Genomic DNA, 60324 nt, shown 5'->3' on the forward strand with positions numbered 1-60324 from the left:
GTCAGCTGGTCCCTTCCAATCCTCTGCCGTTAACCACGAGATCTTTTGTTTGTTTGAGGAGTTGAAAGATGTATGCAAATGAGACATGAGACTCCAAAAATCAGCTAAGGAAATTGCTGCTATATTGTTATTTTTCCCTGCCTCTCTTCGGCTCTCTGTGTGATGCCGAGTATGTCACACATCTAATTGGGCTGCTTTAAGTCTTCCTGGAGCCTGAACTGAAAATAGCCAGAGTGCAGTTCAGCTGCAGCTGAACTTAGTAGGAGAGGTATAACACTTTAAAGATTATCCCCAGCACCCTGTAGAACATTATTACATTTCCATATGGGATTTTTTGTGGTAAGTACTTATGCACTTGATGCGTATTTGGATGCTGGGTCAGGTGCCGTACCAGTGAGGAAGACCAAAGAGAATATATCCAGAATATCCATTTATTTTATGTGTTCAGTGAGGTTAGGAACCCATAAAAATAATACATGATCATATTGTTAAAACACATATCATAATGAATGAACCAGAGATGTAAAAAAAAAATAAGGTTACAGGGCAACCTTGCTTCTAGTATATGTGAGCGAGTGTTGTACTTTAAAACCATTATGGTCTGTGTAGCTTCTGTGATTGTAGTAAACTCTTGGAACTTTTTGTTCTTTTTTGACCAGAACGTGTGATCAACTACGTTGCACTGCTTGTGATTTTCGCGTGTCACTTTTCAATGATTACATCTGGGATCAGTCCTGTGATTATCTTTTTTTCAGGTATGTCTGAGGTATGTTTGGTAGTAGTATCCTGTTACTGTGTTTTGGGGCTTGATAGGAACAGGAAAGATGAAAAGTCCTTAGCACTCCTGTGTTATCTAAAAAGGATGCAACCTGTTTGCTGGTCAGGTGGGAAAGTCTAGAAGGATGAAACACATCCCATAATCTGTTTTCATATCTACTGCAATATGCAGACAGTCTGTGTGATGGATTGGCCTCTGGTGTGCCATTCCAGCATGCCTGCAAAATGAATGGGGACTGTTTGGCATGAACTTCTCACCATACCTTCAGTCACACAGACTGTGATTGCTTCAATCATATTTTCTTTTTTCCAATATCAATTACTATGTGGTCATGTTCAATGAAAATCAAATACATTTGTTTCTTAACAGACTTCTTTTTGAAGCAAGATGTGATTAAATGAAGGGTGGGACTTTTTTTTTCTTCTTATATTGTGATGTCTTTGACTTTAATTATTTCAATTTTTTTTTAAGACTTAGGGAGTTCTTACTTCCAGGTTCTCTAAAACTCTAATGCCAAGACTGAGTGAAGGGTAGCGTAGTAGGCATGCTCCTAATACAGACATCAGATTTCAATTCCTCTTATTTTAGTGAAGTCTGAATGTGCCCATTAACTGATGGAGGTAGTGGTTGTATTCAGATTGTGTTTGGCCACCAGGGGTGTGACAGCTGTAGTAGAACAGTAAGGGAGACATCATCTCCTTTTCCATTATTTTTCTTCTATTACATGTTATTTTTTTTCCTGTATTTCCCTTCCAGTTTCAAAATTTGAATGACAATCTTATGTTCATTGCAGGGGGGTTGGACTAGATGACCTTTGAAGGTCTCTTCCAATCCAAAGTATTCTATGATTTTCCCATTGTTTAAAGCAGCATTAAATATACAGTGTTGCACTAGTCTTCTAAGATGAGTTTGGTAGCTGGAAATGTTAAATAAAAATATGCTTTTTTTATTTGCTTAAAGTCTAAATTATTCTGCTTCTGAGATCTTGAAATTAACATTTTTTTTAAAAATAAAAAAGACTTGAAAGGCATTAGTATCAGATACTTGGAACATTGATTAAAATCTGTGATCTTTAGCAAGATATCTAGCTATTTACTTAGAATAATCTGAATTTTAAAAAGCAAACTTGAAGATTAAACATTTGCTTTCCATGAGTAAGTGTCTGACCTCTTTTTCTAAAAATTCTTCCTTCGATGTGTGTTTTGGGTTTTCTTTCTTTATCTGGGCTTGTTAATGTTGTTTCTGAGCAATTCAGTGGCCAGTAACTGGTGGTCAGGGGGAGGTCGTGAGAGCAGGGATAGTTAAAATGCTAAATTTTCTTCACTTGTTTTTTGAAACAACTTGTTTTTGTAATAGCCATGCTGATTTTTCATTTGTTGTGACTGATGCTTGCACAGGAGTTATTTATGGTTTGATCTACATTCTCTTCTGGCCATTTCATTTCAGTCACTTAAACAACCATCCTGGGTAACAGTTCCTGATGAAAAGTTTAACTCTCTAATTGTTCCCATTCTGCATAGGGATTTTAACAATAAATTTGATAAAAAAATTTTGGTAATTTCTTAACACAAGAATTAACTGTACCTGGTTTTCTTCCCCACTCTTCCTCTGGAGTCTCACACAGGGTCTCTAAATCTGATGGAGAACATTGTTTACAAAAACATCAGTATACAGTTGATCTGAGAATACAGCAACTATGCACCAAGACTGGTCTCAGGAAAGGATTGTGTTCAAAACAGTATTTAAGCATATCCTTAAACTCATTCATAACAATGGTACTCAGAAATGTTCTTAAGAGCTTTTCTGAATTGAAATGGTCTCATGAATCTTTTTTCTTTCAAAAAAAATGTGTGATCCTCAACTGAGTTCACTCCGTTGACAGGAATAACATGCCTGAGCTCAGTAAACTAAGAGCGAAGATGATCAAGAAGAAAGGAGCACGAGCATACGCTTGTCAGTGCAGCTGGAGATCCATTAATGAATTAACGGACCTCCAAACAGACCAGCAGCTTCGGTGGGTTTGCGGTAAACATACAGAATGAAGTCATCTTGCGTGTGGTACCTGCTTGCGTGGAAATGGGTTGTAGATGCAATTCTTTCCCGCACAGTTTTCTGAGAAAAGATGGAAACCTGAATACTTATATCTAGAAACAGATTATTATAACACCCTGACTTCAACTCAAAAGCTTTTTTTTCAATTCAACTGTCTTGCAAGCAGTAGGGGGAGTTGAATTATTAGAAAGCTCAACCAGTTTGGAGGCTTGCTGGAAGGTAAATGAGGTTAAAGCTCATACTTAGTTAAAGGAAGAGGAAATTGATAGATTTAGCCATGGGGCAAAGCAGCTTGAGGCTGTTCCTCATATCTAGCAGAGCGCCTTATTTCCTTTGTCTGCAAAATCTTGGACTCCAAGTGGTGAGTTGGGATGCAGCCATGACACACAAGCATATGAACTTCTGCATAGAAATTAATGCTGCTGTTCTGCATTGCTCGTAGCTGTTAATGAGCAAGTGGGCGTAGATCTCTTTAAAAATTACTGCAAGATCAGCTCTCACCTCGAAGGTTTCAGCATACCCCAAAACTTTATTTTACCCACCAGCAGCCAAAAACTGCAGGTGCTGGAAATTTCCTTCCAGTTCCTACTGCTTTCTTCAAAGCACTTTCAGATGACTCAGGACCTTTACCACAGTGAATTTTTTGGACTTCCCTTCAGCCTTCACTGAAAGAGGTGAACAAGTTATTGTACCATTATTAAATATTGTGCAATTTTAAAGAGATTCTGAAGAGTATATGACTCTTTTGTCATTTTTTTCAAGGGAAATAAGGCTCAGGCTTTTAAGAGGGAGAAAATGTATATCCCCGCTGGCGTTCAAGTTTGGATTTTTCAGTTTCACTTAGCTTTCACTTCAGCTTCACTTCAAAGTACTACATATTCAGAAAGTGTAACTGTCTTGTTTCAACACACTCCCGTCCTCCAGTAACATCATAAAACTACTTCCAGTATCATTTTACTTGGTAAATTTTCTTGATTACTGTTAATGTCACTGTAGTTTATGAGCTCTTTCTTTTCATTATGTATAAATAACACAGGAGATGGATTTGAGTTTGGGCAGGCAGAGAGGAAGGAAGGGATTACCAGTCCTGGCAATTGCTACATTGAAAAGTGTGTCAAAATGGGAAGTCTGTCAGTGTTTTTTGCTATGCAGAATGTGGTACTGTACAAATAAATTCAAAATTGATTACTTTGTGCAATTCTATACAGAGCCTTCTTTTTTTGTGAAGTTTTGCTCATGGCTCTAAATCTGTATATTGTCAATCTGTTCTTTTTCTGAGCTTTTCCAAAACAATTATGTGATCTTTCGTATAGAAATCATCTCTTGAATCTGTCGCTTTTTCTGTACCCCTCTGAAAGAGCAGATCCCGGTAGTGACCAGAAGCATAATGTCCTCTGCATCGCGATCACCTTGCCCCTCTGTCAGTGGTTTTTTAGAACCTGCACTTAGAACTCTAAGCAGTAAGTGTTCCTGGGTTTTCTTCAGGTGGGCCTGGGTGATTTCCATTCCCAGAGAAACATCCGTGTTGAAATGGTAGAAGAAGAACTCCCAATAGTAGGATGTAATTTATTAACAAGCTCCAGAGAAGAATAAACCTATTTTCTATCCTTTTTCTTGAAAAAGGATGCATTTCAAAAAGTGCTAAGCTGCCTTGACTTGCCTGTTCCAAGGCCATTTGAAACTAATGACCAAGTAGCCCCACAGGATGCTCTTTTGGCCTGAATTTGCACTGGAACTTGTGGCACAATGTCAGGAACAAGTTAGGCTTGCAACTTGTGAGCAGGAAACAGGGAAAATAATAAGACCCATCTCAGTTCATGAGACCAAGTCTTATGTGACTTGGAAAAGGAGCATGTCTCCTGTACCCTGTTTTAAACAAACCAGGAGAAATAGTCACCCCCACTGGAGCAGTTTGCACTACCAAGTGTGTGGAGCAAATCGTGCAGAAACGAAAGTTCAAGACATCCATTCTGGTGATTTTTGTGGCAAGAAGACAGCCTGGAGCACTTGAAAAGTGGAGACTAGGAAGGAACTGAGACGAAAGAGTGTAGGAGAAGTGAAAAAGGATTAACACCAATATCAATTGACATTAGTCAGCATTTCTCCTAGGTCACCTCATCCCTCGCTCTTCCGTTAGCCTGAAGAGCTGTACAAAGAGAGCTCACTTTCTGAACAGAGATTGTTGGCAGGTGATTGTATCACTAACGGCATTAAGACTGTGGTCCAAGTATTCGAAATGTTTGAAGGTAATCTTTACTGGTAAATATATTTGGGAACCTGAGCATTCCCATGAAATCATCATGTTTATTCAAGTGTAGTTACTTGTTTCTGGCCTTGGTCAGAATGGTGGGATATAACAGCTCTTTGCCCAAGTGAAGTTTTAAACGTGCAGAAATAGTGCTTATTTTATTGGTCTTCATTACAGAATTTGGAGTATTTTTACATGTGAAAATAGTTACTATGTCAATAAATAAAATTATTTTGTTGGAAAGAGCAGTGGTATTAAGTATTTGATTTCCCGTCCTGTGCTTTCATCAATTGCATGTTACAAACCACTCTGAAGTCATAAAATCAAAATAATGTGAAGGTAAAATTTGAGCTTGAATATTCATTTGATGAAGGCATTGTAAGATGGCACAAAGTTTTCAAGTTGTAGCCCAGACCCCTAAGTCATACTTCCATGTCAGTTATCTGAGACAGCAGGGATTATGTAAAGAATTCTGTTCAAAAATGCCATTCAGCTGTTGTCAAAGGGAACTACTTGGAACAGTTTTGCAAAGTGAGTATGTGACCGCGGCTTTGCTCCATTATTTTGCTTTGGAAGTTTATAATACCATTTCTGTTTGTGAAATGGGCAAGGCGAAAACTTCAGACTTCCATTTTGCTTGGGTGATACGCTTGGAAATTCTCTAGCCCGCAGCATTAGTCTGCAGCAGATCCCTCACCAAAACAAAAGCCAGGAAGGATGGCAAAATGAGAATCCACGCAAAAGCGTTTGCTTGGAAATGTACTCAGTAGTTTAATGTCATACCAGCTTTTCTAAATCTATGTTCCGTCAGTACTTCTGGATAGGAATCCAAATCAGATGTACATCGTACATTTTGATAGCTTTCCTTTATCAAATTTTAATGTGCTGTTCTAACTATATCTCACTTGTTCTACCTACAAACTGCGGAGTGTGTCCAAACCAGATGGTGAATATATAGCTCAGAAGAGTCATTATTAAGGCTTTTGCCCTGCCATAAAATTTAACTTACAGAAGCCTAATAGCATTATATATTGCAAGCTCTACACTGTATAAAATTGAATAAAGATTTTTTTTTCCTGAACACCCATTTCAGTTTTGTACTGAAGGTATTCTGCAAATGCCAGGCACTGGAAGCTGCCACTTGTTGAAAGACTGCTCACTTCTCTTGTTTCCTGACATGTGAGTCTTCGGGTCACGTAACCAGCACATGTGGTAGTCACACAATAGGGGAAGGACTGGGCTGGGTGCTATGCAGGCAAATTTTTCTTCCTTCCAGGCTCTTTTTGCACAAGATATGACCATTTTTTTCTGTTGCGTGACACCTGATAGCTGCAGACAGGCCAAGCTGTAGGGGTTGGAGTAAAGGGGTATCAGGTGCTGCGCATCTGTGAGGGCTGCATATGATGCTTGGGATTTGGCAGGTGTGCTTGGAATGAGTATTTTTGAAATGTCGATACTTTAATAAATAAAAAGTTGGAACAAATCTGAATTGTGTGTCGTAGAAATTCTACTGTGTTGTTCCTATCCAAGAGAAGCCTTATGAAAATGGTGTAGGACCATGTTTTCTCTGTCAGAAGGGTTATGAAATGCCCTTAACACAAAACCGTCATCCAGCTCATGAGAAACAATAAGTACTGCTGTGTTTTCTCACATCAGAGAGGATGTAGCACATACCTGAAAAGGAAATGACCTTTAACATTCTTTACGAGATAGCATGAGGAGAGCACATTAAATTGCAAAGAACTCATAAAGGTGAATGCATTTACCACATTCCTTGGATGTTTACTTAGAAGAAAAGGTGGAGCCAGCTGCTGTGGGAGGGGGCAAATAGCTGAAGTTCTTGCAGAGTGGGATGCTGGTACCTTGGTGTGTCCGTCAAGGCAGGTTAGCACCGGTATCATACTGCTCCCTTAGAAGTGGGAAATCAGTCAGGGAATGGCAGCATTTGCTGTCCCATGGGTCTTGCCGTAGAACACCATTCTTTGTACCAAGAAGTTGCTCTACAACAAATCCTGGTTCTCCATGGTGATGAAAGGCTGCCTGGCACACATTAGAGTAGCAGACACAAATATTTCCTATAGTCCATTCTGAATTTGGACTTCAGGTGTCGGTGCTCTTCAGGCAGTAATTACTTCTCAGACTTAGTGTGGACTCAGTGAGAACACACAGGAAACGCTGCCTCAGGAATACTCCTGACTTACCCTACTTAAAATTGCAGGGTCACAGAGCACCCTCAGAAGGTAGTGTCCATATATGTTCAATTTACATTGACAACTTTTGGTCTGTTGGGCTTTAAATGTGATTTGGGGTAAAATGTGATTATACAATCTAGTCTGCAGAGGGCAGAGCAACACCGCTGAGCGTTACAGCTCAGGTTTCTGCTTCATTAATACAAGCTCATACTTTTTTTTTTTTTCTGGAATAATGAATGTTGATATTCAACGGACTGAGGCTTCTTGCATTTGTTTTCTAATGCTGTAATTATAAGTGGGGTAGCCAGATTTGTGGCAACTCCACTTGATTTTTGTGTGACTTTTTAAATCTCGGCCTTTTGCCATTTTCTTTTTGAAATTTGCCATCTTTTCACATCTCAGATGATATGCTATATACATTTTGTTTTGAACATATGACATTCTAAAGTGTACAGCCTCTACTCGCCAAAACCACTTAACAATTTCATGGAAAATTAACTCAGACTGGGTGAAAGGCAAATCCCAAAGGCAATTTAGTTCTTCACTGATGTTGTTAGAGGATAAACATACAGACACTTACATGTATATATATACACACAGATTATTTTATGCTTCATTAGCTGACAGCTAAACAAGTTAATCTGCTCCAGTATTGGCCATGGACACTTGAGAACCGTTTGGATGAAGTCATTGTAGAATCATAGAATCACAGAATGTTAGGGATTGGAAGGGATCTCAAAAGATCATCTAGTCCAATCCCCCTGCTGGAGTAGGAACACCTAGGTGAGGTCACACAGGAAGGTGTCCCGGTGGGTTTTGAATGTCTCCAGAGTAGGAGACTCCACAACCCCCCTGGGCAGCCTGTTTCAGGGCTCTATCACCCTCACTGAGAAGAAGTTTCTTCTCAAATTTAAGTGGAACCTGTGTTCCAGTTTGAACCCATTACCCCTTGTCCTATCATTGGTTGTCACCGAGAAGAGCCTGGCTCCCTCATTGTGACACTCACCCTTTATATATCTGTAAACATTAATGAGGTCACCCCTCAGTCTTCTCCAAGCTAAAGAGATCCAACTCATAAGGGAGATGCTCCACTCCCTTAATCATCTTTGTTGCCCTAATAGGAGAAATAGTTGAACAAAATGTTTTAGTAGAAATAGAAACAAGCAAGGCTGAGTAGCAGACTGCAAGAGGCTGCATGCAGAAAAGTTCTGTGAAAATATTTTCTTAGGTAAAAAATCAGCCATTGTTTTTTGTTTACTTCTAAACTGAAGAAGACACACCTTAGAGAAAGAAACAAAAATAGCTTGCTGCAGGGTGATGTGCAAATGCCCACAATTTGCCAGAAGCAAGGATAGAACTTCATATGGGAGGTGTCCTTTTTAGGAGTCCTTTAGAATTGCAATTCTAGGGGCTGGCACAGAAGCCGGGGGTGAATCCACCCCCCCCCCCAATCCACTGCCCTTCAGTCACTTCCATCCCAAGAACCTGAGCTGCAGAGGGAAGCGAAGTGCAGGAGGGACTCGTCCTCTGAGGGTACCTGCTTGCTTCCCCAGGAGGATGCTGTGGAACACATGAGCTGAGTATGATTCATTTGAGTTTGGGAGGCTGTCCTCTAAAATGTGTGAGAAGGGTTTCCTGCAGTATTTTGAAACCTGTTTCTTGGTGGTAGGTTTTAGATACAAGAGCTAAGATAGTCACATATTTTATTTAGATATTATAGTCAGATATTACATTGAGATATAAAAGCTAAGACATTCAGGGCTGCTAAAATCCTCTTAGCCAGTGGTTATAACTGTTATTCAAACATAAGCAAATAATCTTGAAGTTTTTCATGAGAGTTTAGTGAAACTGAAACCCTTACAACCTCAGAGTGCACTGAGAGGCAGAGAGGAGGAAGACATTTTCATACTGATCAAACAATACTCTAGCTCCAAGTGTCTTAAATACACCTGTTTTAAAATGGCATTGCTTACAGAGCAGAAAAAATGTTAACTAGCTCTTGAGTGGTGGTAGGATATCTAATAAGTAGCCATAGAATTTTTCAATCTCTATTTAAAGGCAAGCAATATGGCCTTACCTAAGGCAATGAAATGTATGTGATAGTAATTAAATACAGTGAGCACAAATCTTTCAGCTAAGGCAAAGCAGCTTTGGGCCAGTCAGCAATCTGACAGTGCTCAGCAGCCCGAGTCCTGCCTGCCCTGGTGTAAACAGCATTCACAGGAAGGGGGGAAACAGCTACCAGAGACAGGAAGGTTGAATTTAGCATCAAACTCCTTATCTATGAGAGCGGGCTGCTCAGGATGCTGGTAGGAAAAAGTGTACTAATTGCTCCAGCAGGCTCTGACAGCTGCCTGGCCCTTCCTGGGGAGACCATTCATAGCCATGTAATCAGGGTACATTCTTGCGTATGCAGATGGATTTAGGAAGAGATTATATCCTGAGGACAGTTATCCAAAATAATGCTTAACATGGCGTATTATGGTCTCGCTAAGTCTCAGTTGCTGACACTTGCAGGAAGAGACTGATCTGCAAGCTGAAGTAAGAGGGGGTTGTCTTTTAAAAATCAAAGCTTTATCATAGTAAGATTTATTAGTTTTTAGCCCTAAAGAAATACAAGCCTTTCATGAATTTTAACACGAACTGCAGTATCTGGTTCATATCAGAGCTGGCACAGCTCTGGTTCCAGCACTTTAGAGATAAAAGTTGTTGCAGCATTAGTTTACATGCGTTGAATCAGTGAGGTATTTTGTTTACAAGTGGAAGATAAATGGCTTCAAAACTTTCCTTACAGAGTAATCAGTTGCTCATTAACATATGATGCCCAGTTTCCTTTTGATTTCTGTGTAGATCTTGGGAAATCCATCTGCCCTGAGCTTACAACACATCAAGGCCCCATTCAATCAATACATGCTCCTCAGTGGCTGAAGAGTTAACACAAAATTGTAGTGTCCACTGTATTGATTTTCCTATGAATGATGACTCTTCTTTCTCCAGTCTTCCCTAAAGTGTACTGCAAAATTATTTCAGATTTTCTCAAAACTTTGTTCAAGCTAAGACTGAGAACTGGGAACACTTAAAAGCAGTCTTCTAGTTGCATCTTCCCACATATGTCACTTTTCACCTTCTTTTTTTTTCCATTCTAGATATATATTTAGTTCAATTCCAGTAAGGAAGGCTGGAAACAATTAAACTGTGAAAAAGGAGAGTGGTATAAAGGAGTCTACCCATGTACCAAAGAGCAATAAGATATATCTGCCCTGGGTAATTGCAAAAAGAACATTCTGGATTTGAACTGCTGAAACAATTTAAGCCAAGAAGATATCAAAGTCCATCTGTTCTGCCAGCTGAACGTGGGTAGCGCACATCAGCGGCCTCCTGAGCGCAGGAGGACACGGTGCCACAGCCGTCAGCAGTCTGAGCACCCCGAGCACCCAGCCAGGTGCTTCTCGCCAGGGTTGCTGGTGTAAGCTAAAATCCTTAATCGCTCTGGTTTTGCTAAATAATTTTCTCCCCCAAGCTATATTGGAAATCCCTCCTAAAACCTGGAGAGCATTACTTCTTTATAAAGAATATGTTTGTAAAGTGGATAATTTCCAGATGTCAAATGGTTTCTCAGACCTTGCAATAACAATTCACTACTCAGGGTTCTCAGCCAGCACTGGGCATGTGGTTTCGCTAGGTATTTTCAGGATCCATCGTCAGGCAAATGACGCCTTTAAACAGGGGAAAAACAAACAACCTAATAGGCAACTCACGGCAGAGAGCACCTCATCAGGTTTGTCCCAACACATTCTCACGTCATTGTTCCATAGGGTAACAGGCCATAAAAGAACAAAGCAGCTACTTTCCTTTTCTGTCAGATGTTGCAAGTTACTCATATTTCCTGTTCTGCTATTTAAGGGGCTAAGGTCTGAAAATGGGAGTTCATTAACTTGTCAGAAATGAAGTATTTTTATTCTACAGGCACTTTTGAATGAATGACGTAGGCACAGGCCTGGAAGGCAGCTCGGCGAGCGGGTTGTGCGTCCTGCCCTGGGACAGGACTGCCCTGGGACAGGACTGCCCCTTCTGCAAGCGCAGGCTGGGCCTTGGCGCAACTTGCCACCAGAGATCTCCCTCCATTCTGCAGGGGAGCTGGGTATAGCACTGGTCAAAGAAAGAGAGACCAGGGGTTCCATGCTGGCTGTGGGTCCCAGGAGGGGCAGGAGGCTGGGCTGTATTTTAGCCAAGAGTACATAGGAGAACGCAGGAGAATTCCAATAAACTTGCACCACTGCTATTTGGGCACCAAATCCCTCTGTATTTTTAACAGTCTCTCCTTAACTGAGCACATTCACACTTCAAACATTTAAAAATAAAACATTGCTTCCCACTCTTTTTTTTTTCTTTCCTGATGGCTGTTGTTTTCTTTATGGGCTTGAAACTATGCTTATTCATCCCTCGGAAAAAATCTTGTCTCAGACTGGGAAAAGCTCAGGAGACACTTGCAATGCAGACTTTGAGGAAGTAAATTTAGTTTCTCGATGAGTCGAACCACTTCAACTGTCACAATTGACAACCACCCTTCTAAACTCCTGATGGAGGAAGAGCTGGCTGCTCTGGGACGTGCAGCCTGGTGCTGCGGACCCTAACGCAGCTTTGCACCCCAGGAGGTCACAGGCCACATCTTAGGGGCCCAACAAGGGTAACTAAGAAAAGCAAGTCTGTTGTCAGCAGCCTTAAATTTGCTGTGCTGGAGTCTGCACTGCCGAGAAAAAAAAATAAATGTAAGGGTTTGGAGGTTGAAATAAAGGTCTGAGAGCGAGGCCACAAGTTGGGTACCTGCAGATGTTGTGTTTTGCAAAAGGCAAAGTCTTCCTGAAATGCAAAAATGTTTGCAGGAAAACTTTTTCACTCTCACATACTCTGACTCAGCACCAGTATGTAAACTATAGACCATTAATATACTTGTGTATTATTGTCCTCATGTGAGTTTCTGCCATCCAGGTATGTGTGGGTGAGCTCTGAGGAGTCTGCTCACTGGATAAACACACCTGAGGAGCTCCCTTTGCCCTCCTAATTATACTCTAGGAAGCCTTGGTGTACAGCACCAATCCATCCTGCCAGCTTCTGGGCTACATTTTTTAATTGGTTCACCTTAAATGCAGAGAAAGGGGCTCCCAGCAGAAGCTCCTCTGTGGTTGCTGCCAAAAGAGTAGCAATGGATTTGAAAGGGGGAGGAGATGGAGGATGCTGTCTGGGAGATGAGAGCCAGCAGAGATCCTTCCACACATCCCCCTGCCCTAAATCCCACACAGGGAGCAGGGATTTGAGGCTCCACCTTGTAAGAAGAAGGAGCCTGTCAAGCCAGGAGTGCACTGAGCCAGGGGAAGGCAGACGCCGTCAGCCAGAGAGAGGGGGAAGAGGAGAGGGAGGAGGAAGGCTGCACTTCTACAAAAGTCTGGGAAGTTCAGACAATGAATAGTGACATACATTACTTACCTTTTAAAATCTCTACATATACTGCTAGCCATTAAAAATAAATAACTAAATAAATAAATAAATAAATTGTCAGTCACAGCTCTCAGTGAGGAAAGCAAAAAAAAAGATAAAGAACATAAGAATAAGGTGCAGAGCCACAGCCCTAAATCAGTGTAAACAGAATGTGCTCCTGACCCAGAGATTTTTATATCTTATTGCCTTGAGAAATTATCTTCATTTGATTCATAAAATAAATCAACATGATGCAAACAGCGTCAGGAACTTAAGAGTTCTGAGAGGCACTGATACTAAAATAAGGTATGTGGGTGCTGAAATGCCTCCCAGCAGGACAGCCTGACGTGCGGTTGTGTAATGGGGATAAGTACAGTATTTCTTTGGAGCATTAACCTGAATTAAAGGATGAAATCACTGGGCGGCTGGGCAGGGATCAAGCGACACTCCTTGTCACTGCTGAGGCCTTGGCAACTATTAGAGAAATTGCCAGACCATAATTTAAATAGGGAAATTCTCACTAAGGAGCGCAGCAGTTTCCTTGAAAGGGATTTCTTCTGCCTGCAGCACCAGATCAGCTCTTGGGGCAACGGCAGCTGGGGAGGAGGAGGTTCAAGAAGGGGGTTCAAGGAAGGGTTCAGCATCCACATCCCATCACATCTGCCCCCAGCTTCTGAAGGGCACAGCTCTGGTCCGGTCCTGCTTACCCCGTGGGCTTCAGTGGCTCTCTGTAGGGCCAAACGGTGCTTTCCAGGGACAGCAGCTGGACGAAATGTCAGGGACTGATGCAAAATCAGTTTATTGTGTCTATTATGCAGCCGCATTGGGAGTTACATACCTAAATCCCTGTGCAGCACGGCGGGGGAATGCTCCCCGCGCAAGGCTGCTTGTTCTCAGTAATCCTCTCAACTCACTGCTCAGAATACAGCGTGTGGCAGTAGCTGCCGCGCCATGGAAAAACGTGATATGCACCGAAGTCATGCAGAGCCTGATCTTCGTCTGGGGTCAGGCCGTGTAAACCGAGGCCGGTCCATCCTGCTGGAGGCATTCCTTGCCCTGGGAGCAGAAGCAAGGCAAAACACTGCCAGGAGGCACCACTTTAAATTCAGAGCCCTTCAACAGGATTATTCCAGATTCTCCTTGGGGAGATAAACTATTAATTTAGCCAACAGCACATGTACAAATGCCATTTGTTTGAGTTAAATCCACCAGCTTTGCTTCAGTTTGAGAGATGCTTCCAAGGGATAACCTTCTCCACATGCTTTGCTACTTGAAAATGGATTTTGAGGTGCTATTGACTGCATAGGGCCTGTAACAAAGTGCGCCCTTGCAGAACTGCCTTGTATCTGGCAAACAGCGCAAACTTAAACCCTCTCATTTCCATGTTTACACACTAGATAGGCTTACTGCAAAGCATACCAACTGAGGTAGTATTAGCCTTCAGTGAAGGGAAGACTGGTCCCTGTGTAAGCGTATTATATTCTGGAGTTGAGAGAAGAATGACAAAGGCCTTGCCCACTAGATGAGGATTTTGGGGCTCCCAAGTGTTGGTTCACTCTGTTCCCTCCCTGCACCAGCAGCCCCAGGTCTGACAGCTTTCCTCTGCAGCTATGTGGTTTTGTTGCAGTGACTTTCACGCATAGAAGTTCTTGATGGGATGAAGTGGGCTGGTGCACACATATCCCCTCACCACTGCTAGCTTCTGGGGGCTTCTGCTCCCAAAACCAGAGCCCAGAATTGCAAAAGAATACGGCCCAAGTCAAAAGATGTTAACATGTAATTGCACACTGAAAAAAATCTTCTTTTGCCACTGATTAAAGGCAACATGAAGACATTTGGATGATGTGTTCCCCTAAACAGATCATGTGCCTGGGCACTAACGCATCCTGTAACTAGGCAAGGCAAGCTGTCTATAGGACAGCTTCCCACCAAGACTGGTTTAACGTGTGCTAGGGAACAAGTGACAGTGCCTTCTCTTGGTTTAGAGTGTAGGGTACATCAAACCAGCTGGGATGATTTTGCATCATCCCTTTCAGCACTGTCTAGAGCTAGGAAGCCAGAAATAAGAACAGTCATCCAGACTTCAATACTCTCCTAAGAAAACTAGTTTAAGAGTCATACCTCAGGAGATTATCTAAATGTAGAATTGCATTAACGCAACAAAAAAAAATAAACTCATTGAAACTTTTGCATAATATTGTGCACATACTCCCCCTTGCATTTTAACCAGGTGTCGTTTGTACCTGTCTCCACCATCGCTTGCTCCAGTGATTTTCAGCGTGTGCTTCCTCCACCTTCAGACAGGTCACAAAAAATAACTGAGAAAGGCAGTTTGGCAAGAGGTTTGAATTCCTTTGGTGTAAGCACTGGAAAGTATCTGGGAGAACGAAAAAAAATTAAAAAATCAAAAAAACATCAGCTTATTTAGTTAGTTAAATATACATGTGGCTAAAGGCTGAGAATAAAACCCACCACTCCCTTGGATGATGAGGCCTTGGGAATGACCCAGCCAGCTCACACCGCAGCACAGGGCAGGGGTGCCACAGAAGGACACACACCGAATAGCTGCGAAGTGGGATCCCACCCTGTCACTTATTTTGCCCATGCTGAATGCTTCAAAAATAAAAAAGTCACCGCCATTCATCTCACCTCTGCTAAGCCCAGCGCTGCTCAGGTCTGCTGTGATTTCCAGAGCATCACTGACCAGCTGCAAAACTGGCCCTTGCTCTTGGGCGACCAAGCCCCAGCACACACAGGGCACTACATGGCACCCCACTTCCCGCTGTCCCCTGCCAGGACACATAGGACTGCAGAGACATCCCTGCAGTGCTGTGGTTTAGTGTCACAGGGAGCCCTCAGCCTTGCTGGCAGGTGGCAAGTTGAACTGGGCTGGCTCTTTGAGGGAGATTTTGCATGTGTGATTTATTGTTCAGTGCTTCCCACAGCTAAAACACAACACACTGAGGCTGCAGGGTTTAGAATCTGGGTCCATGCTGAAATGCACTGATTATTTTATAGAATTACTACTCTATTGAAGGTTTGAGATTCCCTCTAAGGCAAATTCTGAGGTAGTGACATGTGGTGGGAAGGAGAAAGGCTTACTGGGGTTTCGCCCCTTTTTATTCTTTAAATGATATTTTCAAATGATAGAAATCATATCATGCATCTGATCACATCCCAGACTGGCAGAACCATTCCCAATAGAGCTGGTCTCCTTAAAGTGTTTAATGTTTAGAAATAAATAGAGATATATTATAGATAACTTCTGCCCACTGAAGTGTCGGTTCATTTACTCTACACTCACCACTTTTTCAATTTGACAGTTTTTTGGGAACTACTTTTGCAGAGGCAAGAAAGTAGCAAAAATAACAAGTAGAATTTCATTGTCTTTACCTGCTCAAAAATTAGTAGTGTTTAACTACATGTTTAACAACCATCACTCCTAGCTACATCAGTTATAGCTGAACACACTGACATGCTTAAATGCAGCTAAGAAATACGAGAAATATAGAGGGGAAAATCTAGCAAGAAAGAGACACTTTGGAGTGTTTGTGTACACACACGTCCTTTTACCAAACTAGGATTTAGATATCTCATAAAGGAGAGAGTCTGGAGCAAGGAGCTCACCCATTCCTGTAGTTCTTTAACATTTGTTTAAAGCATTGTACATTTAAAATGCAAGAGGCTCACCTCTATATTAGCAAATATCAACCTGCAGATGTTTCCTCTAGTCAGTGAAAGTGCCTGAAGCTCTGTCCTGGTTTCATCAGGGACAGAGCTCATTTTCTTTCTAGTAGCTAGTATAGTGCTGTGGTTTGTATTTAGTGTGAGAAGAACGTTGAAAATACACTGATGTTTTGGTTGTTGCCACGTAGTCAAGGACTTTGTTTCACCTCCCATGTTCTACCAGGTGCACAAGAATTTGGGAGGGAACAAAGCCAGGACAGCTGACCCAAGCTGGCTGAAAGGGCATTCCTTACCATATGATGTCAAGCTCAGAATAGAAACTGTAGTTGGACAGGGAGAAAATACCACTGCTCAAGACCTAACTCTTAGAATGGTAAGCAATTGCATTGTGCATCACTGGTTTTGTACATTCTGTTATTATTATCATAATTATTTTCTCTTCCTTTACTGTCCTATTAAACTGTCCTTATATCAACCCACGAGTGTTTTTTTCCTTTCCCACTCCACTTTGGGAGGAGGAATGAAGGATTAGCTGTGTGGTCCTAGGTGCTAGCTGGGGTTAAACCACAACAAGCTCACAAACTTTTCTCTTCCCCTCAGAGCAGATGGGCATTAAGGCAGGTGACAGACTGCTTATTCGACACAGGAATAATCTATCAGTGACTGTGCCATCACTACCAGTCCCGTTCCACCTGCAGGCACTTTGCAGGGGGAAACGAGATGCTGCAATGAGGAGAGGTGTCACTGAGGAGTGCAGAGCATGACTAGTAGCCAAGTGGTAGATGGGAGATGGAATATAACTGATGAAGAAGCTTGAGGAGGTAGCACATAGCAGAGAAGAAGAGCTGAAGTGTGTATGAGAAGTGCAGGACTAATCCACCTTTCCAGAGGAAACACAGAGAGGGATAGGGCAGATATTTGTGCAAAGGAAATCACAAGGGACAGCAATGGATGCGGCACAACAAAGGATAACATAAATGCCCTTGGAGAGGACCACTGCACCAGCAGCACTGACCAGAAGAGGAGCTTCATGTCCACAGCAGCAGCCCAAGAGGAGCAGGTGAAATACTGGAGAACAGACTCCTTGGGTGAGGGCTGGAGGTGGCACAGTACCTCCTCACCTCACTGAGGTCTCTCAGCCTTCGGCCAACATGTCCCTCCTCTTGTCCTGGGCAGGGCTCTCCATTTAGTGGGTCAGGCTTTGACCTTGCTACGCTTCCTCCCATTTTTTAACTACCACAGTGCAGGACATCAGCAGTAAGATCTGGAGGACTATCCCGGCCTCCCTCAGGAGGGTCAAGAGGAGACACGAGGGCTTGTTTGTGCACCACATGCTGTTTCCTCCTGCATTGGATGGGTATTCTATTTCAGTGGCTATCAGAAACTGGGAAGGGGTGTTGGCCACAGAGAGCGTAGCTGCTCTTCTCCAGCTCCCTGAAAGAACTTAGGAAAAGGAAGAGAAATTAAGCAAAATGAGGCTCCTATTTCCAACTTCCCTCAGAGCTCCCTTCCCTCACTCCAGCAGCTCGAGACACACTGTGAGCAAATAGCATTACCCCAGTGCAAGCAGGGTTGTGCTTTACCAGGGCATTGCACAAGTCCAGAGGTGCTTCCCATCCACATCCCACCCATCAAAAGGTTTGAGCTGCCTCCAGTTGTTGCTTGTGGAGCTGCAGAAGAGCAATGCACAAACTCTTTCTATCTCACCAAACAGGGTAAAAAAAAAAAAAAAAAAAAAAAGATACTTTTAAACATTGCAGGTTTAAATTTGCAGAAATTTATTTTTCTTGCAAAGTAGGGAGGATGCATTTTTACTTCCTATGATCAGTGCCAGCTAAGTGGCCCCCTTGTCCTTTTCTCCTCTCTGGGGCCCCAGAAGTGATGCTGTTCCTCTTGGCACTTGTGTGCACCTCTCCTGCTCTTGGTCCTTGACTCAACAGCTTTTTCCAAACAGTGAATTTTCCATGAATCCTGTAGCCATGTGGCCTGCACTAAACTTGACTGCAAGCAAAAGGGCACTCAGGGCAGATAGTGCCTTTAGGGCATAGCAGGATGCATGGCCCATGGATGATGCTCTGCTCACGGCTGCTTGCTTACACATTAACACTGCAGCAACTTTGGAAACAGCAACTTTAAGAACATGCTAGATGAATTATATACAGGTTTGAGCTATTTCCAGTTCCCACTGTGAATACTCAGCTTGTAGAAGAAAAGCCCAGGTACTTCAGGAATGAGAAAAACCACAAACCTTAAGAAGCTACAGAACTTAATTCATTACCTTGGTGCTCTATGCTGGATGGAGATCACATCCCTGCTATAAGCAAAAATGGGATGATCAAAAATGTGAGGTGAACATCCCACTAAATGAGAAAATAAAAGCCAAAGCCTGGACCTTTAAACCCCACATCTGCCTCTGCCAGGAATGCCATAGCACTGCCAAACACCAGGAGCAGCAAGTAATATCATTGCCTGTATAACACCATTTTCATTGCTATTTTTTTTTAATTAAATCAACACCTAAGCTCTGTTCTGAGACATCAGACTGCTGACAAACACCCTCTAGTCCCATAGGGTACTCATAACCAGGCACAGAGGTGTAAAATGGCACCTGGCATGGTGGGGCCCAAAGTGTCCTTCACCAGTAGACACTGCCCGCCTGCAAGACCAAAACCATTCCCTGACGAGGTAACATGGAATGGGGGAAAACCACCTGCTGGGCCGGATCAGGCCCTGCTCCTGGCTGGGGATGCTCATCAATGCCCCTTTCAGAGCAGCAAGTTTAGCATGAGACACTTGAGCAAACATCTGCATGTTTCTAGGCTATTTGCACACCCCAGGGCTTCCAGATGTCACTCCCTGGCCTCTGCGGGTGCCCCCAGCTTGGAAGCACCCCCCTTCACACACCACAGAAGTGGGACATGCATCTTTACCCAAACCCATGGGCTTTGGAGTGGTTTTGAAGCAAGTTTAGTCTCCTGGTACTGACTGTGCTGGTCCTTGATGCTTCAGCTGCTCCAGTCTTCTGAGAAACATGAGCACTGCTCTTTTTTGTCAAGGAAATGGCTGTAGCAAAAGAAAAACAATCATTCCTTTGGTTTTCCTCCCCTCTCAAGAAGACTTTAAAACAGCAGAGTTTCTGTGGCTTCAACCGCAGCTTCTGCAATGGATTGTGCGCACCATGGGCACTTGGCAGGGCGGCATTTGCTGCCGGGCACGGTGGGAATGTGAGGTGCTGTATTTAGATTCCTGTTTTCTGTATAAGTAAAGACAGGGTGAAGAAGGGACTTTCCTCTGAGCTTACAGGACCTACCCTTCATCCCCACCAGTGAGCCACTCGCCCCATGCCCTGCGCTGCCCCAAAGCTCATGCCTTTGTGGGTGTGGGGAAGCGCTAGTGTAAATATTAAGAGAGATGCTTTGGCCTGCTCAGAGGCTCTGCAAAGCATCTGTACAGCAGAGCTGCCAAGGACAGGTTGTTCTTAAAGAGCTACAGAATATATTTTTCTTGTGCTAATGTGACTTGGAGGGGGTAATTTTGGGGAGGAAAGTCCATGTGTTTGGAGACAAGTGTAAAATGTGCCTGTGACACATGTCCAGAGTGAGATCTGTCCAGAGAGGCCCATGCATCCCTATGGGCTGAGATGGGGAGGTTTTATTTTCCCTAATGGAGAAATTCATTTGAGGTGGCAGAAGATGCCAGGGAGGGGCAGGAGGCTGCAGCCAGCCACTGCTCCCCATGCCCTGAGTTTAATAACCCCGTTTTCTATAAGCACCATGAAAGCAAAAGACTGAAGGTACATGCAACTGCACAGGTATTGCAAGCTCAGGGGGGGCAAACTGCACCCTGGCTTGGCTCTCCTACCCATGTTCCATGGCAGTGGGCGCCTGGGGCTCAGCACCACCCCTGTGCCCCGTGGTGATGGGACAAAGATGGGGAGCTGGCGCTAGCACCATGCAGCTCTTCACCCCAAAACACATGGAGGAGGGTGGCATGGGCTGACCCATGTCACCATGCAACTGCCCAGGCAGCTCCACCTCTCAGCCATCCCGTGTCATATATGCCTGGCTCAATGACCGCAATATTTCAAATTACCACCACCTGAAATGCCTGTGCACCAATGCACGCAGAATGGGGAATAAGCAGGAGTTAGAATCCTGTGTTCGCTCAGGAGATTATGATCTGGTGGCAATTACAAAGACATGATGGGACAGCTCACATGACTGGAATGTGGTCATGGATGGCTATGTCCTTCTCAGGAAAGACAGGACAGCCAGGCATGGTGGTGGAGCTGCTCTTACATGAGAGAGCAACTACAATGTATTGAGTACTGTCCAGGTACAGATGAGGAGCGAGTTGAGAGTCTATGGGTGAGAATTAAGGGGCAGGATGGTAGGGGTGATATTGTTGTGGGTGTCTGTTACAGACCACCAGATCAGGGTGAGGAAGTTGACAAGGCCTTCTACAGACAGCTGAGAGCAGCCTCACAGCCACAGGCCCTGGTTGTCATGGGGGATTTTAACTACCCTGATGCTTGCTGGAAGGACCATTCAGCCAGCCAGCCACAGTCCGGGAGGTTCCTCCAGTGCATTGATAACTTCCTGATGCAAATGGTAGATGAGACGACTCAGAGAAGAGCACTGCTGGACCTCATCCTCAATAACAAGGAGGGTCTGGTTGAAGCAGTAAAGGTTGAGGGCTGCCTTGGTTGCAGTGACCATGAAATGGTGGAGTTCAGGATCTCATGTGGCAGGAACAGGATAGCAAGCAGAATTGCAACCCTGGACTTCAGTAGAGTCAACTTTGGCCTTTTCAAACAATTGCTAGGGGAAATCCCATGGGACAGGGTACTCAAAGGTAAAGGGGCCCAAGCCAATTGGCTAGCATTCAAGGACTGCTTCTTCCAAGCTCAAGATCAGAGCATTCCAACAGGTAGAGAGTCAAGGAAGGGGCCAGGAGACCTGTGTGGTTAAACAGGGAACTGCTGGGCAAACTCAAGTGGAAGAGGAGAGTTTACAGATCATGGAAGGAGAGGCTGGCCATGGTGAGAATATAAGGCTGTTGTCAGAGGGTGTAAGGAGACAACTAGGAAAGCTAAGGCCTCCTTAGAATTAAACCTTGTGAGAGGGGCCAAGGACAACAGAAAGAGCTTCTTCAAATACATGGCAGATAAAACTAACACTAGAGGCAATGTAGGCCCACTGATGAATGGGGTGGGTCCCCTGGTGACAGAAGATACAGAGAAGGAAGAGTTACTGAATGCCTTCTTTGTCTCTGTTTATACTGCCAGAGGCTGTCCTGAGGAGCCCCGTACCCCTGAGGCCGCAGAGGAAGTCAGGAAAATGGAAGAGTTTGCCTCAGTTGATGAGGACTGGGTTAGGGACCAATTAGGCAATTTGGACATCCATAAATCCATGGGTCCAGATGGGATGCATCCACGGGTGCTGAGGGAGCTGGCTGAGGTCATTGCTAGGCCACTTTCCATCATCTTTGCTAAGTCATAGGAAACAGGAGAGGTGCCTGAGGACTGGAGGAAAGCAAATGTCACTCCAGTCTTCAAAAAGGGCAAGAAGGAGGACCCAGGTAACTATAGACGGGTCAGCTCCACCTCCATCCCTGGAAAGGTGATGGAACAACTTATCCTTGGTGCCATCTCAAGACATATCAAGGATAAAAGGGTCATTAGGGACAGTCAGCATGGCTTCACCAAGCGGAAGTCATGCTTGACCAGCCTCATAGCCTTTTATGAGGACATAATGAGGTGGTTAAATGATGGTAAAGCAGTGGATGTGGTCTATCTTGATTTCAGTAAAGCATTTGCCACAGTCTCCCACAGCATCCTTGCTACTAAACTGAGGGAGTGCGGTCCGGACAATCAGGTAGTGAGGTGGACTGGGAACTGGCTGAAGGAAAGAAGCCAGAGAGTCATGGTCAATGGGGCAGAGTCTAGTTGGAGGCCAGTATCTAGTGGAATCACTCATGGGTTGGTACTGGGACCAGTACTATTCAATATATTCATCAAGGACTTGGATGAAGGACTAGAGTGCACTGTCAGCAAGTTTGCTGATGACACCAAGCTGGGAGGAGTGGCTGACAAGCCAGAAGGCTGTGCTGCCATCCAGCGAGACCTGGACAGGCTGGAGAGTTGGGCAGGGAAAAATTTAATTAAATATAACAAGGGAAAGTGTAGAGTCTTGCATCTGGGCAAGAACAACCCCAGGTACCAATATAAGTTGGGGAACAACCTGTCAGAGAGCAGTATAGGAGAAAGGGACCTGGGGGTCCTGGTGGACAGCAGGATGACCATGAGCCAGCACTGTGCCCTTGTGGTATCTTGGGGTGCATTAGAAGGGGGGTGGTTAGTAGGTTGAGAGAGGTTCTCCTCCTCTACTCTGCCCTGGTGAGACCACATCTGGAATGTTGTGTCCAGTTCTGGGCCCCTCAGTTCAAGAAGGACAGCGAACTGCTGGAGAGAGTCCAGCACAGGGCAACAAAGCTGATGAAGGGAATGGAGCATCTCCCATATGAGGAAAGGCTGAGGGGGCTTGGGTCACTTTAGCTTGGAGAAGAGGAGACTGTTTATAAGTGTATAAAGGGTGAGTGTTACGAGGATAGAGCCAGACTCTTCTCAGTGATAACCAATGATTAGACAAGGGGCAATGGGTACAAACTGGAACACAGGAGGTTCCACTTAAATATGAGAAGAAACTTCTTCTCAGTGAGGTTGACAGAACACTGGAACAGGCTGCCCAGGGGAGTTGTGGAGTCTCCTACTCTGGAGACTTTCAAAACCCGCCTAGACACATTCCTGTGTAACCTCATCCAGGTGTTCCTGCTCCAGCAGGAGGATTGGACTAGATAATCTTTTGAGGTCCCTTCCAATCCCTGACATTCTGTGATTCTGTGATTTGTAGGTCCAGCTGAATGTGAGTTTCAGGAAGCACGTGCCATACCAATTAGTGCTAATCACTGTTTACTCCCTGCATCCCTTCCCGTCTGCCCACTTGCAGCAAGTTCAAATAAATGAATACTATTTAAATAAACAGTGCATTTGTAATTCCTAGTAATTTCCCTTGAAGTAGTTATGACAACCGCATTAACTGGTACTAATTCAACATGCTGCTTGTAATTTGGCCAGGATTCAGATGGGAGAACCTGTTTTCATAGCAGCTAATAAAAGGTGGTTTATTGCTGCCCTACCAGGTGTCCTGTAGCTGCAGCCTCTTTCCCAGCACAGGAGCCACAATCATCTGCTTGTCTTGGCACATGCTTCTGTTGAAGAGACGATACTGTACAAATAGGGAATGTTGGTTATGATGCAGCCCTAAGCACCACAAGCAGTCTTTCTGCTCCATCAAGGGAAAACTAGGTAGAGCAAACATCTACCCAACAGTTCCACCTAACACCACGCAGCTCAGGCACATTAAATAGTACCTGAACCCCAGGGCTGTGTACATAGGCCTTGCCCTAAAACTCAGCTCAGGCTTAGGAAACCAAATTACACCGTAACCTTGCTTATGCATCATGTTCACAGCTGTTTCAGTTTATGCAGGTGCTCCTGGAGTTGTTGCTGAGATCAGACCTGTGGTGGTGACCAGCCCGACAGTGCCGTGAGCCCCAGCCCAGCCCCAGGAGTCAATAGCAAAATGGGAAGCTGAGGAAAAAGGACTGCAGGAGGTTGTCAGGATCCCCAGGTCCACATAGGCAGTCAGGCTCTGCACTTACTTCACCTCAGCAAGGCTGGAATTGAATTAAAACCTGGCTTATGAAGGCTGTGTGGGCTCTGCTGGCTCATGATGGGGTGTCAGATGAGGGGGTTTGCCCTGTTAACCAGGGAAATGGCCAGGCTGGGAGAGGAAGCCAAGGCTGAGACTTCTCTTGTCAGTGCACCCAAATGCTGGAAGTGAATGTACTCACCTGATGACTGAGTGAGAACTGCTTAGAGGGACATAGAGTGGGATTTGCTCATCAATAAGCCCCTGTGCTTTGAAACGGTTTGTCCTGGTACGGACGAGGGCAGAGGGCACGTACCCCTAGGGGATGTAGGAGAGTTTGCCAAGTCCCTCCTTATGGCTAAAGATGCTAAGCTTCTGCTAAAACCGTCAGTTAGTAATAGCCAATAGGGAAAGAAAGAGCATAGGGTTTGGTGGTCCCAGTCAAGGCCCTATGAGGACCTGATCAGTGGTGGCCCCCGAGCCAGCGATACCCTGGGGTTGCTAGTAGCATCATGGAAAGCTGCAGTGGGTTTGCTTTGGGCCTGCCTGTGGCACCGCGCAGCAGCACGTCCCTGCCCCACCAGGTGCTGGAGCATCCCTGTCCTACCCCTCCACCTAGAGCAGCCAACTGCACTTCGTGCCTTGATCTCCAGCTGCCAGACTGGGGGAAAATCAGTTCAGCAGCAGCAGGAGGCACCACAAGGACCTTGGGTCACATCTGGCTCTCCTTCTCCACAGGAACAGTCTCCTCCATATCAAGTGCTTCTGACTTGAGAAGTGCTTGGCTGTGAGAAGCAAGTCCTGGTCCAGCTTTCACTCACTGCTGGTGATGCACCACGTGTGCAGCAATGGCAAATCTTGTGGGTGTCAAGCCATGGGCTTAAAATTTTAAAAGCCTTGTAGCTGCATGTGTACAGCGATGACTCTGTGTGCAGCTGAATGAGGAGATGCCACCACCAGTAAGCAGCACATGGGGACTGTCCTGACAGAGCTGCTGTTTGCAGCAGTGCCAGCTCTTCACTTTCCAGCATCTTGGAAGATGCTCTGTGACAGAAAGTGTTATTTTTTGGATCCAGGCTTGTTTTAATCACTCAGTACTCCTTGCTGTTTCAGGAAGATTGCAACCAGGCAGAGGATTGCTGGGGCATTACAACACACATGTAGCTTTGTCTCATAAAAGGAAAGTTGCCTCATGGCCTCAAGAAGTTATTTTGCTTGATATCTCCCTACTTAAAACCTGGGCAAGCAGCAGAGCAAAACAGGCTGTGGACACTCGGAGGGGTGCTGTGAGTTTATCTGGTGCTTAGCCAGGCACCAGCTTGTCCCTGATGGGTGATCAGTCACCCAACTAAGTCAGGCGTGAATGTTAGAATCTGCATTTTGATTCCCTGCATGCTTCACCACACCTTCAGTAACCATGTCTTTATTTATTAAAAAAAAAAAAAAAAAAAAGAAGGCAAAAGCAAACCACAAACACGACTGGTATGTTTTAAAGTGGGTGGTGATGGTTTATCACACACTAATGCAGATTCTTTCTCCAAGATGCAGTTAATTTCACATTCATTATACTTGGACATCTCCCCTCTTTCCCAGGTGCAGGCCCCATCTAAATTCCGATTTTCAGCAGCACAGCATAGGGCTAGGGCTGGCCCTGTGCTGAGGGATGAGAAGGGAAATTTTATAGTTTGAAACGCTACAGAAACCAAAACCCTCATGCATTTACTACCACATTATCCTCATTTTCTGCTGTAAACTCTGGAGAGACCTCACCCCTGGAACCTCTTCTGTAAGCCAAGCTGTTGCAGCAGAGAGCTTGCCTGGCCAAATGACTAATCCTTACTTTAACTCTGCAGGTAACAACACAAAGCAATCTTGCACCTCTCCAAGGGGCAGGCAGCATTTGCTCACCTTTGCAGCACCCTCCATCCCCACCCTCCATCCTCCTACACCTGGGGCTGTGCCCATGAGTAACTCCATGCTCACAGCCACATTGCCCCCCACCCCCTTCTCCCCATCACCCCAACCAGCAAAGGGCTGGTTGTGAGCAGTAGCTCCTGGCCCAAGGGTGGCCAGGCACTGGTATGCACCCCAAAATCATACATGATGAAGGGCTTAAAAATACTTGTCTCACTTTAGCAACAGGGTTCCCATTGGGGTGATGTAGGTTGCAGGAAGCCATGTCTAAGCAGCCAGGTGTCCACACGGCTACAAGAAGAGCTGAAAAGTCCACATTCTTACTGCTTTCAAAAAAAAAAATCAGATCCCCAAAAAATTCTGTTTCAATCAGCATGTTTAAATGTTCCTTGAGCTGTCCAGAGGGAAAAGGGTTGCTTCAAGCAGGGGTTTTGGCTTTTGATATGAGCTGTGCTGGTGCTAGGCTCCACTCAGGGTACATGATGGGAAGCTGAAGGACAGGGAGAGCACGGAAAGGAGACACACTCACGCTTGGGCAGACCCTCGTGCACCCAGAGCAGCAGGCCCACAGCCAGCCCCCAACACCAAACGGGGATGGGGGCTCGTGGGACCCAGCCCTCAGTCCTGATGGTGAGGGACCCCATGCTGCACTCACGCACCTGCAGCTGGAGCAGAGACCAACAGTGCTGGCAGGCAGGGACAGGGCAGGTAGTACATCAGCACCATCCCTAGAGGAGCGCCAGACCCTCTGCTGCATTACAACAGACAAGCAAAAGTGTTCCTTAGTGGAGCCACTCCAGCATCTCTCTCAGGTAGTGTATTGTATTAGGAAATTTTACTAATTTTTACGTTATAATTTTCTACAAAAGTATGAATTTGTTTCTCCTGCCTGGGCTAGAGCCCAGCCCACCAAGAGGAATGTCCAGCAGGACAAGCGTCATCCTACACCAGCTTGATCACATCTCAAATCCTGGGTCTTTTTGTTGTTTTGGGTTGTTTGTTTTCTTGGTGGTTTTTTTTGAAAGGGGGGGGGGGCTGTGTTTGGGTTTTGTTGTTGTTGTTTTTTACCCATTTTACCTTTTTTTTTTTTTTAATCTAATTTATTAATATCTTACTTTCCTCTTTCTTATGTCACTTCCAGACCATTCTCTCCCTTTTTTTTTCCCCTTTGCAGCCCCTTTGCTGGTTGTCCTCCCCTCCCTTTTTGCAGCATTGCAGGGAAAACCATCCCCCCTGAATGTGGCTATGGGTACTCAGCAGTGCAGATGATGGCCTCACGTTCCCCCTCTGCAACTCTCACCTTGCAGGCTCAGCAGCTGTATTTCAGGCTCATGGCTCTTACCCATCTGCATCCAAGTGGGCAGCAATTGAAGAAACTTTCTTGACCTTGGCAGGAGCCCATGTGGTGTCACCAGCAGTGGTCACATCACCAGTGGCCACCTGAAAGGGAGAGGCTGGGTTTACCCAGGCCAGCCCTAGCCCTCCTCTGCCAGAGTTTCAGCAATGAAAGATGCTGCTAAATTGTCAAGCAAGAAGAGAGGACTGCCTTGCATAAAAGGTTTGTATTTTTAGGCCATTACACTAGTTGCCACAGAGGCCAGGGGCAAGGGGGTGACCTAGGGATAACTATAGGCAAGGAAAGCGGAGATGCACCCCAGATGGCAGAATCAGGCTTTGGAAAGGGCTTCAAAACCATTAGCTACACTGTGGCTTAACCAGGGAAGATACTAAAGCTGCCAAATGGAAGAGAAGACAGGAGTAGGGTTGCACCTTACACAGAGTTGCCACCTCTCAAGAATTCAAAGATCACAACTCGGTGCTTAAAAAGCCAGAATTCACATATAATACATTTGGAGTCTTTATTTCTCCTTCAGATTGGGAGCCTTTAGGGTTCTGTTTCAGTTTTCCTCCCAAACCACTTACTGCATAGTGAAACCTGACATTTTGATGTACTTCATATTACTCCAGGGAGGTAGAGCTTTAGAAAAACACCAAATATTAGTATATCTAGAGGCAACAGCACCACTTTCATGGTCCTGTGCAGCCAGTTGCGATGCTAATAGTCAGCAAGAGGGTTCCTCCACTGCCGGCTGCCAGAGCAAATTAACCATCCTGACTTCCCTGCTGAAGGAACTCTGCAGTGTTATCAACACAAAAGAAACAATAGCAAAATGTGAGAGGGGCAGAATCTGGTTGGAAAGGAAATTAATGATCAGCTGCATCACTCGGTCCCCACTGCTTTGTGGGAAGCATCACTGAAGCAGCGCACTGCCTTCATGCCAGGTAACGTTGCAGCATTGTCCTGCCCGCCGGCAGGCAGACACCAGCCTTGCTTTGCACAAGGAAAACAGCACTGTATTGCTACCCAAAAATGAATGCACGGTGCCGCCAGGGGGGTCCATATGCACGGCCTCCAGCCAAACTCTTGTCTTCTCCAAGGGCTCTTCACAGTCTTGGGTTTCTCATCCTGTTTGTGTTTCAAAACCTAGAGGTATGGTTTTAGCCAGGTCTTCTGCGTAAAGCAGCCCTGTTCTCTTACACTGCATACACACATGCCTAAACAGCTTTTTAATCTGCTCACGATATTTTAAGATAATTTGATAAGGAAAATAAAAAAGTAAAAGCCTTGAAGCCTACAGAAGTCTTGCAAAGACAGAGATAGCGAATAAAGATCTTCCTGTCACCCTTGTGGCAGGACAAGCTGATAAATGAAGCCAGCTGGCAGCAGGCACCATGGAGTCTCACAGCAGAGCATGCCCCCAGAAATGCATCTCTCCTGGCTCACACAGCCACCTGTTTACAGCACTTCTGTAAAAATCTTGCAATGGACAGTTACAGCATTTCAGAAACACACGCAACATCTATCTCATCCTACACGGCAACAGCTTCGCCTTGCAAACAGCAGCTCTGGCACCACATGTCAACTACACGGGTACCAGTGGGGCTGAAGGGTTCAGTGGAGAAGGGCCCCAGAGGATATGGTGACTCCGCACAATAATCAGCAGATGCCCTTTGCACCACAGAAAGCACAGCATAAGCGAGGTTATGGCAACGAGCAGTTTTCTCTGTGTGCAGCACGGTCTCCCTGTGATGTTGGCCGCATCTAGGTGTCTACTCAGTTTGAATCATGAGTCTCCTGTCTGATTTCCCTGCATGATAAGGCTTTTAATAACTAACAGCACATACAACAAAGTAAATATTCAACCAGCTCAGAGCTAGACTGCAGATCAAACATCTTCAAATCTTTCTTCTTTCCCTTTTAAACACAAAAACCCACACACACAGCCTGCAGGGGAGAAGATTGCTCGCCTAGCACTTCCCCCAGCTCATCAGATAAATAAGCAACTACGTTTTGTACTTCACAAAAAAAAACAGGCAAGGCAGCTGCTCCACTGCATACCATGGTGATGTGATGGTGAAGAGCCAGATGCCTGCCACAGTCTGGCTCCTCTCCTGACCTTGCTCTTTAGCTCCGTCCTCCAAGCCAGCACACCGGTGTGACAGCACAGGCTGCCCCAGCTGCCTCTGGGCAGGAGGGGTGGCAGCTGCCATCTCCTGTGTCCTTCCCCACCGAGTAGGAAGGCCACATTCACACTGAGCCTAAAGCAAAACTCTAGAGACTGACCATGGCTACAAAGCATAGGCTCAAAACAGAGGGAAGAAAGAGGGAACAGGAGCCACACCTTCTTTCCTGGTTCTGGATCCTGCAAAAGCAGATGCCAGCCCCAGGGCAGGATGTCCCCAGGAGGACCAGCCAGAAGTTGATGCCCTCCTAGTTCTGTAAACCATCAGGGCTTGCCAGGAGCATCTTCTGCAGGGCAAGGCAGTGGCTCTTGGTAAGAGGGATAAACTCTCCATCCCCCCTTGCTGGGCTCATTTCACCTAAGGTGGGATGTGGTCCCTGTGTAAAACATCCACACGGGAAATGGCAGAGAGGGTTTGTGTCCAGTCTCAGCCAGCCATTCAAGAAGTCACAACTCTATTCACGTCCTCATCCGAGGAAAAAAGAAACCAAAAAAAAAAACCCAGCACACTCTGCAAAGCATTTTGGAACTGCTAGAAAATTGCTTTATAGTCCCTCTCACCCAGGTCAGAAAACTCTTATAAATAAGAGCTATCAGACTGGACCTGTGAATGGCATGTGTTTGGGGCTGACCAGTGGCACCAGATTTAGAGAAGTGCTTTGTTGGAAGCAGCAAGTCTAAGATGGGAACAAAGACTTAAAGCTTTTCATCTGTGAAGAGTTAAAACTTGAGACACGAAAAACCTAAAATTAACCCTGCACTGCTAAAGCACAGCCCAGAGAGTGTTAGTGAGGGCTGTGACTGTCGCTCTACCTCTCATTCTGGTGGGGTAACAGAGCTGGGTCTCACTAACAGCTCGGTATTTAATCTGGTAGCACCAGACACTGAACAATTTCCCCACAGGGCAGGTAACAACTGACAGTCACTTACCTCCGAGCATTTTTTCATGGTGGGAGTTCATACTCATGAGTTTCAAGTAAATTGTACGCCTCTGTTCACATTAGTTGTACGGCTACATATGCTGCTGGGTCACAAGGATAAGGATTCCCTTAAGGGGTTTTAACTGTTATTTCTATTAAGCATTGTGTTGCAAAACCAACTCACAGCACCTAAAAATTAAAGTTTTGCTCCTTTCCCTCAGCTTACATGCAAACAGCAGAAACTGGCTGCCTTTCCCTTCCCCTCTGTGCCTCTCCTGCTTTCCACTGCAGCATGCTAGGGGGAGAGCAGGCAATTTTCTTTCACAGGTGCTCCTCTATGAACACCTTGGGAAACAGCCTCCATTCCCACACCAGATGCAAACATCCCCTTGTCTGCATTTGCTCCTTGGGTTAAAAGAGTTGCTCTCTCTCGCAGCTGCAAGGAGTTTCATGCCATCGCCTCAGCGGAGTGCATCGAAGCAGAGTCATCGCACAGCCCCCGCCGCAGCACGAGGGGAGGACAGAAAGTGGCTGTACACCAGACACCAGGGAGCTCCTGCTTCACAGCTCCCAACTGCAGGGGCTCCTGCAGCCCCCCCACCCCATCCTAGGACAAGCTGCCTTGGAAATCTGTTAAACCAGGCTCAAGTTCTTGACAGTGCCAAGCTAATGCGGGGGGGACTGCAGCATGTGCACGGGGAAAGGGAGGATCAATGGCATCTTTCATCAGATGAACGAATCTGGGTAAAGCACAAGACTTGAAGATTTGGGGGAGGGTTTCCAAAGGCACTGAAGAGCCTGGCTGAAGGCTGCATCACACACTGAGCTGTGAACTAGCCCCCGCTCAACCCCAGTCACATCCCTGGGAATGGCCCATGCTCGGCCCAGGGACACGGCTGCTGCGAGCAGGTGGCTGAACTGGGCAGATGTCATCTGGGGGCAGGCGGGCTCTGACGCAGCTGGGATTTAGACCATTGAGAGCTTTACAGAGCATAAACTGCACCTTACATCCTCGTGCTGTAAAAGCTCTGATGGCTGCTAGCAGCCAGTGCAGCAAGGACAGGGCAGAGCAGGCACAGCCCAGCCTGCAAAATCCTCTCTTTGCCCCCATGGCCTCTGCAACTCTCAGCACAGTTACACAGATCACAAGAGAAAAATCCAATCTGAAGCATTTCTTTATTATTTAAACTTGGTTCAGCTACCCCCATGCCAGGGGTCTAGAGAAACACGCATGTAATTCTGTTTTGCTATCATGCATAGAGAGAACACCAGTTGCTCAGTCATCAAGAGGAGTTTGCTTTAAACTGTACATACACTGCACTTTCCCCACATCCCAACATCCCTGAAATGGAGCTCTAAACATCCAGATAGCACCATCATATGGGTCAAGCACCCTGTACAGTGGAGGACTAACTCAAAGAGGAGCTTGGTGCAAATTTCCTGGAGCCACAGCAGTGCTGAGGGTGCTCCTGGTGCACAAACATGATACACAGCAGGATGGATTTACATTTGGATCCACAGCGCTGTCATATTCCCACCCCAAGATAGCTGAGGGTATTGATTCTGTGAGAAACAGGAGGTTGGGCCTTGTCACCAGGTCACTGTGGTGGGCTAGAGGAGAACACAGCACACGGCTGAGAAAGGGAGCCAGGAGGAAAGGAGCACACTGACAGCTCTGGGCTTCTCTTGCACTGCCCTGAACCAGTTGTTTCTCTGTGACTCATCCCTGCTTCTCCTTTATCTGCCCTTTTTTCTTCCAAACTCGTTAGAGAAGGCAGGTCTAGGCATTTATACGAGGTGAAGCAACAGAGGAGCCCTTATCTCAGCAGGGATGCTGGGCTGTTTCGGGGTGTTGCCCCACAGGGGCATTGCAGCCAAGCAGGAGTAGCACCGCTCCCTGCTCCCCAGCCGCCTGCCCTGACACACGCTTCTGCTCCAGGGCAGACAAGATGGCAAATGCCTATCCTGATTTGCTCCACGGTTCCTTGCTTCAAGTTCCACATCTTTCCCCAGCTTCTGGATGGAAGCGCAGCAGCGTTGTAAGCCATGCCAGGAGGGTTATGGTTACCACAACAAGCAGAATACTCCTCTGCTGCATTAAACTGCTTTGGGCATTAAGTACAGACACATTCAGGTGAGGAAAGTCTTATTCCCACTACCATAAGCTGTCATGGTACCAACACCCACAGATGTGCTATTTTAGTCACAGGCAGACCCACAAGTGGGGCATGATGCACTGTGGGCCATGTGTCATCTGGGACACAACCACCCCAAACGCGGCAGGCTATGCCAAGATGTTTGACAAGCAAACTCCAGCCTGGAGCAAACCAAATCATCACACTATGCTGGCAAGGCCACATTGAACCAATGTCAGCACTTCTGCTAGAAAAGAGTATTTAAGAGGCTGGATAATAATTTTCCCACCTAAAAAGAAATATGGTATGGGTGAAAATGCCTGGCAGAGCAAGGGATGGTAACAGGGTAGGAGAAACATCCTTGTGTGAAAAACCTGGGTACAAATAAAGAAAATACCAGCAACTTCTAGAATCTCTCCCTCCATCTTTCCAAACCCATGAAGTTACAAGATTCCTTTCTCTTTTTTGGGGAGAAAGGGAGAAACACAAAACATAGGCAGGTCAAACAAAATTGAAATAAAGAATCAAGTTACCAAAAGTTTATAGATGTAATGCAGCACCTTTATGATCCACCTTACGCGAGGCAGATACATGCCCTTTCAGCAAAGGCAGCTAACAGTACCCCCAGCAGGTTAAGGGAGCTGCCCCTGCCCCTCTGCTCAGCACTGGTGAGGCTGCACCTGCGGAACTGCATCCAGTTCTGGGCTTCCCAGTACAGAAGAGACATGGACATACTGGAGAGTCCAACAAAGGGCAGCGAAGATGATTAAGAGACTGAAGCACCTCTCCTATGGGAAGAGGCTGACTGAGCTGGGACCGTCCAGCCCGGAGAAGAGAAACCTCAAGGGGAACCTCATAAATGTGTGTAAATACCTGAAGGGCAGATGCAAAGAAGACAGAGCCAGGCCCCCCTCAGTGGTGCCCAGTGACAGAACCAGAGGTGAAGAGCGCACACTGAAACACAGGAGGTTACCTCTGAACGTCAGGAAACACTTCTTCACTGTGAGGGTGACCAAGCATTGGCACAGGTTGTCCATGGAGGTTGTGGAGTCTCCATCCATCAAAAACCTCCTGGATATGGTCCTGGGCAACCAGCTCTAAGTGCCTCTGCTTGAACAGGGGTTTGGACCAGGTGACCTCCAGAGGTCCTGCCAGCCTCAGCCATTCTGTGACTTCACACAGGAGGCAAACAGGCACTGTCCTCCTCTTCATTTACACAAGTGCAGCAAGACAAAGAGAACAGCTCATGGATTTTTCTACAGCCAAGGAGTCAGGTCAGTCCCAGCCTTGTGTCACTGGTCCAACAGCACACAGGACAGAGGAGCAGAAGGGACCTGTGTGGTTGGCCCTGTTGGTTCCTTGCTACTGCAAGCAATCACATCATATGCATTTGAGGGACCGATACCCTCCCTTTTATCCCTGCTTAGGTTGTCACTGCGTGCTGTGATTAATAGCATCAGCTACAAAACCGGCAGGGTCAGAAGCCGGCCTCGGGCACCAGTCACCTGTTCGCAGGCACTGACGCTTGCACAAGCGGGAGGACAACGACATGCACCTCTGACGCTCTTCTGACACAACCGAAACAGCCTCTGAACACAGGTACCGCCAAAGAGCACTGGATCCAAGGCTGAAACTGCAGATAAAGCTTCTCAGGCAGCAGCTTCAGTGCCAGGTATTCATCGTGAGCCCCACCTACCCGACCACAGCCAGGCAACGCACACGAGATGTGCTGACACTTGCCCCTCGGAGCAGATCCAGCCTCTGTACTCGCTCCACCAACCGACTGCAAACTTCACCCAAACCCATCCATAGCCCGTGGTGATCCTCCCTGCACCCCCTCACCAGCTCCGAGCCACCTGGCCCGCTCAGGTGGGGTTTGCAGAGGCACAGCCAGGCAGCAAAAGAGCTCACAGCGTTTTTGAAGAGCTGCTGTAAAGCAGCCAGCAGCGCTGGACACCCCGTTCCAGGGCAGACAGGCACAGGGTGTTTCAGACGAGGCACAGTTCCTTCCCCATGTGTGGTTACCTGTCTCCAAAACTACACCAAAGGAGCCTGTGGCATTTGCAGCCTTTAAGGATCACTCATTGCACTTTTTGGCATTAATTTGTACATACTGACCAGCGACAGCAGTTAACTGTTTTTCCTGCTCAAATTGTTCCTGTCCATTGGAATAAAGGGTGACAGGGACCACGAGAGCAATTGTACTTATCTGCTGCTCAAGACCTCCTGCCATCACCTGTGAGACTGAAGCCACCAGCTTCCACTACACAGCACATGGGGGCTGCTTTGTTCTAGGCATGACTAGAACTGCACTGCGCTTGTTTGCACCAGGTTAAATATTTCCTGCAACAAGTAAAATAGGTTTATTCACAAAAAGAAGAGGTTTTCCTCAGATTTACCACATTTAGCTTCCATTAAGGGAGATAACAAACTCTTTTTATTATGTGGACTGCAAACACTAAGAAGCAAGCACTCCAACAGGAGGTAACTTTGTCTGCTTCCAGAGATCTCATATGAGAGGAGATGCATCCATCACTAAAAGCCAAAAGATAATGGGCTTTTTCAGAATGGGCTTTTTCATGCATTCCTTCTCCTGTACACTGCTGTTTCAGTGCTGTTAAAAACATTACACAACTCTCTTGTTTAAAAGCCAGATTGGTCCTTCCAACCTTTAAGGCTCCTCTACTGAAAACAAGTTATACATAATAAAGGTCAGGTCAGATACACACAATGAGTAACACTATTACAGGCCTATTGCAGACTTCTTTTTTCTTTTAAATAGTAAATTTAGCTTTAGAAGAAAAGCCTCAGAGCACGCTACAGGCCCTCTATGGCCCATTCTCACTGAAGCTGGTTCCCTTCTGCATCTGGTAGCAAGCTCCACAGCGCTTTGCATGCTCACAACAGACTTAGGCACCAGGTCTTTCCTTCCATACAACGTTAATTTACTAGCATGTTCATTTTCTCAGTGTAGCAATTAGCTCTGTTGTCTTCCTTATTCCCAGCACACACGTACACATCCCACAGCCCATCACAACACGGGAACAATGCTCTCATCATCCCTGTCAGACAGGAGAGGCAGGCTCAGCCTTCGGTTATTCATCTTTTCTTGCATAGTAGTTCCCTGATAAGGCAAGTATAAAGCAAGCCAGGAAGGGAAGCAAGGAAATTACTCTACCTATATACATACATACATATATATATATATATATATACATACATACATATAAGCAGGGGTGCCAGCTCGTTTTGAAGCAGTCAATTCTGGAGACACAGCAGAGACCAGGATGGGGCAAACGGGTACCAGAAGGAAGCGACTGCTATTTCAAACAGGTGCCCTTCCTTCGCTGCTAAGACAGCTTTCTTGGAGGCTGCTGATGTTACAAAAACCTGTTACATGCTCAGAGGTTAAAAATGCTCAACAACAGCATCAGGGTCTGTAAAAAGCAGCCAGCAAAGCCCTAACTCATACTACAATGCAGACTATGATTAAATCTGCATACAGGCAGCACCTTTTGGAGAAAAAAAATCTAAGTGGCAAGTCTAGCCAGAAGCTACAATGAATTGCTAACAAGCCACTCACACCTGTAACAGAGCTGACCACATCTCCTTTTCATCAGCAAAAAAAGACTACCTAAGAAAGGTCAACAGATGCTCTTGAACATCTGACTGTTCAAAGATTTAAGGCCTTGAACTCATTAACATGACGCCTCAGAACATCTGAATTAAATGAACTCTTGCTTTCTGACTGAATACCATTTAGGCTCGGGGAATCATCTGTAAAAGGATTTCTAAAGAAGGTTTCTTTTAGATGTGTTCTTACTATTTAATCCAGTTACCCTCTGTGTAACTGAGCATGACCCAGAATACGGGGTGGGTGGGGAAAAAAATCAGGCCTCTTTGCATCGCCTTAGGTTTGTGTTGCTGCTATCTAGTAGCACCTATGCTTGCAGAAAATAACCTGAGACAGAGTTGCTTAAAATACTAGATACAAGCACCTGCAAGTTTTATAAATGTAAAACTTAATCCAAATGGAAAGATTATTCCACTGAGGCAGGCTAAATAACAGTTAGATGCACTAAGTGACCCTGAAATAACTCCTGCACCTTGGCACATTATTTCACTGTCAATTCAGTCAATTTACATTGTTAGTTTTTACCCTGTGTCCAAGTGCAGTTGTGGTGTTGTGATTTTCACTCGGGGCACAGGCAGGATTTTACAAACAATTAAAAAAAAATAATTTAGAAAACAACTGAACCTCCAGCCTGAAGATCAAAATTCAGACTTCTTACGCCTGATGGAGCCTAAGAACGCTTCCAGACAGCTGCGGCAGAGCAGGGCTGCCCGGCCCCGCGCAGCAGACCCACTGTGGCCGTGCTGCACTCCCCAGAAGCTCCGGGCTCACTCAGGAGGGAACAGAGCAGAGATTCTTCGCGGCGAGCGCGCCCATGAGTCACGGGAGCCAGCGCTGGCAAGAGAGCGGCTGCAGGCACAAACAAGTAGCTCAGATTTCATCAAACGAAAGCCAGTAAACAGCCAAGAGACTTTCTAATACATACAACAATAATTTGCTACTGAGGAAAAAAACCAATAAATCAGTACTCTAACTCTATTCCAGTTGTATCGCTAACAGAACCAGGCATTCTTCTAAATTACAGGAAAAATACAAAAATCACAATAATGCGATTCATAATCTGCATCCGCTTAAACATTAACCAGCAGCGATGATAACCACCGTTTCATTTGCATTAAGAGATTAGCTAAAGTGTATTCCCCAGGGGGGAAGCCCCATGTAAATACAAGGTTTCTGCATGTCAGCTTCATAACCTGACTATTAGAAAAGAGACTGCAAAAGCCCAGCTGCAAACTCAGCGCTCATTGATCCACTCGCCCATTTTTTTTTAACTTGATTTCAAACTCAGTTACAGCACTTGACCCTCACGTATTACTCATTAGCTACAGGAAGTTCAGCTGCAACAAACCTGATGGGAAAACAGTCAAATTTATCTTAAGATAACAGCAGTTTGGGTGTAGAGGCTAAAATTAGTAGGTTTCAAAACCTTCAGAAGAGTGACTCTTCCCTTTCATATTTCCAGTGAACAAACCATGAAGTATTGGCAAAGAATGTGCAAAATGTGAACTCTATTCAAGCAAATAAACACTTCATTTTTTCAAAATAGCATCTTCTACAAGGCAGAAGATGACAGCAGAGCCTTGCAAGAGAGACGCTGCAGGCACGGCTGTTGCTTTCCTTCCCTGGGATTTCAAAAGCTCATCAAAAAAGAGCAGGTAAAGACTACCACCAACCAAAAAACTGCATAAAATATACAGAAAGTGGCCGTATTTAATCACCATTTTAAGACCTTAAGAGTGTAGAAGCTCCAGGAAAGCACTAAGTTCCTCCTCAGTTTGACACCATGAGAAGTCTCATCCCCAGCGGTGCTATGATGGGGCGCAGAGCTGAGCCAGCACCCCTGGACCCAGGGGTCCCTCCAGCCTCTTCCAGGGGCTCACTGCCACTGCTCCAACGAAAGCCAACTTTGCCAGTCTGCTGCTTGTCACGCTTCAAGTCCCAGAGTTAAACAAATAAATAAAACACATAGGCTTAAAGCTACACCATATATTTGTAAATAAAATAATTTGACAGAACAAGATTACAAAGTAAGAAACGAGCCCTTTCTAAGTACAAGAGAAGTTGATGTTGAGTCCATTTTGTAAAGTTTTAAACACTGAGGGATAGGAGTATTACCATAAAACATTTTTTTTTTTCCTTAATGTTTTCTCAAAAAGCTTGGACCATATACATCAATTTCAGATGAAAAAGCTCCCCCTGCACACATTGGTTTGGTTACAGCTTCAGGGATCAGTGCAGCACAGCGCAAGTTTCATTCATAGATTAAAAAATATCTGAAGTAGGTACAAGAACATTCTGCAAAATCTAGGATGTGATCTAACTCTCAGCAACCCCCTTTCCCACCCCTTAAAAAGGGCTGAAAAGTAAGCAGGATGTTTAGAAACACAGAGAAAAGCACACAAGGAGATGGACTCTCTAACAAGACAAGTTAATATTTGACAGCTTGAGGAAGAGGAAACAATCACATCAGAAAGAAAATGCTTATTAATCATTAGAAGGTACGTACAGGGGAGGTTTGTACTTTGATTTGGTAGAAAAACTGAAGCTGACAAGTCTCCATTCCTGAAACATAAATATTGAGTAAGAGAGGTACAAAAAGTAAGCACTATTAACTGAAAGTGCCTTCTCAGAATCGTCTCTTTTCCCCTGCTGCATCATTCTCTAATCTTTCAACAAATAAGTATATGCAACCACTTATTTCAGCCAGTCTTTGAGCATATACAACTGTTTATTGCTATCTGGCAATTTTACAGAATCTTCCTGGTCCCTTGTCTCCATCAGAAAGTGTTGTCCCCTCTTTATGTTTATATCAAAGTAGATCAAATACTCTTCAGTGCTTTTAAAAAAAACCCCTTATTTTTAGAAACTGCCCAAGCTAAAAATATGAATGCAATGTTCACCTGAAGCAATGTATTGCAGACTGTCAATGCAGAGTGCCTCCCTAAAGATGCTAAGTGCATCTTTAGCTACCAGAAATCTCACAGAGGGCTACGGCTTCGAAGTGCTCTGCTAATTTTTATTAAAAAAATATGACTGACATTTACAGCATACAGAATGGGACACTAGTGCAATATGCAGCATTGATTGTTTATTCAATAAATATTTAACCCAATTATTGCCAACCAAGGCAAACAGTGCAGAAATTGTCACTTAAAGAGATACAAAAGTTTAATAACATTTTTTTTCTATAAAGTCAGTTGCTACTATATTCATACAACTATTTCAAAAAGGTTTTTTCTGCTTCAAAATTGACGCTACCATTATAAAAATATAGAAACATAGAATTTGGGGGTTTAACATGTCTTTGCAAGTCTAACTTTTACATTTATATAGGAACATGACATTTCTGTATTCAAGAACTTATTAAAAGTAAAAATGAGTGCTACAGTAGAGACATTTTCTGCACTGACGATTTCATTCTAGTTCTTAAATACATATTTCTTGGTCCTGGATATACGTTTAGAATGAAGTAACTTGCATCTCACATTTATCCTGAGGTCAGCTGTGTAAAAAGGAAAGCCAATTCTATACAGATACTTGCAGGCTTTTTGTTCAAAACATGAGGTTATTTTTAAACAAGCCAATACAACCCTAGGGGAAGGAAAAAAGGAGGGAAAAAACCCACCACCAATGTTTTAAGAAGCAATCTAGTGTCATTTTGAAGATGATTTTTTTTTTCCAAATATACATTGGGTGTAACGTCCAAATGCTGTATCACCCAACCAAAATTTCGGTGTGCATTTGCCAAATTTTAAACTTAGAAACCATTCTGAAAACACATAAATCCCTGCAAAGAGTCACCTTAAGCTTCTCATCTCAAGATCCCGACCCTTAGGCAGGTCCTGCAAGGAGAATCCCGCTGAAGTCTCTGGAATCTGCAGAGCCTTCGGGTCTCCGTCGCTCACCACGGGACCCGGTTGTGACCTTGTCAAAGCTCCACTTTGAACACAGCAGTTATTTTCAATAGCACCAACAATCTCTCCGACACTAGCATCAGGCAAATACAGATGACATAGATTTGTTTCTTCCTGAACGAGCACAATTGGTACAAGGCACCGCTTGGCATAGGAAGTCATAAATAAGAGCAAAACAAGATAATTTCGAAGTTTTGTGACATTTAAGTTTGCAAGTTATGCCACATTTGAACTCATTATATACCATGTTTAAAAAAAACGATGGTCTAAGAGATTAACCAAAATATCACTGTTTCATACATGCTTACCAGTTTTTCCTCCCCATATCTGAAAAAGCCACGTAACAACCTATCAGTATGTAACATTAGGAAGTACGGGTTGTTAAATTAAAGTACGTATTACTCGCCAATCTTCCACGAAAGTATAACCTAGACAAAACTCAAGTATGAGAAGTCGGAAAATATTCTGATAACATTTGCAATAGTCTATCCCTGCAGAGGAGTGAAAAAAACTATTGTCTAGAGAATTCATAGATTGAGGCACATTGCAATTGAAGATATTCAGGCATATTTTATGGCTAGAACAGGATTTTTCTGAGGAACCACACTACAGACTTCCCCAAATGCAGCTCCGTATGGTTTGAAACGCAAATTGCAACACGTGGGAAAAAAAAAAGTTTGGTCCTTAATCGCTACTGTCTTCGTCATCATCGTCATCGGATACATCATTTAAAGATGATTTAGGTGACTGGCTGTAGGAGTCTGATCTCGTGGACTGACAAGCAGTCATCTCCCCAGTAGAAAGAAGATCGTAGCAGAAGTCGCAAATTCGCACGGGCTTGGAAGACTGGCTCGGCAGGAGAAACCTCTTTTCGGAGCAGGGCCCGCACACGACAAAGCCGCACTTGCGACAGTGGTGACGGCGGTTGACGGGCGTGAATTTTGCTTTCTGACAGCGCATGCACACAGTGGCCTCCGAGTCTGGAACCCAGACGGCTGCATGTTCGTTGCTCGGAGTCTTCCCGCTTTTGGAAAGCAAATCAGAAACACACTTATTTATGTGGTTCATCCACTCAGACTTCTCTGTAGCGGTGGCAGCGTACACTGCAAAAGACTTTGTTGGCGTCTTGATAAGCCACCCGTTCCGTAAGTCTCCCTCATCCTGGATGGAATCAATAGTGACATTTTCCAATGGGATTATGTGCTGTTTATTGTATTTCTTCTTCTGGATGACAATGTTGCCATAAACAAGAATGTCATTGAACAAGAAGAACTGCCTCGCTTTGGGCTTCTTCCTACACAGCTTTGTCAGTACTCCCTCTCCGATCAGAACACGGCCAGGAATAGTCAAAGGTTGACCAGCTGCTCCAAAGCAGTTTTCCACTATACTTATTCTTCTAGTATTTGCCTCGCTGTTTGCCAAGCGATCCACCATCTTTCACAAGTATCCTAAAATTAGGAACACCAAGAATAAGAAAAGTTTGTTGTTAAAACAGGACTGATTGAACAGCAGCCTTCCCCAAAGGAAGGCACCAACCCCACATTTCTTAAAATATCTAACAGAACCTGCTGGCTCAGAGGCACCGATTTAGGCTAGATTTAAATAAGTATTAACACCTAAGAATTTTTAGCAACCAATTAGTATTTTTTTCAAAAGCAAAAATGTTCCCTCCAGCTGACAGCTATCTTTGTCACACAGACAGCACCCACAGCACCGCTCATGAGAGCCTCTGGCAACAGACTCAGAGGCTTCCCCTCTGGTAAGGTTACTGCATCCTGGTTTAATGCTCACATCTCTCCGCAGACCCTCCTGCACCTACTCCCTGGATGGTAAAAGAAAGGATCCATTGTTCCAAATTCTGACATTGATGGAAACAACTACTTAACTGAGCAGACTGGAGACCCATGTTAGTGTTAACAGAATAAAAATTATGCAATTGATGTTCGCATAGGAAACCATCTCTAAGCTCAGTATTCCCCTTTTTCAGTATGTAAACCTTAAATCATGGGCTAAAACCATGAATCTACCTACTAGAAACATTTTGTACAGGCCACAGCTCACACCCCCACCACCTGCTTCCATGGCAAACTCTTGAGCCAGGAGCAGCGAGTGAGTCACGGCTGGCGGCTCATCCCCTGCTTGCTGTCATCTTCTTTTTGCAGGGCCACCCCGGTCCGTCCTTCCTCATCTACTCGAACCACACCTGCATCCATCACTATCAGGTGACGCGCACAGGCAGATGAGCAGAGGACAAGTCACACCGCTCTCACCTGCTCCCGAGAGACACCAAGTGACCTGCACCAGCTGAAAGTTCAGGCACAAAGGCTTCGTATTGCAGGAGGTGCTAATTAACCACAATGTACATGTTCCAGTTACAGATTAAAACCACCCCTTGTCCTTCCCCAAGTAGCAAATAAGACTCTCTTGTAAGGGTGAGATTCCTGAGGTATCCAACAGGGAACCGAAAATAAGAAGTTAATACAGTGATTCATACCTTGGCAAACCACTTTTTAGCCCACATTTTACCCCAGGGCTTCCTGGGTAGAAGTCAGGCAAAGGAAACGCCTGCCCCTCTGATCCAGATCTGCTCCCCCCAAGCTTCCCCTGACTACGACCACAAAAGTGTTTGACAGAGCAGCGAGAGCTGGCAGAGGCAGGAACTACAGGCAGACCTGGCTCTGGCCATGCAAGACACATCTCCTGGGCTTTCTCTTCCAGCTACTGCAGGTGCTCATGACACCCTCTGGTAGAAACCACTGCTTTGAACAGGTCTGAAGGAGAGCTGAGTAACAAACGCTCCAGCACCAAGTACCTGTGCTTCCCACCACGATACCAGTTTGGGAAGTCCTCTGTGTCCACCTACCTTTTCTTTTAAATCTACACTGCCTGCCATCAATACAGCATCAGCCTATAACCAAGACAACACTGGGCTGGTGGTGGCAGAGGAATCTCTCATCAGGCCTCATCTACATAAGCATTTACCCATGACTATGCAAATCCTCATGCCCAACGTTACGTGTGATTAAAAAAATAACCTATAAATTACTGCTCTGAGAATTTAATTAGTTCCACACTAAAGTAGTCTGACAAGTTGGCTTTCTCAGATATAACTAAACTGACCTTTTTTAAGCTCTGCACATGCATCATCTTACATAAAAGTCTGACATGGAAGACAGAAGAATCTATTAAAGATATTACTCAGCACTTCTTCTGAATTTTCTTCATGTGCCTTACAGCATCAGTTACAATACATGAGTATTATGGTTGGTAGAATTACAAAGCCACCAAATTGGAAATTATTTTCATCTGTAGAATGTCAAGACAAAACACAAACTGACTTATAAAAAGGGTTCAAGACATTTAATTGTGCTGCATCAAGGCACATAAGCAAGTACACCTATATTATTTTCACCAGGTATCAGCCAACCTTAAAAAAATACACACCACACAAAGACTGAATTTCTCCCGTACCCTGTCCAGTGGTTCCCCATTCAATCAGTTTGAAAACATTTTCTTGACAGTGAGTTTAAGCCATCTTCATTGCAAAACAAACAGTTCTTTCCGTTCTTCAGTCAGAATAACTATCACTACCTGTGGCGGATGCACTCAAATTCATTTGCCTGACTGCCAAAGCTCAGGACTGGGATTGAGGGTTAAATTGCCATTAACTGCCAAATAACCATTCCCACCTAACAACATACTAGCAACAAACAGCCTTTGTAAGAGCCAAAGCTGAACCAACAGACTTAGAAAAAGCAAAGAGTCAGTCGCTGGGTCAGTGTAAAGTTATTTAGTAATCCCATGGGAAAAAAATCAGTCAGCAGAGTACAAAGGGGACAGACCAAACGAATACACTTTTCTGCAGGTACAAATCAACATGTACTACTTCTAAACTTACACTTTTATATGAATTACCTGCAAATTACAGCAAGCCAAATGCTTTTGCTAGTGCACATGGAACACACTCATCCCCCCCAAGCCCCACAGTCACACAGAGGAGTTTCAGCAAAGCAAGCTCGTGGTGTGAAGTTGCAGCGACCTGTGGTAAGTACTCACCGCTTCACAACTCCAACTCAGCGACCTCCGCACTCCCTGCCAATAAACAGCAAACTCTGCTCAAAGTCACCACGAAAGCTTGCAAAATACCAGTCGCTGGGAGAAGAAAACGGGGGGAGAAAAGGCTAAAGGTTTTAATTAACTGTTCTCTAGGATGACCTAAGAGAAAACAACTCTAACCGGGATCATTTAATAATCATCCTGGCTTGACACCAAGACACGTGACTCCAGAACTTGTGCTGAAGACCGTACTTCCAGCTTGTTGTGAAAATAATCACTTACTGGACTTCAAGCAAGAATCCAGGCCAAGTTAAAGACCATTAAGAAAGACAAGATAATCACATCTCTTCTAGATTAAAACTTTATAACATTCAACAAATTCTCACCTACCACTCTCAATTCAGGCAGTAAAAGCCAGAGACTGCTGATGAATTACTCCACCTTTCCATGGCATGAATTGTATTTTCCCGCACAGATTAGACTTTTAAAAATTAGCAGTCTGACATTTTTAAGTTTTAGAGAACTGAAAATCAAAAGTCCATGCTCATTCACCTTCACTAGCCTTTTCTGAGAAAGGTAGTTCAGAAATGCATAATGAGAAACTACTTGGAAAGTATCGTGATTACAAATAATAATGAATCATGGGAAAAAATAGACCAGGAATACAAAAGAGAAGGCATCCCTAAGTTGTAAGAGCTAAAGTTAGGAGAAGAGGTCCACCTCTTCTGCTCAGGAGCACACAGACCAAGGAGAATAGGTTAAATTTAAAGATTGTCTATACATACAAAGGTACTTTTAACCCCAAGATGTCAAGAGTCCAAAAGCTATGCAAGTTTATCAATTGCCAGTCTGTTGTAATTACAACAATCTTTTCCTAAAGCATGTTCAGATACATAGTAGAAGATGACAGATCATACCCACACCCTGGAAGTTCGCGGCAATTTCCTCCTCTTTGCCAGCTAAAAACTTTCTTCAGAAGTTTCTGCTGTTGGCCACTATGAGAAGTGTATACCGCATTACTGTCCTCAAGACGAAGGATGTCAAAACCCAATCAAAGAAAGCAATGCCCAAGTGATGGCAAATTGCTGAAAACATGCCCCAAATCTTCCCCAAACAAATGAGGAACAGACCAGAACCAAGGGCTTCAAAACAGGCCAGGCAGCTCCACTTAAAGGAAGAGTGGGAGCATCTTATACATAGTCTCAGTTTATGGATCCTATGGAGTCAAAAACCTTAGATCTACTGTTCAGACTTTTATCATGTTTGACTCCAGTTTCACACTTTTTGCACACAAACTCCCAAACATCCCCAGGCCCTTACGCAAGAAGGGCTCCATTTGCCTATAAGGACGATCAGTCCATCACATCAGATTCATCGTGATCTGTGTCCTGACTGCAGCGTAGTACTGGCTGTCAGGCTTAACATCGCAACAAACAGACCACCTTGTAAGAAAAATTAGCTACACAGAGCTGCACCATGAGCAGGGTTTAGCAGCCTTTCTGAATAAATAAATCTCAACTCTCTAAATGCTGCAATAGCTTCAGTTTGTGCTCCTTCTCACACACATGCTCTCAGTAAGCACATTTCACCATGAGGGTGCTGGGCAACAACTTTCATCTCTGTAATGTAATATGCTATTTAAAAGTGACAAAATATTTCATGACACAGAAACCCCCAACTCCTCTACTATACGCAGAACTGTCTTTGACACTAAGTTATTTCTACTTTTACTCACCAGAAGCTTCTACAGAAATGACAATTCTGTTCAAGATAAAGATCTTCTTGCTCCTCTATTTTACTCCAGTTTTACATTTGTATCCTGTTATGGGGAACTTCAAAGTGAGCAAACATGGATGCTACTGAAACCTTTGAAGAATTAACAAGTTACCCACCTACCTAAAACACAACCCACGTTGAGGAAGTCATGTATTTACTCCAGTTATTAACATTCCAGACTAATGCAGCAGGAAAACAATTCTGTTAGGGTTGCTGTGCACTGACCAGCCACTTCCCACATAATTGTTTTTTCTGCCACTGTATCCTGGTGACCAAACAGACAACCTCCCAGGACTTAATGCTGCTACAAGTCTTATTTAAAATAAGAAAATGTTTATGTGCCAGCTCTGTCCTTGATAGAGGGCAAATTAAACTGCACGGAAGAATAACTGTCATTGAGGACAGACGTAAGGAGTCAATCAAAAAAGAAAGCAACTGTGACTGACACAGCTACACCTAATTCAACACTGCCAAGAAAGTCTTCTACTACTACATTACCACTGTAGCAGTTGGCATGATCATCAGAGCAGAACCACAGGTAACAGAAGGGTGCTGGAGGGGAGAAATGCGATGAAATAAGCTATTCTGGTGTAGTGGTGCAGACTGCATAGAGCTCAGCACAAAAACCTCTCCTCGCCCCAGCTCAGCACATCCTGTGATCACGACCAGCGCTCCCTGCAGAGTGCAGGACAGGCACCGGTGTGTGCACAAGGTGGACACAACCTGGATTCCAGGTTTCTTCAGCGATACAGCAGATCCAGCAGCGCCCCGTTGCTTTCTGGCCTGGGCAAAAACAAGTCTTGTCCAGTATAAAAAAAAAAAGCATTAATTAATAAGCATTTAATTTTTAGCATTATTTTTCATCAACACTCCTTCAAGGGAGGGAAATGCTACTGGCCTTGCCATAATTGCCAGTTCATCTATAATCATCTTTCCAATTAGGCTGTTTATGATTACATTTAACACATTGCATTAATACAAACCAGCCAGGCAAGATTTCTCAGAGCCACAGTACCAGGATGCAGGTATCTCATCCCCTACTATGCACATTCACAGTTAAGGTGACAGCTTTAAGGTGAAGAAAGAAAAAAAAATAAAAATAAAAATAAAGAAAAAAGTGTATTTAAGCTGCTGAGGGAAGTATAGGAGCTCAAAACCAAGCATACAGAGGCCTGTCCAGTCCCAGCACAGCAGCACATCTTGGATGTGTCCAAGCCAGATGCAGTAACACAAGTGCAATAAAAAAATGTCACTAACCACAGTATCTGATTGCACCATTGGGACAGATGAAATGAGATCTAGATATTGCTACAGTGAAGCAGAGAGAACAGAAAAAGACTCAAAAATGGAGAAATGCAAAAGGAATAAAGAAAGAAAACGTAGAAATAGCAGATCTAAATTAAGGCACACAAGTCTTTGCCATCCAATAAACTTCTAACTAATTATCCAGTTGTCATACAGAGCCCTCGTTCTCAAACACATGAACAACATCAGCAACCCTGATCCACCAGGTACATTTGAACCAACCCATTTTCCTTCTTGCCCAAAAGTAACATGTTTCATAATAAAAGTTTCTGTTCAGAGTCAAAGGTTTAAAGTTAAAGAAGTTAAAGGTTTTATCATGTCTGACTCTACAACTTAAAGGCTCTGAACAGAGATTTCCAACAGAACTATTCTTTTATTATACATATTATTGCATATTTGAAACATGCAGAATATCAATAAAATTTCTACAGGACAGAAACAAGTAAATTGTGAGCCTCTACATACTAGATATCTAATGTGCTTTAAATGACTGGTTTGTAAGATGACTCATCTTTTGGATCTACAGAGGGAAACATCACGCTCTCCTTAAAGAGAGTTCATCTGGCAGAATCAGTCGTTTAGTACATAGTTATGTATATTTTTAGTAATGAGTTTCAAATAATTGTTATACATTATACTATCACATCAGACAAATTCAGTTTTCCTCTTGCACTTGCCCTATGAGAGGAAGACATACTAATTTGACTTACAAAACTTGACTTACTAACAATTAAGTTACCCAGGACTCTCCTATATCCCCTCTCTGATTTAAAGCTGTCTGAAGTAGTAAAATCTCTACTCTTTATGGAAAAACTTTCAGCTATTAAGGCACCTCAGTACTCTAATACATCACTCTAATCTCTAGTAATATTAAATGTCTTAAGAACAACACTAGACTTTTTCAACACTGCTAAGTAAAACACGATGTAAACTCCTGAAATGCAACCTGTTCAAGGAAACTTACGTCTAATTCTTTGAAAATAGTGTTGGTGTTGAAAATTGTTGAGCTAAGCATGTGCACAGGAGATACTCAACATTTCTGATACACATCAGAAGAGAAATCGGCATAAATCTTAAGTTTTACTTTGGCCTCACCCCCTGTGCAGCTCCTTCAATACATACAGAGACGGATGACACCATTGCTTGTCCTGAATGCTTCCCCATCTCAACTTTGTTGGAAAAATTAAGCCTTCTATGCACTTAGATCTGATTAGCTGTAATCAGAATCCAAATGTTCATGCACAAGTCAGCACTATCTGTCAAGTACCATAAAGGTAATAACAAGAGCTGGATTAAAGAGGATATAGAAATACCAGCAGGAGATACTGAATTATATTTTATTTCTATTCTTAGGTATGTATAATAAAATATTGAGGAAAAAGAAGTTTTAAGTATCCATTAACTCATTTATGAATTCATTAATATTTCATTCTATATATTATAGTTACTTAAATGCATCTATAACAATTATCTACAGGGGAGGTTTAATATAAATTTTATATTTTCATTGTTCATCAATTGCTTTTTATAAAACAGCAAAAAGACCAATTTGACTATAACATTAAGTGAAATTGAAATAAATTTCACTCCCAAAAATATTACGTTGAGAGAAGACACAAGTATGACAAATGCTTTCTAAAGGTCATTATCACTGCTGAAAGCTGACATGACAGCCGCAACTAGATGCCTGTGCTGTAGCTCACTGTCCTGGATGCTATTTAAAACATCAGACAACACTTGTCACTTAAGCAGAAATACAGCCTTCTAACAAGCAGTTCTCTAATCATTCTCTTCACAAAAGTATTCCCGAAAATGCTGTATTTAGCAAACTGTCCCACCATTGCTACTGTAATCAGCTGGGTAAGGCTGCAGAGGATAACCTGATAATATCTGAAATATGTGAATATCAAGAATGACAAAAAGCTACATCACAATACTTCAAGGAAATAAGAAAGACCAAGAGATTGAAGAGACTATATCAAGGTAGAGATGACAGCAGGAGACTGTAAAATCCTTCTGAACTTCTTCAACACAGTCTTTATCCAGAATAACTTTTGACTGATCTAGTTAATGACTGCAGCATTCAGAAAGGTAACAGTAGCAGAACAGAAACTTTGACTTGATTTACAAACAAAACAAAGAAACTATTTCCTTTTCTCTTAAGGCAATGTATGATGATGCTTCTTTGCACCACTTTCACCCCCTTATTAATTATTGGCATTTAATAAAGTCAAAAAAGCAACAAGATGAAACACCAGAAAAGGATGATGGCGATACCAATGCTGCTTTGGGTTATTCTAAGGAAGCAAAGATGCTTGTGACATTTTCATCCAAACACTACATCGAAAACATCCTGTAAGCATAAATCAACACTACGCTGGCAGGAAAGGGGAACAGATGATATTGTGAACCTCTCCCAATTCTCATTTCTATGAATCTCAACCTAATGTTTTCTACATTAATGTGCTTGTTTTGTTATTCTTCCCCGCTGTGAAAACACGGCTTCCTGCACTGCACAAGCCTGCAGAGCAATGGCTGCAGCGTGGGGAAACACCCATGAGCTCACCCACTCCCTTACTGGTATATCCAGTACGAACCAGCAGGTTTAACCTTCATTTGTCTCAGCCTGTTGGCCGATGTTCTTGCACCGGCCACAGACTTGCACAAACCTCACTGGAAATACATGAACAGCAACCACCTTCCTCCATCCCTGTGCGACCTGTGAATACTTGGCCTTGCCAATATTTTAGAAATCCTTAGATTATTTCTCAATTCAGCATTCAGTCATGTCCAAGGCAAATCCATGCATTTGTCTAGTGGGATGTCATCATAAACCTGTCATTACCACAATAACACACACAGATCTGTTTGGTTTTTTGCTTTTACACTGCTGCAAATGACTGTCAAGAGTCTAGTGACACTAAAACTCTTCCTGAAGGTACAACGTAGAAATCCCTTTTTTTTATTGCCTAACATATTACAGTTTAATCATTCTTTCAATACATTACTATTTAGTATACTCTAATTTTCAAGTTCCAAGGAAGGATTGCTGTTTCCCTTTAATTGACTGGTTGTGTAAAAATTGCATATTGAATGTAAATTCTAAATGAAGAACAACAACAAAAAACAACTTTATCATCAAAACTACATGGCAAGGGCACTCCTCTTCAAATTTGCAACAGCCATTATCCAATTGAGCTAGGAACACCTAAAAAGGCCAATTCAATTTTGGGGATCGAGATAATTTCTAGGTAGATCTTGCAAGATGTACAACCTTATATTCCTCAGCCCACTCTGAAGCTCGTTTGGGTACAGAAAGCGATTTTTAGCAAAAGGCTATGAGTTTTGCCAAGCAGCATATGTACTAGCACAGCAAGAGCAGAGCAATGCTGTTGCACTATCCAAGCTACTCCCCTGAGCAGTCAGCACCCTGCCAGAGCTGCTGCACGCAAGCAAAACCATCCTAGATCAACACATCTACTTCTCACAAGGTTTGGTATTTAACACAATAAACCTCAGACCTGCTTATGAACAGAAAGACCAGCTCCCGTGTCCTGAATGACTTATAATGCTAAATAATCATAGAGGAAAGCTGAGGAAAACCAAGGTGAGCAGAGCAGGCTGCACCGCCCGACGAGTTCAGCCGGTCTTCAGCCCGCCCCGGGCCAAGGGCCAGAGGAACCACCGCAGCCGTGACGCCACGTGCCGCAACACCGGCGCTCCAGCTCCGAGCAGGAAACACATGGCACCCACTTAAGAGACACAGAAATCCACAACTGTCGAGTCCCAGAGCTGTTCCTGTTACCTTCTCCCACTTGGTAGTAACAGAAAAGATAAAAAGTGGAAATCCAAACAGCGTTGAAGGATTCAAGCACATGACCATGAGTGCCTCAATCCACTCCTAGAACAACTGGAAGTGGTTGCATTTTCTGCCCGCCACCAGCTTGCTTGGAAAAACTCCTCAACTGCCTCTTAAGGGAGAAGAGACCTCACTGCATTAGTCCAGGAGCAACATTCTTGTAAGAGATCCAGCTTTTTAATGAAATCAGCTGCTTATTACCACTGTCATGCTTCTATTTATAATAAACCATGGCAGCCTGGCACAATAGAGACAGATCTGCTGCTGGAAAGAAATACACGGATCTCCATTCCTCAGCTGGTAGTCAAGGGTTGGAGCAACACAGGGAGCAAATTCCTAAACTCGGTTCATCTCTGTATCCTAATGCATCTGCCGACGAGCCGAGCACTCCCCAGGCACCGATACAGGCTCAGGTGGCTCCGAACAGCACCTGGGTAACATGGCACTGCCAGCCCAGATGTGAAAATAGTTAAGGCCCTTCAAGAGGCAGAGGAGGTAGCCAGCACATGCATGTTGAAAACAGGCAATGGCTAGAATTAAAGGAATTTTTGAAAGAAAAAAAACCTGACAGAACACAGCCACACAACCCCAAAAGCTTGAGTTCTGTGAACAGAGGTGAACAGGCAGGCCTGACCCACCATGAAGAGTCTTGCCAATCTGACATCAAACTCATTTGTCAAAGCACAGAAAGCAAGATCCAGGCAACTGTGGGCATGTCAAATGCTTGCAGCTGTCAGCATACTAAAATTGGTATACCTAAAAAGGCTGAGTTTTTCTATGTTTGCATAAACATACAATGTATTTATAAACTATATAACACACGTCCCCTTTTAAAGTAATGATCAAACAATTAACTGGGGAAAAAAACCAAAACAACACACAATATTTAGATCAAATCTTTGCTGCCACGGGAAAATACTCTAGTATTTTAACTTTCTATTTGCATGCAATTGGGAGCACTAGCAGTGGTTAGCTTAGCTACCAAACTGCATCTTAACCAAATTGCTGGGAACATACAACAGAATACCATTTCAAAACCACCTTCCACAGATCTTGAGGCCAAAAAAGTTTGAGCTCCTCCCAAAGTTCTCTGCAGTTCCAAGTAGCTAAAGGCCATCAGAAGAACAGCAAACAACAGACCAACACCTTAGAAATGTGCCTCAGAGTCAAGGGCCAAGGACAGGAGTGTGGGACCCTGCTCCAGCTCGAGATGCTCCAGCAGACACCAACCCCACGTGCTGGGCCAGTGCTTAAAGGATCACTCGACCAGGCTGTCACACCAAATACTAATATGTTTTTCTGTTCACAATTTAATGTTTCTCTACTCCAGTTGTTCAGCTGCCTGAAGAGCCTTTCCCAGCAAATGTTGTTTTCCAGTTTGGCAGCCGCAGCTCACCCCTCCCTTCCAGGCTGCCCTTCCCATCCGATACGCTGCCTCACAAGGAACAGCTTAATTAACGACAGCCCGCTCACAGCACCGCAGCACGCATCTGGCACAGCAAATAACTCCACATGCACAAATACTACCATATCACATTAAACCGACATTGCATGAGGGACATGAAAACTCCATCAAAAGCATCTGACCAATTTCAGAGCAAGTTAGATCCTGCCTTAAGTTTTGCTAACCCAGCACAACTAAGAGAATCCACAGCATCAACACAGCTTTTAAATCTTGAAATAGATGTATATAAATTCTTTTGCGGGGAAGACACAGTATCATTAGTATAGAAAAAACAGATCCAGCTACAGCTGTTACACTAGAAGCATTGCCAAATCCATCTTGCAAGCAGTTCCCTAAAACCAGGTTGGTTGTGTGGTTTGTTGTTGTTATGGATTACTGTATTTAGAGAACACATGGAGGCAACTTGCTAACGGCTAGTCAGGCCATTTCTCAATCTATGTGAAAAAGGGGATTTGGTCTTCAGTTACTGAATAAGACAGTATTTGCCAGCATGCTTCTTGTAGCATCTTTAACCTACAAGTAGGGAACATTTACAGGATTTCTGATGTGTGTCTCTCATACGCAAACAGACACTAAAAATAGCACCTCCCGGATTTCAGAGCACCTGCATGCTTTAGCACTTGAGAGCTACCAGAACATCTAGAGCTGAAATGAGCTTCCTCAAGTTCCGAGAATTTTATTTCCCCTTTGTTCATGAATGCATACCTATGACACACCTGGCTGTTCACTGCCCTATGTCTTTCTACTATGTATGGGTACTTAAAACAGCCAGTGTAAAAAAACCCAAAAAAACAAAAAAAAAGACAAACACAAACCACACAAATGTTTTAAGTTTTGTTTAGTTTACTTTTGTTACCATTAGGAGAGAAGCTACTGAATTTTACCAACAGTCCAACAAGGATGAGACTACAGCTAATTGCTTATAGCTTGCTCAAGCTACAGAGAGTGTGAGCAAGCCAGGCAAGAGCCATTAACTTCCTACAAATTACTGCAACGCAACAGGGCTTTTGCCTTTAGCAAGCCATGTTTTAAAACAGAGTGAAGTTTTCCCATGCAGTCTCACAATTTACAAGCACAGCAGTATAAACACATCATCACTATCTCATTTTTTATTATATCAATATTCATTATTTTCACATTCATGTGTCCTTTAGATTCAGATATCCTGCTACAGGAAAGGAAGCTACACGATAAAGATGTTTCTTTTACCAGCTCAGCAATTCCAAGCATTTCCACAAAACTAAACAAGACACAAGCCAAGCAACAACACAAACTCCTCCTTCAGCCAGGTGCAATCACCTCTTCTGCTGCTCTTGATCTAAGTAAGTGAAGAAATCTCCACTTTAGGAAGCAACCCTAATACTACACTACAGAAATACTTTCAGGAGGCCGGGCAGCTGGCTGCTACCTAACAGGGTAAAAGCACAGAATCACAAAATGTTAGGGATTGGAAGGGATCTCAAAAGATCATCTAGTCCAAGCCCCCCACCGGAACAGGAACACCTGGATGAGGTTACACAGGGATGTGTCCAGGTGGGCTTTGAATGTCTCCAGAGTAGGAGACTCCACAAACCCCTGGGCAGCCTGCTCCGGTGTTCTGTCACCCTCACTGAGAAGTTTCTTCTCAAATTTAAGTGAAACCTCCTGTGTTCCAGTTTGTACCCATTACCCCTTGTCCTACCATTGGTGGTAACCAAGAAGAGCCTGGCTGCAGCCCTGTAACATTCACCCTTTATATTTTTATAAACATTAATAAGGTCACCACTCAGTCTCCTCCAAGATAAAGAGACCCAGCTCCCTCAGCCTTTCCTCATAAGGGAGATGCTCCACTCCCTTAATCATTTTGGTTGCCCTGTGCTGGACTCTCTCCAGCAGTTCCCTGTCCTTCTGGAATGGGGGGGCCCAGAACTGGACACAATATTCCAGATGTGGTCTCACCAGGGCAGAGTAGAACGGAAGGAGAACCTCTCTCGATCTACTAACCACCCCCCTTCTAATACACCCCAGGATGCCATTGGCCTTCCTGGCCACAAGGGCACAGTGCTGGCTCATGGTCATCATGCTGTCCACCAGGACCCCCAGGTCCCTTTCCCCTACGCTGCTCTCTGACAGGTGGTTCCCCAACTTATATTGGTGCCTGGGGTTGTTCCTGCCCAGATGCAAGACTCTACACTTTCCCTTGTTATATTTCATTACATTTTTCCCTGCCCAACTCTCCAGCCTGTCCAGGTCTCTCTGGATGGCAGCACAGCCTTCTGGCTTGTCAGCCACTCCTCCCAGCTTGGTGTCATCAGCAAACTTGCTGACAGTGCACTCTATTCCCTCATCCAAGTCCTTGATGAATAATATATTGAATAGTACTGGTCCCAGTACTGACCTGTGAGGGACTCCACTAGATACAGGCCTCCAACTGGACTCTGCCCCATTGACCACGACTCTCTGGCTTCTTTCCTTCAGCCAGTTCACAGTCCACCTCACTACTCGGTCATCCAAACCACACTTCCTCAGTTTAGCAGCAAGGATGCTGTGGGAGACTGTGTCAGATGCCTTACTGAAGTTAAGATAGACCACATCCACTGCTCTGCCATCATCTATCCACCTCATTATGTCTTCGTAAAAGGCTATGAGGCTGGTCAAGCAGGACTTCCCCTTGGTGAAGCCATGCTGACTGCCCCTAATGACCCTCTTATCCTTGATATGCCTTGAGATGGCACCAAGGATAAGTTGTTCCATCACTTTCCAGGGATGGAGGTGAGGCTGACCGGTCTTTAGTTACCCAGGTCCTCCTTTTCGCCCCTTTTTGAAGACTGGAGTGACATTTGCTTTCTTCCAGTCCTCAGGCACCTCTCCCATTTCCCAAGGCTTGGCAAAATTAAAAATGAAGTGCTACTGCAGCACATTGTCAATATTATAGCAGAAAACCGGAATATTCAGACATACTAAGGTCCTCAAAATTCTTAACCCCTTAAAAGAAAAATAAAGCCAAACAACTTCTACCACTAGTTTACCAGCATGACCAGACGAAGGGCAAGTATTTCTGGCTGCAGGGAACCTTTTTCCTACCATTGAAACCTTCTGAAAGCAGTTGCTCCAACTGGTACCACAAACGGCTCCAGCCCCAGGACCGATGTGCACGGCAGAGCTGTCACCAGGCTGCAAACCATCAGCCCAGTCGAAAACAGGGGCACACAGGCAGCTGGAACACAGCTTGGGATCTAACCACATGTGACGATTTTCAGGAAGCTCCACGACACTGATGTGCTGCAATTATTGACCTGTCACGGTCACCCCCATGGAGTATTTAAAATGTATTTATCCAGCAATATTTAAAATACATAAGCCAAGCATTGAATTGATCCTCTGGAGCAAGGGACATAAGCCCTTTTTTATACCTAGTGACATATAGGTGGACAGCGAAGACCCAGAAAACTGACATTTGACAGTTACTGACAAGAGCCAAAAGGAGAGCTTTAACAATGACATCATAAATAGAATGTGTCAGTCTTCAATGTAACCAGCTTTTCAGTCATAACCTGTGTGGTAAAAGGGTATTTCACTTGCCTCCACGCTGCTAACCTAGATCAGAATCAGGAAAGAGGAGAAAAAAAAAATCACTGTCACACAGAGCTTTTGGAACAGAAGTACACTGAAAAATCAGTCTCTGAAGTTTTATATTACCAAGTATTGACAGCTAAGTCAGGAGAAACGTAAAGGCAAAGAAGGGGAAAGGATTCATTTCCTGCAAGAACCTCATCACCACAGCCACTGACTGTAGGTGGCCTTCCTGGGAAATGCACCCACTGCCCTTGTTCCCTTTTGACGCTTGTCCGATGTGTTTGATGCATTTCAAAGTTATATGGAAAGCACTCAGAGTACAGGTATTAGAGGACTCAGCACAACCCAGCCCTCCGAGCGCAATAACTGCATCCTGAGTAACGCACGGCTCCTGCTCCCCGTGGTTCTCATCCAACAGGGCATTTTCCTTTGCTCTTACGCCCTTATTGCTGCAGCAAAATGACACAATCTAGAGGAAACTTCAAAGAGCACACCAAGGTTTGCACTGAAGTTAACCTGCACTGTTCTGAGAAAGATGCTATCTGACAACATGAATGGCAGCAGGTGCTGTACACTCTTTAATATTAATTTGCATTAGCAAATTATGCATACACTTTAGAAATGCAAATGTCAAAGAACACACAGTAACTTTTGCAGAAGGCATACTGTGTACTACAAGGTAAAACAGTTACATCTAAATGATATGTTTGAGGTACAAGAGGTATCTAGTGAAGGCTAAAGCTGCTGATAGAAATAATATAAATCACTGTACAGCAACCTCTTGTATCTGTTTGAATCAGTACAACTTCACGAGAGATTACATCTGAACACAGTAACTGCTTGCACATCACCTTATTACATTCAGGAATGGGGGAGGTGTAGAGAGAATATTCCTGCATTTGAAATCCTTAACTTTCAACTGGGTTTTTTTGTCTTTTACACTTACAGAAAATGCCAAAATCCTGCTATATTACATACAGAATATGCTTAACACTGTTTTTTTGTAAAACATAATGATACAAAGAAAAAAAAGCCACTCTTCCAAAAAATTTTTAAAACCTTTGAATTATTTACAATCACTAGTAGGCTAAAAAATTAAAAATAAATAGCATTATTACATCCACGGCAGCAGCACTCTTACCTATTTAAGAAACTTGGAAAAAACAAAGTAAACATATGAGCAGATTTTTTACTATGTAGTATTAAAGTGTCAGGCTGAAAAACATGAAGTACACTTCTGTTCAATAACGCTTCTGCACGATATTATTTATTTTCATAAAAGGAGAATCTTCATCCTACAACTCTCAGTCAAGTCACTCCTCATGCGAGCAGACTCATCCAACATTCTAACTGACAGATATATTTTCAGAAAATTACATCTGCAAGTATTAAAAACTTCAACTCTCGCTCACCTGCACACCCTGCTTTGACCCTAAGCTTTCACTTTTACACCTCCAGCCCTGTTTGGTGAAGACAAGTCACCAAAAACATTGCAAGTGTAACAGAACTGGTATTTGTACCCTGACTTTATTGGCTCTTGGCAAGGTGAGATGTTTAAACCTCCATCATACCACACCTCACCTGGAGCTGCAGTTCCACCTCTCTCTGGTGCTCTCAAACCTTCCCGCATTCACTACCCACAATGGTAAAAACCCAAAAGTCACAGTGCCATTTGAATATAATGACCATTTCACCAATGATCATTTTTGTAAACTGAAGGGCTTCATGATGTTACAGGTCGATGTTCTGTTAGTCCAGGGACACATGTAATACCAGAGTTAAGCCTCAGTACATAATTTAAGGGAAATAGAATGCAGCTCTTGCTAAACAACGATTTCATCACCGCATCTAATGAAAACTTGCTGCTAGGTGAAAAGACACTACTCTGCCGCTCTCTATAAGATATGAGAGGAAAGCAATCCAGCTTCTCCAGCTCAAAATTTCTACCCATCAGTTTTCATTTAACATTTAATGGACTTCCTCTCCAGGGGCTTCTGTGCAAAGCAACATTCACAGACACATCAAAAGGCACATGGCCCATTTGCATTCAGAAGGAAGAATTTGGGACTTACAACACTCCACTTTCACTGCTGTCTTGCACATAAGCAGCGCAACACCTGGGAAAATGTTATTTAACAAACTCGGCTGATATAGGTGACATTTACCTATAGAGAGATTCTTATTTGCCACTTGATTAGCCAAAAATATTGAGATTATATAGTTTAACAGCAAAAACATTGCCTTCTAGGGTAAAAAAATTCCTTTCTGCATGTTGATGAGTGCATACAAAGCAAATAAGCTGTAGGATCTCAGCACTGGTTGCATTGCTGTCTTTAAACATTTCCCTTCTTTCAGAGAGCCATCCTTAAAATAATTCAAGTCTTAGAAGCTGAGAGCTGAATATTTAAGTTCTCTTTATTTTGGGAAAGGAAGAGGAATTAGCAATGTCAGTTCTAGAACTGATTCCAATGTTGCGGGTTTGATTTTAGACTTGCTTTGCCTACTGTATTAACCTCATCTGAACTGAAACTGTCAGGCACATCACAGCCTCAGATGTGGTGTGTGTCAAATAAGCATCAGTCCCTACAGTAAGTACTCAGCACACTGGACAGCCTGAGTTAGGGCTCAACGATACTTCTGGAACCACTCACCAATTCAACCAAAAGAAGGCAGAGGAGTCCTCGATCTCTGGTTAAAGATATAACCGTTTGCTTTGGTTATCAAAAACGTGCACCGACGCTTCATGCCAGAACTTGAGCTACAACCTCTTCTCTTAGCGGGGACAAAGTCGATGCCAAGATGTGCTGCTCAGCAGACTCACTCATCGCTTTCTTGCTGTGATGAGCGGTTTTGCATTTATAAATATCGGCGTCTATGCACACAGGATTTCAAATGAGACGAGAGGAAAAACACATGGCTGTCTTTTCCCAAACCGCTTTCAGACACCACCTTATGTGCTACATGTATCTTCAGCAGACCAGTCTCATTCCTCTCCAAAACATGCGAGTTTCACACAACACCAGCAGTAGCTCAGGCTCGCAGCCGCACCACTCGCGGTTCCGCGGCTTTGTTTACCCACGGCATGCAGACTTTCCCGGCGACTCTCTCCAAGAACGAGGAGCAGCTTCCCCCGCCGCTCCCGTCCCGTCCCGTCCCGTCCCGCCCGGGCCCCGGCGCGGTCACGAGTTGGGGAGTTTCGGGCACTTACGTAAGGCGCAGGACTGGGGCCGCTGCTGTATCCCCCGCTCCCGGAGGCGAGCCCGCTGCCGAGGCTCCGCAACGCCCTCAGCGCCCCGGGACCCGCCGCCGCCCCGCTCCTCCCTGCCCAGCTCCCTCCCGCCGCGGCGGGACGCGGAGCTGCGCCCACCGATGGCCGGGAGCGCCCCGGCCCCGCGGCGGGACAGCCCCGCACGGCGGCCGCCAGCGAAGCCCGGCGCCGTCTCCCGCTGGGGGAAGCTCCTTCCCTGCCAGGCAGTCCCCGGCTCCCAACATGGCCGCGGAAAAGCGGCCGGAGCCCCGGCGGGGAAAGGCTCCGCGAGGAAAGTTTCTTTTTCCCTCTCTCTCTCTCTCTCTCTCCCTCCCCGTCCGGCCCCGGCGGCCGAACCCCCTCACCCAGGAGGCGGCCGGACCCACGCTACTCACCTAGCCCGCTCCGCTCCGGCTGCCGCCCCAGCGCCCGGCCGCCGCCAGCCCCGCACCGCCGCGGTCATACACCCCGCCGCCGGGGACGGGCTCCGGGACACCGCCCGCGGGGCGGGGCCGCCGCCATCTTGGGCGGAGCCAGGCGGCGGGAAGCGCTGAGGCGGTGCCGGCCCCTCCGCGGCGGGCGGGCCGGTCGCGGGTCTGGCCCCGCGGAGCCGCCCTGCGTGGGGAGAGCGCGGGAGGGCCCGTCGCTTCTCAACCCACGGGTGGCACCTCGTGGAGAAAGGGTTCTCGGGACAGGAAACTACTGGGGAGAGTCCAGCGCACAGCCACGAAGATGATTAAGACAGCGAAGCATCTCCCTGATGAGGAAAGGCTGAGGGAGCTGGGTCTCTTTAGCTTGGAGGAGACTGAGGGGTGACCTTAATAATGCTTACAAATATAAAGGGTGCGTGTTACAAGGATGCAGCCAGGCTCTTCT

General features: G+C 44.6%; 2 protein-coding genes across 2 annotated transcripts in view; one reads left to right on the forward strand and one right to left on the reverse strand.

Moving 5' to 3' along the window:
- CFAP418 (cilia and flagella associated protein 418) overlaps nucleotides 1-2820 on the forward strand; it is a gene marked incomplete at both ends in the record, with an annotated part of 8165 nt that extends 5345 nt beyond the window's left edge. The window contains 2 exons of the mRNA XM_080339866.1: nucleotides 660-755; nucleotides 2661-2820. Of these exons, the coding sequence (XP_080195992.1) occupies nucleotides 660-755; nucleotides 2661-2820 (256 nt within the window). The remainder of the gene's footprint in view (nucleotides 1-659; nucleotides 756-2660) is intronic.
- Nucleotides 2821-38253: 35433 nt separating this feature from the next.
- PLEKHF2 (pleckstrin homology and FYVE domain containing 2) lies at nucleotides 38254-59914 on the reverse strand. The gene is made up of 2 exons (XM_080340378.1): nucleotides 59844-59914; nucleotides 38254-41633 (listed from the first exon to the last, which is right to left on the reverse strand). The coding sequence occupies exon 2, from the start codon at nucleotides 41617-41619 to the stop codon at nucleotides 40870-40872; it is 750 nt and encodes a 249-aa protein (XP_080196504.1). The 5' UTR covers nucleotides 41620-41633; nucleotides 59844-59914; the 3' UTR covers nucleotides 38254-40869.
- Nucleotides 59915-60324: the final 410 nt, after the last annotated feature.

The sequence above is a fragment of the Nesoenas mayeri genome, assembly GCF_963082525.1.
Source record: "Nesoenas mayeri genome assembly, chromosome: 2".
Taxonomy (NCBI): Eukaryota; Metazoa; Chordata; class Aves; order Columbiformes; family Columbidae; genus Nesoenas; species Nesoenas mayeri.

Coding starts and splice junctions, on each gene's coding strand:
- PLEKHF2 (XM_080340378.1), bottom strand. CDS start 41,619: ATGGTGGATCGCTTGGCAAACAGCGAGGCAAATACTAGAAGAATAAGT.